The sequence below is a fragment of the Chlorocebus sabaeus genome, chromosome 8, assembly GCF_047675955.1.
Source record: "Chlorocebus sabaeus isolate Y175 chromosome 8, mChlSab1.0.hap1, whole genome shotgun sequence".
Classification (NCBI taxonomy): domain Eukaryota; kingdom Metazoa; phylum Chordata; class Mammalia; order Primates; family Cercopithecidae; genus Chlorocebus; species Chlorocebus sabaeus.
Genome location: NC_132911.1, coordinates 96,897,156 through 96,969,244, shown reverse-complemented (window position 1 = coordinate 96,969,244; position 72,089 = coordinate 96,897,156). Strand labels below are relative to the sequence as shown.

Sequence of the window (72,089 nt, the reverse complement as noted above, 5' to 3'; positions counted from 1 at the left end):
ATGGCAGCTTTTTATACTCGATGAAGAATAGATATTTGACCTCCAAACCAGTGACACATTTGGAAGGGAAAAAATGACTGGCCACTTGCTGCTCCATTTTGATTAATAGGCTTCTCCTTCAGTTGGTTTGGGACCCACATAATTTAGTATTTCCGTTGAGATCATGTGGAGTCAACTCTGACAGCCCCTCACCTTCCCTTCCTCTCCTCTCCACCTGCCTTACCAGCACCACCAAATAAAGGGTAATTGTAAATTCTACATTCTCTGATATTACTTTGATCTTAAGGGCATTCTTAGTAATGTTGGATTCTCATTCTGTAGTTTCCAATTAGTTTTGTTGCCTTGATTTAAATTTGTCTTTTTGGAGATGGGACTGGAAAAGAAGATTAAAGCACATGCCTCCATCAAAGTGTGTCTATTCAGAATGAGTTTAACCACGAGCACTGGTGGCTTGCTCAGGAGGCTATGTGTCAGGGAGATCATAGAGAGATGAGGGTGTGTTTCTAAAGGTGGGCTGGTGGAGTCTTTGATTCCCTTCAAGGGGCAGTTAAGACAAGGTGGTGAAAGGCACATGGTCTGGGTACAATTCAGTTTCATGACTTTTTAGTTGGTGACCTCAGACAAGGTCCTAGGCTCTCTGTCACAAACATCACATGAGTCAGCATGTGTAAAGCATACGGACCTGTACTTAGCACTTTACAAATGTTGTCTATTAAGCCAGACAAGGATTCTGTCATCATCTTCACGATCAATCAATCAGTTGGCTAATTTCAGACACTGGTATGACATAAGGAATAGAAAAGGGACAAAGGCCCAGGTGGAGAAAAGAGCTTGGTGTGAGGGGGTTAAAAAGGAAAGTAGAGCTAGAGCTAGAAAGAGGGGAGAAGAGTGGAAGGTTAGGTGAGGGAAGCAGGCAGGGACCAGACCAGAAGGGACCTCTCTCACTCTAGTAAGGAAATTGAATTCTAGCCAAAGGTACTGAGAATTCATAGAAGCGACACAATCTGATGTATGCTTACGAAAGATCGCTTGTTTGCCTGTGGACCATGAGTTGTAGAGAGGCAGACGCAGAATCAGGAAGACCATTCAGGACATTGGAACTATGGAAAGGATATGGGGATTAGAACGGGAAAATTTGTGTTTGACAGGGAATGTGGTTTTAGGGGAAGCTTTAGGAGCCTTGCTTTTCTCATTAAGAAACATGGAAGACAATAATACTTACCTTGCAGGGTTGTTATAAGAGTGAAATGAGATCATGTATATGGAAATGTTTGGTGAAGTGTAATGATAAACAAACACCAGTTCTTAACATTACTACTACTAGTACCTACATCTGTTTTTCAACATGTGGTTCTCATATCATCTGTGTTAGAATCATCTGAAGCATAAGCACAGAGGTTTTAGTTCAGACTTCCAAATTTCCACCTACCTTTTCTAGTCCAATACCATTCCAAATGAGGGACTGCAGTGGAGTGGTGAAGAGTGGGGCAGGACTACCTGTTTCTAATTCTGGTTCTGCCTCCTTAACTTTCCTTACCTCTCTGTGTCCCAGTAGCCTCATCTGTAAAATGGGAATGATAATTAGAACATGTATTTTCTGGGGGTTTTGAAAAGGGAAATGGATTAGTACATTTAAAAGGCTTAGAATAGAGATCAACTCATGGTAAGCACTAAATGAATGTTAACCATTGTTAACAGGACAAATCTGATTGGGTACAGATGTTAACATTGGACGCAAACATTCAAGACTGACCTCTTAACATGCAAAGACACAGTCCTTGTTTGTGAAGTGCTTACAGTCTTGCAGAGGTCATATATAAATAGGTCAATACATTGCAGGGTAATAATTGGCACAATAAACATTAAAAGAAATAACCGTACATAATAGAACATTCACACTGATGACTTTGGGTTTTAAGTTGTATTACATGCCAATCTCTTTTTATTCAGGCTTAGTTTAATATTCATCTGTCTTTAGACTCGTTAAACCTGGCTAACTTGTCTGGCAGTTAAAATCCCATTTAAATATTTGGTTCTGAGAAATGAGCCTTGGAGAAGAAAAAGGATTGCTTTACTCCCTTTATTTTTCTCATATACTTCCTTCTAGTTTGTGTTCCAGTAAACATTTATATTTATAGCTGACTGAATAAGCTTGCTTCAGCTTTAAAGAATTCAATGCAGTCTGGCTTTAGATGTGAAAACATTAGCTAAGCTAAAAGTATGAGGAGCAAGCAGAGTGTAAGTTGGAGGCTTGGAGAAAATTAAGAGTTTTGCTCTGGGTGTGGACTTTTTAATTTAGTGTTGAGTTGTTTTTAATATGTTTCACACAATAATTTATTAAATGCCTATTGTGATAGAAGACAGATTTACTTCTTCAGAAATTTTGCATGAATTTCAGGAGCCTTAATATATCCAAAAATGCAATATATAATCAGGTGGGTTATGATGAGGCATGGATTATGTGTGCCGTAAGCATTTAGAGAGGGAAAAGAGTCAGGAGAAGTGTCACAGAGACAATGGTTCTTGAGCTGGAACTAGGAGGAAGTTTAAGAAAGAACACATAAAATAGGCTGGGTGCGGTGGCTTATGCCTGTAATCCCAGTATTTTGGGAGGCCGAGGCGGGTGGATCATCTGAGGTCAGGAGTTTGAGACCAGCCTGGTTGACATGGTGAAACCCTGTCTCTACTAAAAATACAAAAGAATTAGCCAGGAGTAGTGGCGGGTGCCTGTAATCCCAGCCACTCGGGAGGCTGAGGCAGGAGAATTGCTTGGACCCGGGAGGTGGAGGTTGCAGTGAGCCAAGATTGCACCATTGCACTCCAGCCTGGGTGACAAGAGCAAAACTCCGTCTCAAAAAAACCAAACAAAAACAAAAACAAACAAAAAAAGAATACATAAAATATTTTGATAAAGAGACATTCTAGTACTTAGTATAGGATATCTAAACAAAATAAATATTACTTTTTTGATAAGTCCTAATATATAATGAGATAACATTTTTGAAAATGTAATCCATCCCTACATTTCTGGAACTGATCTTTTCTTCCTGGACAAAGCATTTTATAGATTGATTTTTTAGATTTTATGGGAGCAATGTACATTGAAGTCAAGAGTATGGGCTCTAAGTACCATATTGCTTGAGGTTTGAAATATGGACTGTACTGGTTCTGTGTCATCTAGGGAAAGTTAAATAAACCTCCCTAAGTCTTATTTTAAAAAAATGATAATAACAATAATATTTACCTCATAGATTTTTTTATGAAGGTTAAATGGAGTTAATGCATATAAGTAATTTAACACTAATAAATGATGATTCTTTAGAAGTATTATTTTCAATAAGTATAGAGTATCTACAAAGATAAATATTACCTTTTAATATTAAAATTCTTGAGATACGCTTATCCTTAAAAAACAATTATAACAACTTGCAATTTATGATCCAAACTTTTTTCTTACAAATAAACAAAGTCCCTGTAGGCTATGATGAAAATTGAGAAAAGCTTCTCTCCAGTTGCCACCTACTGTTATTTCCAAGGATTCAGCATCTCAACTCCTTAGCACACAAACACAAACCATTTTGCTGATGAGTTATCAATGGCATATTTAGACATAGGATTGGGTAGAAGTTATGATCAGATCAATTCAAATCATATATTTATTTATTTATTCTTTTATTTATCTTGAGAATGAATCTCACTGTGTTGCCCAGGCTGCAGTGCAGTGGCACGATCTTGGCTCACTGCAACCTCCACCTCCCGGGTTTGAGTGATTCTCCTACCTCAGCCTCCCGAGTAACTGGGACTACAGGCGCCCACCACCATGCCTGGCTAATTTTTGTATTTTTAGTAGAGACGGGGTTTCACCATGTTGGCCAGGCTGGTCTCGATCTTCTGACAGGTGATCGGCCCACTCGGCCTCCCAAAGTGCTGGGATTACAGGCGTGAGCCACTGTGCCCAACCCAAATCATTTTTCTATTTAAGCACTTTACTCAAGAGAAGAAGATGATGGCCATATTTTTCTTAAATATTACCAAGGTAAAACTGAGTCTCAGGGAAGTTAAAGCCTTCCGAGATTTATGCACTGACTATTCAGTCAAACCAGGAATATAGTGATAAAAGTTTCCCATTCCATAGCACCACATTTTCCTTCCAAATATGTCCATGGCTATCCAAGTCATATCTGCCCTCTTACTACCAGTTGAATCCTTGCAGTCTGGTTTCCATCCAAATCTGCTAGGAAAGGCTTAGGAGGTAACCAGTGTGCTTTGAATATAACCAAATTCTCTTTGGCCCCAAAGAGCATTTGATATAGTCATCCTTTTCTCCCTGAATGCTTGCTAGTGTAGGCTTCCTTGACATGGCACAATTGGCCTATCATCTTTTTCCTAAAGTTTAGCTGTTGACATAGTATCTTCCGTTTCTTTTTGTCATTTCGACATTCTGCCTGTACTATGCTTTAATCAATAATTTTCTTTATACATTGACTTTTATTAAAACTGAATTAGATCTACTTAATAAGTAGGAAAATGCCTTAATGGCAATACTATAGAAAAATAAGACCAATATCAATGGCCATAAACAGGAGATGATTATTAAGATACATAGGATTTTTGTTTGTTTGTTTTTAAGAGACAGTGTTGCCTAGACTGGAATGCAGTGATGTAATCATGGTTCCCTGCAGCCTTGACCTCCTGGGCTCAGGCAATCCTCCCATCTCAGCTTTCCAAGTAGCTGGGACTACAGGCACATGGCACCATGCCTGGCTAATTTTTAAATTTTTTATAGAGATGGGGTCTTGCTATGTTACCTAGTCTCATCTCAAACTCCTGGCCTCAAGTGATTCTCCTATTTCAGCCTCTCAAAGGGCTGAGATTACAGGCCCGAGCCATCATGCCTGGCCATGAATAGGATTTGAACAAAACAAATCCTTAATTTCTAGTTAGACAATCAATGTTTTCTGCTGAGAACATTGAACCTGAAGTCTGTACTCTTTCTATTACAGAGGGAGTTTAACAAATTTTAAAGAGGCGTTTCAGAGCCTAACTGAAATTTTCTCCTTAATGTGATCCCTGGGATAGCTACTGTGTTTTCTTGATATAATTAAATGTACAAAATGAAATTCATGTGCCCTTTAAAATAATATTTTTTACCACTAGTCATCCTGGCTTCACTCTTCAGGAAACACAAACATACAAATGAAACCCAAGTCCCTCTGCCTGGCAACAGAGGTCCCCAAATACATCTCAATTCTTGTTTTTGTCACCATTGTTATTATTTCTCTACACACATCATTTCCTGTGGTGAAACTGTACTTCTCCTCCTTTCTGTTTATATCTGAAACTTTCCATACCTTCCCCACACTTTTTCCTCGTACTGGAATGTCACCTCAAATGCACAATTCTCTATGTATTATCAAATGCTACTTGAAGCCTTTCTTGAATTCCTAACTTGAAGCAATTGCTATTTTTTGGGGCGGGGGGGTGGTTTAAGAACTTACACTTCCCTTGGGCTACTTCATTATTGACCTCATCACCCAATGTCATAATTTTCTACATTTCTCTTTGGTAGTGGAGTTCATGTTCCTTCAGTTATTCCTATTCCTTTAGTTATTCTTATTCCAGCTATGTGCTAGCCAAATATTCGTATTCCAGCTATGTGCTAGCACATAGTAGGCACTTGGAAAATATCCACAGACTTGCATGAATTTGATGATATTAAAGTTGGGTTGAGTTTGGGTGAAGGTGCCTTATCTGTACTTAGCTGTATGCAGTATGATAGAAAGGAAACTTAGGAAACTTGTCTGTGAATCAGGCATCTGAATTTTTACCCTGCTAAACTGAGAATTTAGCAGGGTAAAAAAATTTTACCCTGCTAAACTGAACAATGAATTAATTTATCTGACTATTTGTGATGATACCAAATCTGTCCCTGTTTATATATGGGTGTGGGGAGAGGTTCAGGTACTGTGTACTTAAAGGGGCTGGGGCAAATGCCACTGAGAGAGGAAGGAGGACTGGATGGAGTTCCAAAGATAACCCTGCCCAGGGGCAGTCATTGGTCATTATTTGCCCTGTGTACTCAAGCTCTTCCTGCCCATCAGTTTATTTTATTTATAAGAATAAAGGCATTACACACCCTCCTTTAAAAGACAAAACACTGTACTCAACCTAGTTTATTTTCTCATGTTTAAACTTCCTGTTTGTCATCTATAATAGGGAGATAATAATGGTATCTACCTTCCAGAGTTAATGTGATGATTAAATGAGATAACCTGTGAAAGATTTAATCGGTGTTGAGTAATAGCAAGTGCTCAATAAAATTTTAGTTTATTATTTCTACATATTAAACTGTATCTGAAAAGTATATTGAGCAACTCAGATTAAGCATAAGACATATAACCCTAATGTTACATACATTCTTTGTTTATTCATTTTAGAGACACGGTCTCGTCCTGTTACCCAGGCTGGAGTACAGTGGTGCAGTCACAGCTTTCTGCAACCCGTAATTTTTGAGCTCAAGAGATCTTCCCGCCCCAGCTTCCTGAGTAGCTGGGACTACCGACACATGCCATCATGCTCAGCAATTTTTAAATTTTTTGTAGGGATGGGGTCTCACTATGTTGCTCAGGCTGGAATTCCAGGTGTGAGCCACCAAGCCTAGCCAACATACATTCTTATAACTAATGAAATGAAATTTGGTTAGTGAAATTTGAATTTGTTCCTGTGTATGTTAATCTCTGCTCCTCCTCTCTGTATCTACTAGACTATATCTCTTTCCAAGGCTTCTGATGTCAGTGAACAAACAACCCATAAGCACTGTTCACCTGCAATCAAAACATTGCTTTTCTTCAGAGATGCTCAAGGAAAGCCCTAAGGAAGAGAAATCAGCACGGGGAGTGGGGAGATGGGACAATGTGAGGAAGACAGGCTTGATTTCCTCTGTACCTTAGGCACCTTGCTCTCACATGGTTATTTTACTTTCCGGATAATTTTAATCTCACCCATGACAATGTTTGTGTCTCTGTCGAGCTAACACTAAGTATTTAAGGCCTTTTTGGCCACTCGGTCTCACATATGTGTTGCTAAAATAAAAAGACATAAGGCTCCTTATTGTCTATATTTGAATTAGCCATGATTCTCTCTTATTATTATTATTATTTGCTTCTGTCTTTGGTCTCTTTTCTCTTCATTCACCCTCCACCCCACTCTGCACTTTGCTAACAACCATTTGGATTTATTATTAGTTTTCTGGCTGTTTATTTGATGATCATTAGTTTGTGGTCTATGCTGAAATCTGATTCATGAGTCTTCTTTCTTCATACCCTCTGATTTCATTCCATGATATCTCTGCCTCCACTTGTTATTGCTCTGAAATCTCCTGTCTTATTTACTCCAACGGCTTCAATAAAATCTATAGCTACTTCTTCTTTCATTCCCTCTAATCACTTTTAGACAGTCATTATGCTTAAATATTTAGCCTCCCTTGATTTTCACTTGCACATAACAGTTTAGTTAAGACCGTGATGTCAAGTACCCTTTATAGCTTTCTCATTCCTCTTTTTCCTTTGTCATGCTTCTTTGCTCCTGCATATAATTTTCTTAGAAATTTCCCTGGAGTGACTTTCTAAGATGTGCTTCTATTTTTTTTTTCCTTAGGCTGTAGGCTTTCTATTTCACTGCTTAGTATTTTTTCATCTCCTTCTGCTTATATTTACTGTCACTTCTCTCATTTTCTTTCCTACTTTCACTCACTAATGAACACAGTTCTGATTCTTTATTCAATCTTCTAATTTAAGGAAGTGAATAAAATAGTGGATAAAGAGGTTTTCAATTGCAGCTACTCCAAAATTTCTCTTACATTATGTTAGATTGTAGAGAAAAAAGAAATGTTATTAATTAATATATGAAGGACCATCGTGGCAAGTCATCCACACAAACTAGAAGAAAGCAAAACATTGTTTTTGTATGCAGGGCTCTGGCCATGAGATGACTAAGAAACAAAGGTGAATGTCTAGATCTCTGAATTTGGGAAGGTAATGTGGGAAAGAGCTTTGCTATTCAAATCATGGTCCATGGGCCAGCAGCATGGACATCACCTAGATGCTTGTTAGAAATGCAGAATCTTTGGTTCCACATCAGACCCACACAATTGGAATCTGCATTTTTAACAGATGTATTCACATTAAAATTTGAAAGCACTGGCATAGAGGAAAGAATCCTTAAAATTCAGATCAAGCTCAGCTCTAGCATTTCTTAGGCAGACTTTGAGTAAGTTACTTAACCTCTTTGAATTTCTGTTTGCTCACCCATGAAATGTGAGTAATAATACCTACTAACCTTTAAAATTGTTGTAGGGAACAGAAATAAAATATGTACAATTCCGTAGCAGTCAATAAATAGTAACAATTATACTTGTGGATTCCTTAAAAGAATAGAACAGGAAGGAGATTTCAGCTTCTCTAACTACATTTTAAATTTGTAGTCACTAAACGGGGAAAATATCTGGTTAAAAGTATGTACGCAAACCAGAAAAATTGATTAGATGTGAACTCTGGTAACACTGCAGGAGCTTCTCTTTAGTAACAATAATAATGACTGACTTGACTTGGGTTTGAGTCTCAGTTCACTTACCAATAATGAGAGATTGGGCGAGTCACAGAAACTTTTTGTCCGCAATTTTCTCATCTATAAGACATGGGAAATAATATTTGATTCATAGATTTGCTTTGAGAATGAAAGTTATGTGATTACTTTTATATTCCTCCTCCCATTGATCCATCTATCCGTTCATTTGACATATAGTTACCGCTTGTTATGCTCTGGGCACTGGGGAAAGCATGAAAGGTTTAAAAGTGAATGAGACATAGTTGTATCCAGGAGCTTATTCTTTTTAGAAAGCTATGTGTCAGTTTTAGCTACTGGTGATTTTTAAACACATCATAAATGCCAGGCACCACATCAAACACATTACGTTATTCTACTTGTTTCTCAGGAACACTGAGGCTTAGAGAGGCTAAGTAACTTGCCCACGGGCATTCAGTTAGGAAGTGGCAGACACAAAATACAATACACCCTACTAGTTTAAGTTATAGAGCAAGCACTATGCAAAAGTAAACTATCATGATCAAGGCAGAAGGAAAGAACCAAAAACTAGGTGGTTTTATTGTAGACTCCCCCGCCACTAGATTCCCTGTTTGCATCTTTTGCTAAGAAATGAATTCCTTCCACTGTGTGCTGTTTTCTCTTGTACAGATGCCTCCCAGCTGGAGCTGGGACTGAGAAGTCACCTGCAGAATGTTGAGACTCACTCTCCTTCCATCCCCATAAGAAGAAAAAAAATCTTCTGTGGTTAAATTTCATGAGCCATTTAACTCTCCAGCAGCCATTTGGTCTTTGCTGTTTCTGTTTTGTGGATGAATTTATTTTATGTGTTATTTCCCCCTTAAATTTTAAGGATATGTATCTTCATGAAAAGAACAAAGGAAGAAAAACAACTTGTAAATTATCACAAGAAAAACCCCTGCTAAAAGCAATAAGTTTGCTGACAGATGGCAGAATCAGTTGAAAAGCGAGTACCATATTTACTAAGTCTAACCCATTTAGTAAGCCAAAAATGTGTTATCTAATTCTATCCCCTGTGTATGCATGTGTTTTGGAATAAACAGATGCCTAATGAGGAATGTGTCTAGTGTAGTTTTGCAGGAACCTGGATAGACCCAGGTTCTGATTCAGGGTTTGACTTTGAAAAATATCAGTGTGCAAAGTTGAATCTGTTGTAAATAAAGTTGTCAGAGCAAAAACGGCATTAAAATGCTGTCAAAGCAACAATATTACTTAAAAAAAACACACCACAGATTATTATACCACATACATTTGCTTTTCAAAATCATTTTATTATTTATATAGTTTTAGAACAACTTAAAAGTACTTTTTTTTTTAAAGTACACATATCAGGAAACCAGGATGTGTGCCTGGCCAGTCCAACCAATTTGGATATTATCAAGCTTTTTACAAAAAGATGTGAAAATAGTTCATCAAAACATACATTTGCTTATAATGCGTGAAACATGGCTAAGATACAACCTCCCCACCTGCCCACCCTGACCTCTTTTCCTTCAAAGCTCCAGTTTTCTAAAAGAAAGAAATGCTAATCCTACTACTGTCTTATTTTGAATACTGAATTTTGAGACTGTGTATTCAGATGATGATGTATCATGATCGAGTCTAAGTCACAAAGAATAAATAAAGTCTGGAATGCTGTATACTTAAAAGGAATTTAGAATAGACTCAAATTCTAAGTGAGCACATGTACCATGGTCTCTAGAAAGTGGACTTATTGGTTATTATTTAATGCCTCTGTGAGTTTCCTCAAGAATAATATTAAGACTGATGATTTGCACAGTGTCAGCATAGGCCTAAGTATTACTCACTAGGTAGCCAACACATATGATGGAAGGAACCAAGGAATGAATCAATCTTCCTTCCTTCCTTCCTTCCTTCCTTCCTTCCTTCCTTCCTTCCTTCCTTCCTTCCTTCCTTCGTTCCTTCCCTCCCTTCTTTCCCTTCCCTTCCCTTTCCCTTCCCTTTCCTCCCTCCCTCCCTCCCTCCCTCCCTCCCTCCCTCCCTCCCTCCCTTCCTTCCTTCCTTCCTTCCTTCCTTCCTTCCTTCCTTCCTTCCTTTTCCTTCCTTCCTTCCATTTCCTTCCTTTCTTCCTTTTCATTCCTTCGTTAAAATAAATCATTTCTTTAATCTGGAAATATGATTACTTAATCAATCAATATCTCACAAAAACTTCAAAACAAGAAGTAGAGCTAGAGATTAAAAAAAATGCCATAATGACAAAAAGGTTAATCCATTAAAAATGCATCAGTCCTTAATATATATGCATCTAATAAAACATTTCAAAGTATATGAAGCAAAAATGCCAGAAATAGAAAGACAAATAGAAAAGAATACAATCAAAATTGAGCATTTTAATACACTTTCCTCAGTAATTGATTGAAGTGACAGACAGTGAGGGAGAAAAGATATAGACATGAACAACGATCAACTTAGCTTAATTGGCATTTATAGAATTCTACACCTAATAACAGCAGAATATGCATTCTTTTCAATGCACATAGAGCATATGGTATCTCACTGTTTTTTTGTTCCTTTGTTTGTTTTAGACGAGGTCTGTTTATGTCACCCAAGCTGGAGGTCAGTGGCTCGATGATAGCTCACTGTAGCCTCGAACTCCTGGGCTGAAGCAATCCTCCTGCTTCAGCTTCAAGAGTAGCTGGGACTACAAGTGTGACTCATCACACCTAGATACTTTTTAAAATTTGTTGTGGAGACAGGGTCTCATTATGTTGCCCAGACTAGTTTGGAACTAGTTTGGCTCAAGCAATCCTCCTGCCTTGGCCTCCCAAACTCCTGGGATTATAGGCATGAGCCACGGTGCCCAGCTCCTCAAATGCTTATTGAGTTTTATTTTTTAGCTAATCAGCATAAGCACACATTAATATGTTTAGTGGCTATTTTGCTACTGATATAGATGCTCTTGGTGCCCTGTTCAGATCTCCTTAATCAGGATAGTGTAACTTTATCTCAGCTGCTGATAATAGCTTATATTTGCCTCTTCTTAGAGGATTGCCATGGGCTGATGGGAGCCACATAAGCTTATATAAATCAACTTGCTTGGATCACCCAGAAGATGATACAGCCCATAGCCAGTGACTGATTGATGTGAGGTGCAACAGTACAGCTACCTTGTGTCTGGGTAGAGCAAGCTCTGCGGTACAATTCATGTTGCAGAGTTCCTTACAGGATGAGGTTGAGGCTAGACTTTTAAAAAAAAGATAGAATAAAAGCAAAGTGCTTAGCCTTCCCTTTTTCCCATGCCTGCCAGGATGAGAGCTGTGTGGAAGAGGGCAGTAAGGTGAGGGGTGTCGCCAATTCTTCCATTTCCACACACCTAAAAAAAGTAGTGAAACAGACTTGAGCCTTCTACTCACTTTAGTCCTTGTTTCTTTAAGGAAGAAACTGCTGAGTGATGAGATAATCTGTTGCCTGCTTTTCATCAAAACAATGATGCACTGCATCAGAGCAAGGGTACCCAACCCCTGGGTCGCAGATGGGTACTGGTGTTTAGTTTGCTAGCAACCTGGCTGCACAGCAGGAGGTGAACTACAGCCAAGTGAGCATTACCACCCGAGTTCCACCTCCTATCAGATCACCTGGAGCATTAGATTCTCATAGGAGTGTGAACCCTATTGTGAACTGTGCATGCAAGGAATTTAGGTTGTGCACTCCTTATGAGAGTCTAATGCTTGATGATCTAAGGTGTAACAGTTTTATCCCAAAACCAGCCCCCCAGAGCCCCCCACCACTTCATCCCCCAACTCGGTCCTTGGAAAAATTGTCTTCCACAAAACTGGTCCCTAGTGCCAGGAACGTTGGGGACAGCTGCCTTAGAGGATCAGAACAATTTTGATTTCCTTCATTTGGAATCCACAAACCTTTTAACCATAGTTACCAACTGGTCTTGGTTACCTTCTTAAAGCGGGCAGAGCTAATCCTCTAAAACTAGTTAGTAACATACATTTTCCAGGCGATAGCCAGTGCTTTCTCCTTTCTAAAATACAGAAAGTTCTAGCTCTTGTAAAGGTTCTGGAGGAATTTCTTGACTTTTGTATGGGTAAGTTAAACCACGATTCAAGTATGCAGCTTCCTCTTTTTTTTTTTTTTTTTTTTTGCTTTCCAGTAATTTGCTGAGCTGTGCTGTGTTGCTTGGCAAGCTACTTAACCTTTCTGAACCTGAATTTTAAAAACTCCAAAATATTTGACACATTTCTCCCAAGGCGCCAGTGGAATTAGCGAATGAGTCAGCAAATTTGTTTTATGATTCCTGGAAAAGTAAGCTCATAGTTTTTATAAGCACTGAGCAATGTAAAATAAATCTTATCAAATGCTTTGCCCATCTGTCCTACTGTACTATTTTAAATGAATACTCCAGTATTTCTGTTATTTATGTTCTTATTTCATTTATGCCTTTCCTCTTTCTAGAAAGCCAACTTATATAGCCTTCCTTTGAGGAAGTCTGGAAAAGCCAAACCTTGAATAGTGTGCATATCATACTGTACTGGTTAATTCTTTCTTTCTTTTTCTTGTTTTTGAGACAGGCTCTCACTCTGCCGCCCAGACTGGAGTGCAGTGACATGATCATAGCTCACTGCAGCCTCGACCTCCTGGGCTCAAGTGATCCTCCTGCATCAGCCTCCAAGTAGCTGGGACCACAGGTGCAGGCTACCACCCCTGGCTGATTTTATTTTTGATAGAGTCAGAGTCTCTCTGTGTTGCTCAGGCTGGTCTCAAACTCCTGGGCTCAAGCCATACTCCCACTTCAGTCCCCCAAAGTGCTGGGATTACAGGTGTGAGCCACCACACTTGACCTCTTTTTTTTTTTTTTTGATTGAGAGGCAAAAATATATTCAATCTGTTAAAACTTCAAATACGCTCAGGTATGACTTAGACCAGGGACCAGATAGTACGTATTTTTGGTTTTGCAGGTCATGTGGTCTCTGTGATGGCTATTTAAAGCTGCCTTTGCAGCATGAAAGCAACCACAGACAAGGTATAAATGAATGAGCATGACTGTATTCTAATAAACTTTATAAAAGCAGTGAGCTGGATGGCCTACGGGCAGTAGTTGGCCAACCTGTGACTTAGTTGGTGGAAGAATTCCATATTCATTCTACCTGTCGCCCCAATGCACATGAACGCCTTGCTTCCACCACACACACACATTCCTATATCCTTTATTTATCTGTGGTTTTGTGCAAAACTTTAAGAGTTTTTTCTTTTTCCTGTATGTATTAATGTAGCAGAATAATCTCACAGAGAAATTAGCTCCATGTAATATTCAGCTGTTGGATAATAATAAAAATAAGAAAAGTGGTTTTCTCCATCTGAGCACTTCAATCTGTCATTGCCACCATCCCAAAACAACTGAGTCTTCCTACCTTTTCACTTTCAAAGTTTAAAATTTTATCTTTAGTCATTTTAAGTTTACTTTTAATTTTTACTCAAAATTTGTTTCACTAAACTTTTTATTTTCAAAAATTTCCAACCTACAGAGAGGCACAGTGAATACCCATACAATATCAACCTGAATCTATCAGTTATTGACATCTTGCAAGATTTACTTTATTTCTTTCACATATATTTACTTTGCCTAATTATTTGAAAGTAAGTTGCAGATATACAAGTATTTTGACAACACTTGACCCCTTTATACTTCAACATATATCCCCTTAGAACAAGGATGTTTTCTTGCATAAACACAGCATCGCCACACTCCCAAACTGACAATGACAGAATACTATCATCTAATAGATAGTAGTCCCCAAACGTCTCTCAGTTGACCCTTTCCTGCCTGCAGGCCTGAATTAGAATCCAATTAAGAATCACATTTGGCATTTATTTACCATCTAACTTTGGTCTCCTTTAATCTAGTACAGCCCCTTGCCTTTTTGTTTGTTTTACATGATGCTGACATTTTTGAAGAATCCAGAAATCCAGATGAATTGAAGCATAGGATGGCTTCAATTCTGGATTAGCCCAATAGACTCATTATTATATTCAAGTTAAACATTTTTGGTAAGAATGCTACACAGGAGCTTCTTGGATTTTGCATTGCACCACATCAGAAAGCACATAATGTCTGTTTGTCTTATTATTAGTAATACTTACTTTGATTATTTGGAACTGGGAGAACATATCTCCTTGTTTTCCTTTTGCAGCCAGGAAATACTCTGTGGTATATTTTGAAACATGTGAACTTCTTGTCCCTCCATAATGCCCCAATCTTGGTGTTCAAGCAAAAGGATGATCACCTAATTTTTTCATTCCTTTCACATTTATTAGTTGTCATTCTTATTTAAATAAAAGATTTACCCTCTGTCTCCCCCACTTTTTGTGGCTATCTCACGGATTCTTTCTTTGTTCAACGTGTTATAATCTATCATTATCATTATTATTTTTCATGCTGAAATTATAGGCAATTTGGCCAATGGAAGCCCATAGGCTGACTTTTGTGTCTTGTGCACATGACTGCATCATTCTTGGAGTGCTTTAGTGCAGGATTTTCTAGGTGTACTTTGAATTTTCCTTGCCTACACTTGAAATCAAGCATCTCTTCTAGAAGCCTTGCTTTCTTCTAGATAGGAGTGGTATTTAGAAACCAAGATCTTGGCACTAGGTGCACTCATTGCTACTAGGATATCATGGTTTCTAGGTTCTTTCAGCAACCAGTTAGAATATTTATCTTTGAAAGCATCATGAGTTCACATGGGTTGTTCCAGTTAGAGTTCTTCTTCATCTCCTCCCCCTTCCATATTCATATCTCTTTTTTCCCCATAGTGAGGAACCTGATTCTCAAATATTATTCTTTTTACTAATGTTTTCTATCCTCTATGAAAACATTTTAGATTAGTACTCTAATAGTACCACAAGCAAAAAACCCACTATGCAGAGTTTAAAATTTCTTTCCTAGTTTTCTATTCCTTTAGACTATATTCCATTAAGGGTATAGAACGTAGCTGCTGTGTCTGTGAGTAGCTTAATATTTTTTCTGTTTGATTACACTATCAATTTGTTTAAAAATTAGGTTTGTTTCTGTTTGTATTCAGTTATATGGTTAGGTTTTTACATCTTTTCTGATTTAATTCTTTTAATTTAAAAATATTTGTATGTTTCAAATGTTAAACTATATTTAAAAATATATCAGAGACATCTCATTCTTATTTCTATCCCTTCTACCACATTCTTTACCTCTATAAGTAATAGTTATGATTGTTGCATAGTCTAAACGATCTAGTTTAGGCATTTTTTTGGTGAAATTAGCAGCATCTACCAACTCACACTATATATTCATATTTGTTAATCTTTCTGTATATATTCATGTGCATCTTACTTTGTTCACCCAACAATATGTCCTTGAAATCACTTCCTATCACTTCATAGAGATCAACTCACTCTTTTGCATAGCAGTACATTATTCCATTGTGTGGATTTTCCATAGTTTATTTAATCAGTCTTCTAATAGGCATTTAAGTTATTTATAATACTTTGCTACAATAAATACTTCTGCAATGAATAATTTTGTTCGTATCAGTATGTGCATTGCTTTGTATTTAAGAAGGGATATTGTTGTCTTAAGGGCTTAGATTTCATTGTCTTCTAGGAGCCAGGGAAAAAGAAAGAGTCAATAGAATTGAGTAAGAAATGAGTGGCAGACCTTTGAAGAAAGGGGTTGGATTAAATGAAACTGATAAAGGGAAAAGATGCTAGATTCAGTAGCTGATAAAGTGCTAGACCAGTGCCACACAGTGCCTGAAGACATGCAAAAGCCATACAAGAGAGACTCATGAAGGGAATGGAAAGAAGTTGTAAGGGCCCAGACGTTTGGAGCCTAACAAATTTCCTGGTGGCTGAGTGGACTTGGAAGGAGAGAATTCTATGAAAAACAAAGCTACTTACTCTCCAAAATACCTGTGCTTGGGCAAGGCTCATCTCCTTAGTAGTCATTATAGAAGCAGGGACAGAATTTGTTTCCAAGTTTCATGACTTTTAAACCCCTAGAACTCTCAAATAATCTTAGGAAAGAAGAGGAAAACTCAAAATATTACTGAGACTGAACTTTCTACCAGTCAGAAGAGAAAAATAAAGAAAGAATGTTTCATTGCTTCCACTGTTGTGAAACAAATTCATTCCTGTTCCCAAAATGATTTATGTGTGTGTGTGTGTTTATAAAAATGGTATTCTAAATATTTACTGAATAACATAACCTTTTCTTCTATGCCTTATTTTTTTATTTAACAAAATATATTGGACATCTTGCATTTTTTCAACACCTGAAAAGTGTCTAACTATATGGATACATGCTGTCTTGTTCTTCATAAGGTGCTGTTGGAAGAAACAAGTACTAAGAGATCCAGAGGGTATTACATTGACTTTTTAGAAGCAGAGTTTGCAGCTGATTATACTGTTCTAAGAAAGTTTTAGCTCTAAGAAAGTGTGCATTCACGTTTTTCATAAAGAAAATAATTGCACAGTATTCTTTGTATTTTTTCCACACTGACAGATGGTAAGTGAACAGCCTGGGAGGAGAAGTGACCCAACTTGCTTCTGCAGTATTAGAAAAGATATCAAAGTAAGAGGCAGACACTCCCAGTGCCAAAGATTTTGTTTTCTTTCTTACTCATCTCATTCAAACTGATCACAAATTGCTTTATTGCATTCTATGGTGTCACTTCATAATAAAGTAATTCCTTTTTACCTTTACATTGAAGGAGTGTCTTGGCCTATGATAAAATGATTTCCTCAGTTCACCCAAGGTTGAAAGTAATGGTAGTGAAAATTATTCAGAAATCTGTCATAACCATAGCAATAGTATAAGAAACACAGAATATATAAATGTACTATTCAGCATCAAAAGACAAAAGGAAACTTTCTAATGAACATTACCCTGTGGGTTTCAGGAAGCACAAGAAGTCAGGACAAATTCTGATGCTATTCCCTCCCACCAAATGTTTATGAGAATTGTAGTGCTTTGCACAATGCTAGACTTAGGTTGTCAGTTTAATAAACAGTAATATTGAGAGATTTTCTGTATTGCCAGTGAAAATTACTTTATCAATTTTTTCTTTGTGTTTAGCATATTTGTAGAATCAGCCTAACAGTCCCTAAAGTAAAACTCGAAGACATCCAATTTGCATATATTCTTGAAAAAAAAAAAAAGGTTTGTTAGTGCATTGAAAAAGGTTTTTGTCTAATGACGCTGGTGGTGGTGGGGAAATATGAATAATAAATAGTCCATATGCTTAATTTATGTTTTCAAATATATCGCATATCCAAAATAGCAGGTAGAATTGACAATAGTAATGACTGAAAAGTGCCATATAATAGAAAGAGTACAAAAACTCAAGTTAGAAAATTTGAGTTTTGGTTCTAATTTTGTCACTAGTTAACTAACTGACTGTGGGTAAGCCACTTTCAGCGTAATTATCTGACAAACAGTTTGTGGGTGTGTTAGTGGGGAGTGGTTGCTAGACTATGTGATTGTCAAAGTCCTAATGATTTTTCTGCTTCTCCTGACAATAAGCTTTGCACAAAAGTAACATGTGTTTAAGTTAATGTAATGTGATTTAACACTCCAAAAATTTCTCTAGAGTTACATAAGGTTTTTTCCCGAAAATTTGTTTATTGATGGCATATTCTAGCAAATAGAGAATATTTATTTTCATGGTATAGGTGATAAAACCAATAATATTCATATACTTTTTTCTGAAAGATCAGTATATTACAGACATATAACTACAATTCAGAATCTCTAATTATTTATTTATTTCATTCACAAATATAGTAATTCCCCCTTGATTCCCAATGGATGCCTGAAACTATGGATAGTACTAAACCCTATGACCTATGCATATTGTGTTATGTGTTTTCCTACACATACATGCCTATGACATTTAATTTATAAATTAGGCACAGTGAGATTAGTAACAGTAACTAACAATAAAATATAATAATTGTAACAATACGCTATAATAAAAACTCTGTGAATGTGGTCACCCGCCCATCAGTTTCCTAGTAGCTGAGAGATAGCAAGAGCATGAGATTTCAGCATGTCACTCAGAATGGCACGCAATTTGAAACTTATAAATTTTTTGTTTCTGGAATTTTCCCTTCAATATTTTCAGGCTGGGGTTGATCATGAGTAACTGAATCCTCAAAATGCGAAACTGTGGATAAGGGGAGGCTATTCTCTTACTGCATACTAGGAAGGGACTAACGTGAATTGATCACTTAGCATGCCAAGAAGTTTGAAAGCAAAGACTCTGGAATCAGAATCTGAATGTTAGTCCTAACTGCTATTTCTTAGCTGTGACCTCAGGCAACTTACATGATCTTTAGGTGGCAGAGAGAAGTTTATGAGGTAAGTCTCAACTCTTTGAAGGTGAAACATAGCTGCTTAAACACTTTAGCTATTCTATTTCTGGTGCCAGTGTGCTATAAAATATTGCTTATGAATCTGGATTACTATAAAATTTTAAGTAGAAAATTATATGTAATTATCAGAGTATATATTAAGCTTACCTTTATAAACGATCTAAGTTCGTATCAGCCAAGGTCATTAGTTAATATGATGATCATACATTGTGAACTAAAATAGCGCCTAGAAGGAAAAAAAATCTGAAATACTAAGTAAGAACCAACTCTCAAGGTAAGACATCTGGAACACTGGGTCAGGGATATGGAAACCCTGCAGAGAGATGACACACTGCCTGGCTATTCAGTCCAGGATCCCTCTGACAGAAGCATCAAGGATTATATTACACTCATTTTAGTAAATAAAAACCTTGAACGGCCACCTAAAAAGATAAAAGCTTTGACCTCTGCTCTTGGAGAGCTATTCAGTTTGTTTGATCGGATATATTGTCTATGAGGATCTCTGTTTTTTTGAGCCAAGAATCAAAAGAAAAAAACAGGTGCCTCCTCCCCCCATTTTTTTTTTGTTTTCTCTGGGTAAGTGAAGATGGGACAAATAATCTTTTAAAATTAAATCTGTGATTTAGTTTTAGTTCCTGGGCAGCCTTAAGGTAAAAGAAAATAATTTTTAAAATCCTTTAGGTATTATAAATTCAGATCCCAAAGTGATGCTATCTTAGAGTCAAGTATAAAATGGGAGTGCTAGTAGTACTTCTTTTTTTTTTTTTTTTTTTTAATTCTTTTTTTTTTTTTTTGAGACGGAGTCTCGCTCTGTCACCCAGGCTGGAGTGCAGTGGCCGGATCTCGGCTCACAGCAAGCTCCGCCTCCCGGGTTCACGCCATTCTCCTGCCTCAGCCTCCCGAGTAACTGGGACTACAGACGCCCGCCACCTCGCCCGGCTAGTTTTTTGTATTTTTTAGTAGAGACGGGGTTTCACCGTGTTAGCCAGGATGGTCTCGATCTCCTGACCTCGTGATCCGCCAGTCTCGGACTCCCAAAGCGCTGGGATTACAGGCTTGAGCCACCGCGCCCGGCCTAGTAGTACTTCTTTTACAAGGCTATCTGGTGAATTAAGTGAAAGAACGTTTGAGCCACTGAGCTATAACCTTGTAACCAGTCTCTACTTTGCCACACATTCATGAGGAAAGTAGATGTGAGTTCACACAAAATACCTCAAAAATCATGAATGTTTTCTCTATATATCTCTTGGGAGCACTAGGGAGGAGCTTAGACAGTATGCCACACAGAAAACCAAATCTTTACCCATTTGTATTCCTTAGATCCAACTCCACAGGGCAGCTGCCTCAATCATTACTAATTCTCCTCTACACTCTTCTTAAAACTACTCTTTCCTTCCTTCACCTTGTTTCTTCTCTTCCTCTTCCACTCACCTGCTGTGGCCCGCTCCTTGTTCTATATAACAATCTGGTCTTGGTTCCTTCCACTGAGTTCCAACTGAATACATTTTCCCTAGTGATCCTCCAATCCCATGGCTTTATGTAACATACATAGGCTAATGTCCATCAAATTTTCATATTTAGTAAGTGTCTATAGAGTCTGATAACCACTACAGACTCTTATAGCCAACTACCAACTAAATGTTAACTCCAAGTAACATGCCCAAAATGGAACCTTTGATTCCCTCTTCTATTCTGCCCTGTATCAGCAAATGGCACCATCATCCACTAACTTTCTTAAAGGGAAGAACTAATTTATCCTTTTCCTTAATCGTTATGTTGAATCCATCAACAAAACCTTTCCTTTCCGACTCAAAACAGATCACAAATCCAACCACTTCCATCATCCTAGATTCAGATATAATCACTTCTGAAACCTTGAACTGGACATACAATTATTGATACTTGACAGTGGGCTTTTAAAACTGAAACTATAATTTTTGCAAACATTTTGTAATTTATATCATGAAGTTCTTCTGCTTCAATCTCTCCAAAGGCTCCCACTGTATTTGGGGCAAACTGAAAATTCTTACAATACCTGGTTCCTGCTTTCTAACCCCCAACCTCATTTTATAACACACCCTCATCTCTCAGAACATCTCACACATTCTAGCCTTCCCCTTTGCCTCCTATTTCAAGCAGGGCCTTTGCACTTGCATATCCTATGACCAGAATCTTATTCCCAGCTCCAAATGATTGTCTTCTTTTTTCATTCATGTATCAGCTCAATTATCACCTGCAATGAGAAACCTTCCCTTACCACCGTTATCTGACAAATCTTCCTTCCAGTCAGTCCATTTTGTTTTCTTAACATCAGTCATAACTCTGAGTAAGAATTCTGTTTATTTGTGTATACATTTGTTCATTTTCTGTCTTCTGTCTGTCTGGCATATGTCTTATTTGAGGGTAAATGCCAGGGAGACAGGAACCATATTTTTCATGTCTACAGTTATAATTACACAGCCTAGAACACGGAATGGTACAATAGATACTGAACAATTAGTAGCAGAATGACTGCTGAATGGAGGAAAGACCTTTACATTTTTTTCAAATCACTGTCACACTGTTCTCCTAGTGAATCATTGTGCCCACTGAGGACACTCAGGCTTTCTTCTAGGAAATCTTCCTTTCCTATGTATTGCTAGGTTAAGAGAGATAATTCAAATGCCATTACTTATTTCTCTCTCTTTTTTTGTTTTTGAGACACAGTTTTGCTCTTGTTGCCTAGGCTGGAGTGCAGTGATGCGATCTCGGCTCACTGCAACATCCGCCTCCTGGGTTCAAGCGATTTACCTGCCACAGCCTCCCCAGTAGCTGGGATTACAGGCCTGCACCACCGGCTAATTTTTGTATTTTTAGTAGCAACAGGATTTCTCCATGTTGGACAGGCTTGTCCGGAACTCCTGACCTCAGGTGATCCGCCTGCCTCAGCCTCCCAAAGTGCTGGGATTGCAGGCGTGAGCCACCTCACCCAGCTGGCGTTACTTCTCTTAACTGCATTGTTTATCACAGTTTCTTCTATTGTATCTTGAAGCCAAATAATTAGAAAATGTTCTTGAGAGTAAATCCAGAAGTTTCAGACTTGATTTCGTCAGCATTCTCCACATCTGTCTAGCAAGAGAAGGGAGATAGATGGGTGTCCACGCAGGTCACTCTCTTATGTTTGTACCTCTTGCCACAGTGAAATACTCACACGGGTATCACCAACCCTCAAGTATGAGACTATCTTGCATGTGTCAGCAAATCGCATAATCATCCTGCGGTCTGTAAGGCACACGGAATTTAATGTCAAGACTTGCACGGACATTCTATTTAAGATCAAATCTGGCACATCAAAAGCAAAAGAGTCACCACAGTTTAGTTTGCCCACATCTTTAACTGTCCCTTAGGGGTTTCCTAGGAGTCCCCAGCTTTGTTAAATTGTGATCATTTTCACAGTAATTCTTGCTCATCCAGCCTTCTTCGGCACCTTCAATTTATTTATTTATTTTTATTTGTACAAGTTTATGGGGTATGTGAACCATTTTCTTACATGTATATAATATGTAGTGATCAAGTCAGGGTACTTAGGGTGCCCACCAACTGAGTACAATATATTTTGGTTAAGCATCATCTCACTCTTTCCATGCGATCAAACTTTTTAGCTCCTACATATAAGACAGGACATGCAATATTTGTCTTTTTGTGTCTGGTTTATTCATTTAAGACAATGACCTCCAGTTTCATCCACACTGCTGCCAATTACACAATTTCATTTTTTTAATGGTTGAATAGTATTTCATTGTGTATATAACACATTTTCTTTACCCGCTCACCATGGATGGACACTTAGGCTGATTCCACATCTTTGCTATTGTGGCATATCTGACTGAAACCCTCTTCTTTCGTCTTGATCCCTGAGGGCAGCCGTATTGTCCCCCTTCTCTTTCTCCTCTTAAACAAGGTTCAGTAATAACATGTATTTCATTGACCTCTTCAGTTTGAGGCAAAACCTAAATCTGTTCAGCAGTGTTCTGCTGTAAATTGTTCAGAGCCTGCCTTGTGTTTTTGATTCTTTAAGCTGTGCTCCACTATACCTTGCCAGAGGGCAGACTGAAGAAGTCAGTTCAGTCTGAATACCAGTAGAAAACACCTGTCTCCTCTGTGGCCATGTGCAGTTACGAGTTTCACACATGAATCCTAGAAACTCCCCACAATACTGCAGACACCAGCTGTTCTCAACCTTTCTGGCACCAGGCACCAGTTTCATGGAAGACCGTTTTTCCATGGATGGGGTGGGGGAGTAGGGTTTCAGGATAAAACTCTTCCACCTGAGATCATCAGGCATTAGTTAGATTCTCGTAAGAAACACACAACCTAGATCTCTTGCATGCACAGTTCACAATAGGGTTTGTGCTCCTATAAGAATTTAATGCCTCCGCTCATCTGACAGGAGGCGGAGCTCAGGCGGTAATGCTCACTTGCCCATGCTCACCTTCTGCTGTGCTACCCGCTTCCTAACAGGCCATGGACCGGTACCTGTCCATGGCTCCGGGGTTGGGGACCCCTGCTATAGGCTATTCTGGAGATGCCTGACAATCCACTACGGGACCAGCTTCTTGGTGGCCTCAAGCTTCAGAGTAATTATGATGGAACATGAAGACACTAGCCTTCATCAATTCCTAGCCTCTGATTGCCCCACCAGACATTCTGTTGTGTGATCTAACTACCATTCTGAGTCTTCTCTCATCTCTAGCAAAAGGTTCCTTATCAGTTTCTCTAGTTTTGAGTAGCAAGCAGTTTAAATCATACATGCTTTATAGCTTGTATGATTGCTTGTCCAGGCTGAGGCAGACATGATTAGACTGATACAGTCCACTTGCCTCAAATTCTTTCACTCTATCTCCTCCAGTATCATCTGGTTCATATTACTGTCATCCTTTCTCTGACTCTGGCATCAGCCTCCTAACTGGTGTCCCTGCATCTGCCTTTGCCCCAATTAACCTTTTGTACACCGTATAGCCTGGATAATCTTTTCAAATGTTGTATGTGATCATGTCACTCTCTTGCTTAAGCATTTTAAAGATTTCCCATTGTTAGGGTAAAGACCAAAATCTTTAATATGGCCTTTAAGTAGAGTAATCATACAATTTTCTTAGTGAACAGAAAACTCAAACTGCATTTGAGAACGAAAGGGTGTACTATTGTTAATTGTGCTGAGACAGCAGGCACAAAGGTTGGGTGTCAGACACACTGGGGGAAATGTCTCACTCCAAGCCTCTGCATCTGAGTGTCCCTGACTCTCTTTCCAGCCTCCTGCCTCACGTCACTTGATCTTGCTTTCTACCCTTAGTCACACTGGCCTTCTCTTAATTCTCAAACGTGCTGTGCCATTTTAACTACAGAAGCACTTTTTCCTCTGTCTGGATTGTTCTTGCATCCACCTCAGCCCCACCCTTCTCTTTGCATAGTTACGTTTCTTAAGTAAAATCTTACTCTAACATCATGCCTCAACTCATGATCATTTATTCAGCAAACTTCACCCTTGCTGCCTGATTTAACCAGTTCTCCCATTCTGCACTGTCTGCACCTGATGCCTCACTGACACTCACTTACACTCTTCTAAAGTTTACATTTATTGATGTGATTATTTCATCAAGTTTGACTCTTTCTGACTAGACTATGGGAGCAGCAGAAGGCATAGCACTATTTTATCTTTGCACTTGGAAAGTGCCTGACACATGGTAGTGCCTTCTTAACAGCTGTTGAGTAAGCTAATTAATACTGTGCTTACTCTCACAGAGTTTATACAGGAGACTTAAGGTATAAATAAAGTACACTTCCACAAGAATAGTCACCATGTTTGTGAGTTGTTTTAGAGCACGTTTTGTTTTCTCTTTTAAAAATATCAAATTCAAGCTATCTTCAATGCTTACCTACATATGCTACATAGCCATTTAAATTTTTCCTTCTTTTGGAAGAAAAATAAAGGAAAGTGAATGTTCTGGTCTGCATAAGATGAGGTGACCAGCATGGGAATTCAAACTCCTGGTTCAATGACTATTCCACATTCATGAAATGATGAAATGAATAGTCCATAGTATATCCAATATTTTAATTTCAGACACATTCACAATCAATACTGATCATCACAGTCTAGTCAATTGTTCAGTGATCCGTGTCGATCATGACGACAGCTGAAATTCATTGATTGGGTATGTCCTACACTGGCTTAGTTGCCATCGGAAAAAGAATTTTTCAGGGAAGCAAGACTAAGCTTAAGCCAATTTGTAAAACAACTGTCAAATGTCACATGAGTCCTCAGATGGTCTTGTACCCTCAGAGGATTCCTCTAATTCAAGTGCCAAATTCTCGAGATGTATCCCCATCCTGAACAAAACTTACTTTCAGAAAATTATCTGTTATGTATATGGTAAGAATCCTAACTTCAGTTATAGAACACTTCAGAATTTTAAGCATCATCTCAATATGCTGAAGGAATAGGAGATTTGGCATGGGACTTATGGACAATCCTAGGCATTTCCAAAATAAAACCTATTGAGGGCTGTAACAAAGAATTAGTCTCCCTCTTCAGGGAAGGATTCTCTACATTAGTGAGTTCACACGCATGTCTAAAATACTGGGTCCATTTCTTAAGGTTTCAAGGATCTTTTTCCTTTTAAAAAAATTTTCCTTTCTGCCTGAAGGGTAATGGATAAGTTTAAACATAGTTAAGTATAAAATAGTTAACCAATGTTGTTTTCAGCACAAAATTAAAAAATAAAATTTAAAAAAGCCCGCAATTGACACAAAATCTGCTTTAAATAGGTTAGTGATTACAATATCTAACTTATGCCTCCTTAGTAGCTTATACCCAAAAATGTGGAGTTGACTTTCATATAGGCCATCAGACAAGAAAGAGAGAGAGAGAGAAAGAGAGAGAGAGAGAAAGAGAGAGGCAGAGAGAGAGAGAGAGAGTCCCTATAAGTTTTCTATCATCCTCCTTTTCTACCTTATAGTACATGCACACAGACACAAACACACACACACACACATACACACACAGAGGGAGGCAAACATAATGTCCTCTTCTGTGACATCAATGCCCAGTCATCAAGTTGTATCTTCAGGGGAGAAGATCATTAGCTAGGTAAGGTCGATAGGAATAAATCATGGAGATTCTATCACACTTTGTCATAGCAAATAGAGGCTGTCAGAAATGCCTGGAAACAGAAAAAATTTTATTGAGAAAACTTAATTTGTATTTTATAGACTTTTAAAACACCCTATCAAAGACCTACAGAGAATCCATTACTGTATTAGTCTGTTCTCACACTGCTATAAAGAACTGCCTGTGACTGGGTAATGTATGAAGAAAAGAGATTTAATTGACTCACAGTTCCACAGGCTGTACAGGAAGCATGCCTGGGAAGGCCTCAGGAAACTTACAGTCATGGCAGAAGGCCGAGGGGAAGCAACTACGTCTTCACATGGCCTGCCTGAGAGAGAGAAGGGGAAAGTGTTACATACCTTTAAACAACCTGATCTCGTTAGAGCTCGCTCACTATCACAAGAACAGCAAGGCGGATCTCCACTCCCATGATCCAATCACCTCCCACCAAGTCCCTCTTTCAACACTGAGGATTACAATTCAACATGAGATTTGGGTGGGGACACAAAGCCAAACTATATCAATTACTTTTAAAGTCATTATGTTTTCTCATGTCGAACATGGGAAAGAACATAATTAATGGCATAATCCTCTGAAATGTTAGAATATTTCTTATGAAGAAAAGTAAAAGAAACATAATATACTTCATCCTATGAAAATACAGTGGGAGTTTAAAGATCAAATGATAAAACTATAGAATGAGATGAGAATATTGAAGAGGCATTTCAGCATTCCTTTTTCACTTTAGCTTCATTTTTTTTGGTCAAAATTACTTAAAATTAACTTTAAATGCTTTTTAACTTAAAAGCAGTGTATATAATTTTATGTCCTCCTAATTTCTCATTATTCCCTCAGTACATATGATCATCCCATGTTAACAGTTGTTATTTTGGGATGATAACATTTTGCATAGCTACTTTTTTAGTTAACAGTTTGTAGATCATAGTATTGTTTGAATTTTAAATAATAAGCATACATTATTTTTAAAGTACAATAAAGTCATCTAAAAACAATAAAAAAGAAAGTCAAAATCTCTCTTTATGTCTGTGGATAAAGAAATCTGTTGAAATTCTTCTTTGCCAATGATTAACCTAATCATTTGCCAATGTTAATGATTAATCATTTTTTATGTTAAAATGATTTTTTACTGTAAAACTTTTTATGTAAAAATTATTATATTTTTAATCAGTAATTACAGAGTAATTTCATGATGTTTCTTACATGTACATAGAGTTGATTCATTCACAATTCTTATTTTCATTTGTCTTCTGTTGCTGTACTGGCACAAAATCATTTTCTTAAACCCTAAAGTAGAAAAAAAAGTGTGTACAATTAATATACACAATTTAAAGAAAAACAAAACTAATATCTAGGTCCTGACACATAGCTTATAAAATGGATTGCTCCCAGAGATTTTGAATTCCCACTCCCTAAATTTTTTTCTGCCTCGCTCACCTCATTGTTCATTCTTTGACCTCTTTCTCCTTTGCTTTGCTTTATGAAATGTTCATGTATTTATGTATCAAAAATAAAATACTACTTAAATTTGTCTAGTTTTGAGTCTTACAAAATGAGATCATTATATATATATAGTCATTCTTCTGTAATGCTGTGTTTTGAGATACATTCATTTTATTTATTTATTTATTTATTTATTTATGGATCATACTATATACTCATCACTACAGATTATTGTATTGTAAGAATATTTCAATTTATTTATACATGATTAATGGACAACTGAACTGGTTCTCAACTTTTAGCAATGAATAAATAATGCTGTTATGAACATTCTTGAACATGTTTCAATGTGCATTTGTAAGAATTTCTCTGGAAGTTAATTCTGCCTGAGTGAATTGCTGGGCTTCAGGAGATGTGCATGATAATATTTACTGAAAATGTCAAAAGCTTTGATGTGGCTTTTACCAATATGCATTTCCTCCAGCTGTGTTTCAGATGTAACATTAATCTGCATTGTTGGTAACATGTGGTACTGCCTGCCTTAATCCTGCCAATCTGATTTGTGGGAAATTGAATCTCTTTGTGGTTATAATTTACATTGTCATGATACCTAACAAAGGTTGGAATATTTTAAAATATAAATGGACCATTTTTTTTCTTCTCTTGTAAAATGCCTGTTCATAATTTTTACTTGTTTATTTGGTCGAGCTTGTTTGTCTTTTAAAAATATATACTATTAATTTATAGTAGTTCTTTATATTCTCTAGTTATTAATCCTTTATAGGTTAAAATTGCTAGAAATATCTTCCAGTGATTTGTGGCATACTCTTTCATTCTTTTTATGGTTAGCAGAAGTTACTTTTTCATGCAGTCTGAAGTTTTGATATTTTCTTTTCTAATTTACAATTATCTACTCTCCTACCCCCAATATCATAAAACACTTGTTTCTTTCTGAAATATTAATATCCTTAATATATCTGATGTTGAGTTTTAGTTATATATTAGTTACAGATTTAATTTATATTTTTATTTATCACTTGTTTGAATACTCCTTTCTTTATTGACTTGCAGTTCAAATTCCACACTTAAGATTTTCATATTTAAGTCGGTCTGTTACTGAGTTCAGTATTTTATTTATTTGCTGTATTTATCAATCTGAATAAATGCCACACTATAATTACTATGGCTTCATAAAAAGTCTTAACCACTGATAGGATAGATTCTTTGTCTGATTCTTCTTCAATAGTGACTTGTCCATTCCTGACTTTCTTACCTGCACTATTTTATAATTGTTTTAACAAATTTTACCCAAAACTCTTATAGTTTTCACTGCAATTGCTTTAAATCTATAAATCAAATTTAATATTCTATCCATAAATATAGTGTTTATTTAAAATTTTTAAACATCTTTCAATATAATTTTTATAATTTTCTATATGAAGATCATTGATATTAATTGGTGAGCATTATTTTTCATGTATGTATCTGACCATAATATAAATACATAATCTAAATCTAAATATAATATATATAAAGTTTATTTTTTTAGTTTAAAAGTTAATTTTTCTATACTACTTCTTCACAAATCTACATATTTTAACATAAATATATTTAAATAAATTGAAGCTTTTATCCTTACCTAAACAGTGCAATAATTTTACAATTCCTTAATTTTGAGCATCCATTACATGATTATAAATGTTGTATGCAATCAGTATTTATTTAGATTTACTCAAATTTTAACTCATACACATCTTTTCTTGCCATACCTTTTTGCATATTATATTTTATATTTGAGATAAATTCCCTGAGCCCAAAATACATTATTTAAAATTTGCTTTAATGAGAGTCTGCTAGTGGTAAACTCAGTTATTTTTCAGAAAATATTTTTATTTAACCTATGTTCTAAAAGATTTTCAGAGTATAAAAACTCAGATATACCACTATCTTCCTCTCAGTACATTGAAAATATTATCCCACTGTATTCTACTTCTATTCTTGAGGTCAGGATGTCAGCTGTCAGTCTAATTGCCACCTTTTATAGAAAATTATTTTTCTCCAACTTTGTCTTTGCTTTTTGTAATGTCACCATAATGGGTCTAGGGCTTGATTGCTTTATTTTTCCTGTCAGAATATGTTGGGCTTCTGAATTGTAAAATTGTTCTCTCCCAACAGTTCATAAAAATTTGTATTTTGAATATTTCCTTTTCACAATTTCCATGAATATCCTTTCCTAAAACACCAACTAGATATGTTAAAACTTCTCCTTTTATTCTCTATGCCTTTTAATATTGCTTTAATATTTCCCATTTCTTTGCTTTGCTATGTTATAGCCTGGGTAATGACTGGGTTAATATCCCACTTTACAAATAATCTCTTCTGTCTAGTCTTCTTTTCAAACTATTCATTGAATTTGAAATCCTTGGTTTTGTGTGTTCAATTTATAACATTCTATTTGGATACTTTTTCAAATTTGTGTGATCTTTTGAAAAATAGTGTTCTCATATGTTCCTATTTGTGATTTCTCTTTCATATTTTTAAATATTAAGGATCTGAAAGAGTAGCTGTCTGCAGATACTCTGTCATGGGACATCATTTCCTTGGGTGGTTTCATCACTCTTAACTATGAGCTCATGTTCCTCAGAACTTATCTGTGGAAATATTTTCATTCTGGATTGAAGTTGTGTTCCCCTGGAAAAGAACTACTCAGGTGTTGTGAATTTTGATTGTAAAGATACATCCAATTTGTGTTTACAAATACTCAGGGACTATATTTATATTTTTTATCACCCAGTGTCAAGGCCTAGACAGGCAAATTTCTGCAGTTTCTTCTGTGCAATTAGCTTATGTTTTTTAGAATTCTGGCTTCATTTCCTATCAAACTGCCTACCTTGGATTTCTAAACTCTAGGATTTCTCTCTAGTCTACACTGAACATTGTAAAGAAACCCAATATTCATCAATAGTGTATTGGATAAATCAGTTATGATTTATCTGTGCAACATGCCCTACACATCAAATAGAATAAACTATTGCTGGTTGCTACAGCATATATTCATGCTTTCAGACAAAATGTTAAATAAAAGGAATGAAACATAATTCTTTTTTTTTTTGGAAATGGAGTTTCACTTTTGTCGCCTAGGCTGAAGTGCAATGGCACAATCTCGGCTCACCGAAACCTCCGCCTCCTGGGTTCAAGTGATTCTCCTGCCTCAGCCTCCTGAGTAGCTGGGATCACAGGCATGCTCCACCACACCCAGCTAATTTTTGTATTTTTAGTAGAGACAGGATTTCTCCATGTTGGCCAGGCTGGTCCCGAACTCCTGACCTCAGGTGATCCACCCGACTTGGCCTCCCAAAGTGCTGGCATTACAGGTGTGAGCCATCACGCCTGGCCAACATAAAATATTTATAACATGTAATTCTATTTATATGAAGTCTAAAAATAGTAAAACTAATCCACAGTTTTAAAATCAGATTAGTGGTTACACCTTAAGGGCATTCGTGATTGGGATGAGAGTGACTGCTGGAGGACTAGTGTTGTTTCTTGGTCTCTCTGGTATTACACGGGAGTTGTTATGCAGGGGTATGCTCATTTGGTGAAAACTCATTGAACTAAACATCTATTCTTTGCTTTTCTGTATGCATGCTATAGTTTGATAAGAAGTTGGCTAAATTTTTCTTTTGTTCCAAAACTGTTTGTTGTCTAGCCCATTCTTTCTCCATTAATATGAATATTTAACCTGTGAGAGAGGGGGAGAGACAACCAACATGCCTGCAAAAACAACAAATGGGGCAGTTGCCTGGATGGGCTCCCTCCCGAATACTGGCTCTTAATTCCATAGTATGCCATTGGCATTAGCAACACAGGCTCATATTTGCTCTTCCATGAAGTAATTGCTGCTTCCTGACACATGATGATTAGAGGTGCAAGCATTCTGCGTTGGAATCCAGACTTTGTCATCTACTAGCTAGTTTGGGTTAGATACTAACTTGTTTAAACCTCAGCTGTCTCATTAGCAATTTGGGGATCATCATAGTACCTAAATGAAGGGATTTAAATGAATAATGTGTATAACTCATTCCCACTGCATCTGCATAGTAAACTCTGACAGATTAGATATTATTATTATCATTATTAACCTTTCACTTTTAAAAATTTCTTCTTACATTCTCTGTCCCTAATTTATTTAGAATAGAGCATCATCTATTTTGATTCTCATCTATCCACTTTCCTTATTCTCACCCTCCTTTCCATCATGCTACAGACCAAAGTAGATGGTGGCAGAGTGCCTGGGTACTTTTATGATTTCCAAGAGTGCTCTTAAAAGCTAACATGCAAATTGAAGAGAGGTAATAGCTTGATCTAAAATGAGAGAGAAAGACTTGTGTTCTCACGTATTAGAGCAAAAGCCTTAAAACTTTTCTAGGTACTAGAGAAAAATAAAATAGTCTGCATTTAGACCTGGTGTTAAAGAAAATATTTTTGACAAGGATGGTGAGAAGAAGTCTATCCACTTCACATGCAGGTCTAGCATACAATGTAATTACAAATAACCTCCCACAGGAGTGGCTGCAAAGGTGGCTCTGTGCAATTAGCGGTAATGATGTGTGTTATTTATTACCTGTGTTATTCAATCTTTAGTCTTCAGTTTGTGAACTTCCTTTAGTTATGAAGCTTCATGACTACATAAAAAGAGCTTTGGTGAGGTGGGCATACCAATTTAAAAGTTCTCTTTGTATTATCCGTGTATTGAGTTATATACATAGAATTACACCTATAAGTGAGTATACTAACATAGTATAGAGTGATAAAGACTAAAAGAACAAATTTACATAAAGTTCCTAGCACAAAGTAGGTCCTCAAAAAATGATGCATTCTTCTGAGATCAGATGAGAGTGTTGACCTGGAGGTATAAACTGAGAATGGAGAGGAAGAAACATCAGGAACCTACTTCTTCACTCCTTCAAAAATCCTATTTCCTGACCCAGAGGTGGAGAATGGCCTCAAGCTGGAGACAAAAGACTCTGATGTGGTTTTATGCTGGGTTGTGAACCAAATATTCCACTTTACTCAAGATACCATTTCCAAGTCACATACTGTGGTAATTAACGCTGTGTTAGTGACACTTCTATAATGGGTTACAGATTGTTGCTGTGGTGTGTACAAAGCTTATTGGATAAATGTCTTTAGGAAAGGAAACGACATTAGTCTCTTAGTGATCAATAGGATAATAAATTGTGCTTTGTTTCTTTACCTGGATTTCATGTTTATCTTTAGAATAAATGTTAGCTTGCTCACTGCTTCTGTGGTTTCAAGGCTTGCAATGTGGTGAAACACAGAATCTTTTTCTTCACAGTTAGCAAATCCTTAGCTTCTCTGCTGGACAAATAGTCATGTGAGTAGAGAGAACATAAAATCAAAGCAACAAGAAGCTAGGGCAGAGGATTTAGAGGGCAAGTAAGCATGGGCCAGGGCTTTGACAGTATTCATCCAGCAGCATGCGAACTCCAAAGAGAGCCAGATCTCCAAAGAGAAGTATCCCGTTTTCTACCCACCAAAAACACCCACATTTTCCCCTCCAAGATGCTCAGGACTCTGTGACATTATTTTGGAGGAACTGTCCCTTTATCACATTGTCAATATTCATAAAATGGCCAGTTTCTGACTACCCAGTACTTAAGAGCAAATACAAGTAACTTTTTAAAATAATAGCAATTAACTATGTTGTCCATTCAGCTCTAACTCAGATGTAATCAGGACTTAAGATTCTGTAAGAGCCCATATGGAAATGTTTGTCATTAGCAAGGGTATAAAAGGAAGAGAGGAGAGTTTTGTTGTTTCTTTTCCTCTTTGCCTTCTTTTATCAGAGTTTCGTTCATTGAAACAATCAGCTTCCTGACATCCTGGAAGATTCAGCCATAAAGAATGGGAAGAAAGGGCCAGACGTGCTGGCTCACGCCTGTAGTCCTAGCACTTTGGGAGGCCGAGGCGGGTGGATCACAAGGTCAGGAGATCGAGACCATCCTGGCTAACATGGTGAAACTCCGTCCCTACTAAAAATACAAAAAACTAGCCAGGTGTGGTGGCAGGTGCCTGTAGTCCCAGATACTTCGGAGGCTGAGGCAAGAGAATGGAGTGAACCCGGGAGGTGGAGCTTACAGTGAACCGAGATCGTGCCACTGCACTCCAGCCTAGGTGGCAGAGCGAGACTCCGTGAAAAAAAGAATGGGAAGAGAGAATGTAAAATAGACCTTTGTAGCTTTTTCTTTTAATTTTCCTCCCTACTGACCCATTCTGAAAGCAAGAGTTATTTATTACATTCTTTGCCCCGCTTTGGTTAGCTGGCAGAAATAGAAGTTTCTCTCCTTTTCCCTTTCGCCCCCTAGTAAATAAAATCTGTCCAACATTGATTGTAAATATAGACAATCATCAACAGATTCTTTGAAATCAAAGTTAAAATTAAACATACTCAGGGGTAGCCAGTAGTCCTCCCAGACGAGAATGTAACATGGAGGCATGGACATTATTTAACAAATATTTATGGTCTTCCTACTATGTGCCAGGCACTCTACTAGCATCTTGAATCAGAATGTAGATATTCAGAAGGAACAATTTCAAACCAGAGAGGAGGACAAATTACAGGATGATTTTAATTTCCCTCACAAATGTTACAAAGAGTATGTCTTTTTAGTAACCGTCCACACAAATGGGTGTGTTGATGAACACGTGCAGATAAGATGTGCATGTCTTTCACTGAGTTGCATTTATATGCCTCGTTATTTCTACATAAATATACCCAGCCTGGCTTTTGTTCATTGCCATTTAGAGTGATGGTGATTAAAGTAAATACAAATGTACAAATAGGAATGCTTTAAAATAATGGTGTAATCATTACTAATTCATTTTATATTTATTGTAGTATTAGTCCTAATGAACCTTCTTGATATTAATGTGGGTGTTACAAGTACTCTAAAATTTTCACTGTGAGTCAGTATTAATTAAATGAATGGTTATTATTACCTGTTTAATGGGCCTAGGAGGGACATTATTTTGGTGTTTATAAAAATCAATAGTAATGCCTTAATAGTAAAAGCTTGTTTTTATTCTTTCATGTTGATTATTGGTACTGCTTAATTAATGTGTGCTTATTGTACAATAATATAGTTAGGCAGATTCCAAGCTCATGATATTCCTGTAAGGTCTTCTTTGCCCACCGAAGACAGGGAAAACCATATTAAAATAGCCCTGAGATGGAGTAAACTTTTTTTGTAACTGTTTGAAATTGATAGCCCATGTGTGGTTTATACAGAATGCTCTCAATTAACCAATTATTAGAACAATCAGCATATTTTCCTGACAGTAAGTTATATGAGGTGATATAAAAGGGCTTGAAAACTATAAATTAGCGTTTTCTTCTACTCTGTATTGATAGAACATTTTACAGTATTCGAAGGCCTTTCACAACCATTGTTCTACTCAAATTATTATTATCACAAACATTCTTTTTGGTAAGAAGCAATGTACTTAGTTGTACAGTGAAGGATTCAGTTAAGAAACTAATTTAGAAATCTTGGTTTTGGGGCTGAATCCATATGACTTTAGGCCATCCTAAGTATTAGTGTTATTATTTATAAAAGGATACCAAAAGTGCGTACCTCATAAATTTATGAAGCACTCACTCAGTAACTGGCATGTCCATCACTTCCCATTTGTGTTAACTCCTACAGTTACTATAGACAGTTAGGTGGGGGATGAGTGAAGCTAGAGCAGGTTATGGACCTATCTAAGTAACATGGTTGTTGGTAACAGAAAAGGGACACGATGGCAGAAATGCAGAAGGGAGCAGAATAACGAAGAAAGTGACAAAACTGGCTGCGGAAACAGCTCCCACAGGCACGTAGGCAGTCAGGAACCAGTTGCAGGAGGGCAGACACTGTGATTTCTACAGGATTCCTTCCTTCCCTGCTGGATGGAGAACAGCAGAGAAGGAAGCACACCCTTGGATCTACTGAAGGCTGGAATACTAAAACTCCAGACCACACAATCTACATGGAGTGAGGAGGCTGTGAGCCAAGCTTTCCAAAGGGTACGTCACATGTGGGAATTTACTGCCCAAAGTGGGACTCACTCTTATCAAATTTTATACACCTGAATTAACTAACGATTTGATTTAGTTCATGAGTTAGCATGAAATACTGGAAGTAAAAAGTAATAATTCTTTAACAGTACTTCTCAAACTGTGTTTTGCATAAAATAGGATTACAATAAATGTCAAAATGTATAAGATATATAATTTTAATGACTAGTTTGTAATAAAAAATTATATTAGTCATGAGTATGTGACTATATACCAAAATTACTATTGTAAAATATTAGAGATTAGTTTTTACTTAATATGAAATACCACATGATGTTTTAAATCTGTACATATACATGACTTTCTAGATTTATATATATCTAGAAATATATATGTATATATGCATACACACATATGTGTGTGTAGATATACATCAGTTTCTAGATATAAAATATTTATTATAGCAATATGTATTACTTCAAAAGCAAAAACCAGACTGATAATTATTTAATAGCATATAAAATGCATTTAATAGAATTTTTACATTAAAATATGAGTTTAAATTTTACCATATTTTGAAAAATTAACCTTTAATTTTTTGGTAAGAAGCAATGTACTTAGTTGTACAGTGAAGGATTCAGTTGAGAAACTAATTTAGAAATTTTCTCTGCTTCCTTCTCTACTGCTCTGCATCCAGCCGGGAAGGAAAGAATCCTGTAGAAATTAATGCATCAAGTATTGTTAAATCTCAATACACATATTAAATAAATACTTCACTAATTTATGTTACTAAGAGTTTCATTACATGGTGACTTACAGTATAATTTAAATTATGGTGCAAATTGAAATATTCTTAATATCTAAGCAGGAAGAATCAAAAGTAAAAGTGGGAAATTTCAAATGGAGAGAAAATTGTAGTTGGTATTGGGTTTTTTCATTTTGTTCTGTAGAGAATACAAGATTTACAACTCATTTAATATTAAATAAAAATAAGAACCAGATGCTTATTCATAAATAAAGCCAGTATTTTAAATAGTGATAAATTACATGTAAATTACATGTAATGGTTTGTTCGCTAGAGTAGCAGTGAAGGGTGAATGGTGGAAGAATAAAAGGGTGGGAAAATAGTGCGAAAGCAGAGAGATAGAAATATGAAAGCTATATTGAGGGACAAAGGAAGTGATGAGAAATGAAGTGTAATTGAAAAGAAGGAAGAAGAAAAAATAAGACATACAGTCATATATTGCTTAATTATGGGGACACATTCTGAGAAATGCATCATTAGGCAATTTTGTAGTTGTGCCAACATCATGGAGTGTACTGACAAACCTTCATGGTACAGGCTACTACACTCCTAGGCTACATGGCATGGCGTATGGCTCCTAGGTTACAAACTGGTATAGCATGTTGCTGTGCTGAATACTGTAGGCAATTGTAACACAATGGGAAGCAAATGTGTACTAAGCATACCTAAACATAGAAAAGGTAAAGTAAAATTAGGATATTAAAGATAAAAATATGGTACACCTGTACAGAGCACTTACTATGAATGGAGCTTGCAGGACTGAGAGTTGCTGTTGGTGAGTGACTGTGAAAGCCTAGGACATAACTATACATTACTGTAGACTTAGTAAACACTATACACTTAGGCAACACTAAATTTATTTTTAAAGACTGGATGTGGTGGCTCATGCCTGTAATCCCAGCACTTTGGAAGGCCGAGGTGAGCAGATCATGAGGTCAAGAAATCAAGACTATCCTGGCCGACATGGTGAAACCCCATCTCTACCAAAAATACAAAAAGTAGCTGGGCGTGGTGGCATGCCTGTAGTCCCAGCTACTAGGGAGGTGAAGGCAAACGAATCTCTTGAACCCAGGAGGTGGAGGTTGCAGTGAACCGAGATCGCACCACTGCACTCCAGCCTGGAGACAGGCGAAGACTGCGTCTCAAAAAAAAAAAAAAAAAAAAAAAAAAAAATCAAAAAAATGATCTCTTCAATAATAAATTAACCTTAGCATAACTTTTTAACTTCATAAACTTAAATTTTAAAAAGCTTTTTGACTCTTTTGTAATAACAGCTTAAAACACGCGTTGTACAGCTGCAAATACTTCCAGTCTTCATATCCTTATTCTATAAACTTTGTTCTATTTTTAATTGTTTTCTTAAATTTTTAAACTTTCTTGTGTTAAAAGTTAACACTGACACACACACGTTAGAATCAGGATCACCAATATCACTGTCTTCTACCTCCACATCTTGTCCCACCGGAAGGTCTTCAGGGGCAATAACATGCATGGAGCTGTCATCTCCGATGATAACAAGGCCTTCTTCTGGAGAAACTCCTGAAGGACCTGCCTGAGGCTCTTTTTGAGGAGGTGTCACTCTTTTCAAAAATACGTCCATGGTGGTTTGCTTGATCTGTTTCTTTTTTTTATCATAGATTTTTGTAATAATGTATTGTGCTGCTATGTGATGACAACTGTGACATCACTAGGCAAGAGGAATTTTTCAGCTCCATTATAAACTTAGGAGACTACTGCCATAGATGTGGTCCATCCTTGACCAAAATGTTGTTGTGGGGCACATGACTGTGTAGAGAAAGCCTGGTATAATGATGTGGGAGATCCTGTGGGGATTCCCAGATTGGGTTTCAGGAATTAAAAACCTGTTACAGAATTTTGTAATAGACATTAGATGGGAAACCTAATTTGTGTAGTTTTTCAACTATTTTTTCATCATTGTTTGCTGTTTAGAATAATGCAAAAAGTTATTCCCTGGGATTGTAGATCACAAAGCACTATTAAACTCATATTATAGGTAGAAAAAAAAAGAAAAAAGAAAAACACCAAAACTGGGACACTGTGAGGTTTTCTGACTAGTACAAGTCCCAGCAATGTTGATAATATTGGCAATTTGTAAAACCACTTTCCCATGACAAAGAAAAAGATAAATGGGGGAAAAGGGGCATCTGTTCAATTGTTAACACAACGATGGTGGCATCTTTCTATATCTTCCAGGTAAGACTAAGATGCTAAAATAATTCTGGTCTCACTCTATTTCCTGAAGTGCTAAATCTCTCTTACACTTTCATGCCACCAATATTACATTTTTCTTTTGATCCTACCATCTCTCTTTTGAAGACAAATGTGGCAAAGAAAGAACTTAAATGTCCATGTAATCAAAATAGCTATGGCTATTTAAAAATAATTGCTTCCCAGGGATATCTGATTCAGTAATTATTGCATTAAGTTCTGGATCAGATATTTGCTCCTTGGGCAGAGTGGGCATGTGATGTTTTAGAAGCATGAATATTGCTATTGATAAACAAAATGTAGTCTGATAGGGTTACATATGAGAACACGCAGTGTCTCTGTAGCCACGTACGGGAGCTGTGATATCCACACTCAGCAACGACGACTCCTGGGCCTTGTGACATTCCTGTTGTTTTCCTCATCCATGTTCAGGGTTACATGATGTAGAGTCAATATCAAAAGTATAAATAAATAAATTGATTAAAAATTATTTTTAAAACCTGGGTAAATCTGCAATCTTCTAGTTCACTGTGAGTTTCTCATTAAATCTGTGTCATAGTCATACTTTAAACCATGTTTGTTCTTGGTTTCCTTGGTTCTGTTTTTTTAATAACGCTTTTATTTTTCCACTGTTCTTCTCAGATGAACAATACCCCTTCCTTTCATACTTGCTACCTGCTTACTATGTTATTTAGAGCAAATTAACAATATGCTCTGAGCTTTTAGGTTTTTTTTTCTTTATGAGTAGGTGTCATGGTATTTGTCTAAAATATTTTTGGTGACTGTTAAATGCATAATCATGTATACTCTTTTGGCCAGGACCTGGCACACAGTAGGTATTCATCCCTATTCCTGGTAGGTAAGTGTTAGTGTGCCTCCTTTGTTTGCATTACTAATGTACTTTTATAACTCATGATGGACAGAAAAGATAACATAGGCTATCACTGCTGCTTCCACCAAGAGCAAATGAAAAGAGGACAGATTCCTCCACTGGGTAGATGCCACAGATACAATAATAAATCATTTAGAGAGATTTGCCTTTTGCAAGGTACTTCCACATTGCTCCTCATGGAGATCTGACACTTGGATCTAATATGTACATGGTCATTCACCATTAATACCTACCCTGAGGCCTCTCTATTGCTGTCAATTGGCACAGTCTGGATTCCATGATGTACATTGTGGATGCTGGATCTTCGATGCAGCCTCTTCAGCAGTTCCTTGGGCTTGAAAGTCTTTGCATCACCTATCTTCCGACAAGTTCTCTGTGTTTTAAATGAGCCAGCTTGGGTGGAATGCCTTTTGGAAGAATTGGCAATTGCAGTGACTCACAGAAATTTTAGAGTTTATTTTTCGTTGTCTTGTTAAGTTTAGCCTAAAGCTGCCTCCTTACATATTTGAAATTTGGCCTAAAGGTTTCTTCTCACATAGTGAACTGTGACCTAACTGGATGTGTAAACAGACTATTACCTGGTTTTGTAACAAGTAGCAGAGTCTCAGCCAATCACAGGCAGTCAACTGTTCCAACTGTGTTCACATAAGGCAAGCACTAAGTTGTACACCTCACTTTTGTTTGCTGTACTTCGCTTTCCTTCTTCTGTCTTAATTGTTATTGGACCATGTGGTAGCCCCAGAGCTACTCTGAATTTATTTTGGTTCTGGGGGCTGCCTGATTTGTTACTAGTTTTTGCTCAATTAAACTCTGTTAATTTTAATTTGTCTTGAGTTTCTTTTCCTAACAGTTTGCATAATAATTTGCCACGTAAAATACTGTTTTGTCTTGTGAATTATTCTTCCTTCATATCAATGAAGTGGCAAGCTGGAGAAAGAATGTCACAATGAAAATCAAATAGTTTATCCACAGCTGAATTACTTGGTCATTGTTTTACAAATACTCTTAAATATAGGATAATGGAGGTACAGAATTTTAGAGTGAGGGAGGCATTAAAAGCCTCGATTTACTCTAGCTGTTGATCCAATGATTGACTCTCCCTCCACCCAATCCAGGTGAAGCAGCAGTCTTGCTAGCATCGTGCTAGTTCAGAAGCAAACATCACTTCAGTGACCCCCTACACTCAGTTGGTCACCGAGAGTTGACTAATTAGCTACTAGATCTTGTGCGACCATCAGGGATAAAATGGTTTCAGGCTATTATATCCAGTTCCTGAAAAATGCCTCTCGTAACTCTCAATTTAAAAATTCATGATAGTACAAAAACAATGAAATCTTATAACATTAGAAACTGAAGCTTACAGTCAGCGATTTATTGGAGTCTGGGAGGAATTTTTTTAGTTACAGAGTTAATTAGTTTCTCTTTCACTTTTCAAGTCTGTTTGAGCTGACTTTCTGAACCTAATCAGTGTCCTTTGGATACTTTACTCTCTGAAATAGAACCAGGTAGTCGAGCAGGTACAATGGAAGGAAGGGCTTCTCCCCACTGTTTGCCTGTCTTCATGATACAGGGTATCCACAAATTATAAGCACTGTATTTGCTCCAGGGTGTTCAGTGACCAGATATGGTGCTTCTTTTTATACAGTCACTCAAAGATCACATTCCTCAATGGGCAATATACTTAAGGCACTGAAGGCAGCGAGAGATACAGACAGTGGGGAGGAAAATGAAGACTGGACCCTGTTATTTGCTATTCTGATGAAGTTTTCATTCCTGTGTACACTATAGGCTATTGTTTTGCCTGTCCAGAATCCAGGTCACCTTTTCGGTAGTACTTTCTCTGCCTTTTCTCCCCCTCAATCAGTTCTCATTCCAGGTAAGGACACAGGGCCTAGGCCTGTTCATTCAAGGCATTCCATTCCTCTGATGTCAGCAATTCACTTAGAGAGGGTCATGTGACCCATCTAAGTAAGCAGGACTTATTTCTAGGACTTAGGTTGGAATCACTGGGAATGAGAAGCCTTCTTTTTCTTAGGGTAGCAAACCTGGCAGGAAGTGAGACTGGAGCTGATTTTGGCCTTTCCGAGAATTGTGAAGAGTGTTTCAGGGAATTAAGCCAACACAGAGGACAGTAGAGTCAGGAGATGGAGAGGCAACTTACCTGGATCTAGCCATGCCTGAAGACTGACCTCGCTTTTCAATTTCTTGAATCAAGCAGTGCCCTTTCATTTAAGTCTGTTGGAAGCCCACTGGCAAACAAAATATTCACGATTGACACGTTATCTTTCTCATCTCAGCTCAAGTATGACTTCCTCAGTGGAGTCTTCTGTGACACAGCCATAGCCTCTTTCCCCTGGTTTGGCCCTGGATAGATCAAGTTCCTCTGTTCTGTGCTCTCATGAAATGGTGTTCATCTCTTTTATCTCACTGTGAGTTTTTTTTTTTTTTTTTTGAGGCGGAGTCTTGCTGTGTCACCCAGGCTGGAGTGCAGTGGTGCGATCTCTGCTTACTGCAAGCTCCGCCTCCTGGGTTCACGCCATTCTCCTGTCTCAGCCTCCTGAGTAGCTGGGACTACAGGCGCCCACCAACATGCCCAGCTAATTTTTTGTACTTTTTTTAGTAGAGATGGGGTTTCACCATGTTAGCCAGAATGGTCTCGGTCTCCTGACTTCATGATCCACCCACCTCGGCCTCCCAAAGTGCTGGGATTACAGGTTTGAGCCACCGCGCCTGGCCCTCACTGTGAGATTTTATATCAATGTATATGATTATTGGGTTAAAATTTATCTTTCCTCTAATAATAATGATAATGACGATGATGGTGATGTAATATGTATTGAGACCTAACCATGTTTCAGGCATTGCTCTAATTGCTTGTACTGAACATAAACTCTTCTCACACTTGAAAACTGAGAAGCCGAAATATAGATGTTCTTACCTCAGACCAATAGGGAAATGCTAATCAACAGTGGAAATTGGATTGGGGCATGGAAAAATAAATAATCAGTTCATTGACAATACGAGATGAGAGAATGGGACTGAGAACCTAAAAGTGGATGTTACGAACACAGGCAAAGACAAATACAAAGTATACATGGGTTTATATGTGTAGAGTCATCCTAAGTCAAGGAGGAATTAAAAATAAATACGAATCAATAGTATGAGACCTTTGGGGAAAAAAAGATTTTGGCTTGAGTAAAATGAAGTATTATTATATCAAAGTCTCAGAGGAAATTACGTCATTATAAATGGATTGTTACAGGAAATAAAAAATAGACTTCTTGTTTTCAACAAGACCGACAAATTCACGGTCTCTATAGAAAAATAACAAAAAAATCGGCCGGGCACAGTGACTCAAGCCTGTAATCCCAGCACTTTGGGAGGCCGAGGCGGGCGGATCACGAGGTCAGGAGATTGAGACCATCCTGGGTAACACGGTGAAACCCTATCTCTACTAAAAAATACAAAACACTAGCCAGGCAAGGTGGCGGTCGCCTGTAGTCCCAGCTACTCGGGAGGCTGAGGCAGGAGAATGGCATGAACCCGGGAGGTGGAGCTTGCAGTGAGCTGAGATCCAGATCCGACCACTGCACTGCAGCCTGGGCCACAGAGCGAGACTCCGTCTCAAACAAAAATAAAATAAAATAAAATAACAAAAAATCATAAGGAGAGATCAGAACTAGATTGTAAAAGTTAGGCTGACATGCAGAATGAAACTTTAAAAGGCAGATGCTTGAAATAACAAAGTAATTATAATAATAAAATAAAACTTAAAAACCATGGAAACCAAAAAGAAAAAATCACAGAATTAAAATCCATATTGGAAACGCAAATGAGCAGAATTGATCTTAGAAAACTGTCTCATTTATGTAACAAATCAACTTGAAAGCCTCTTCCAGGATGATGAGGAGGAACAGGAAGACACTGCAAGCAAGCACTTTTGGCTGGCTGACCAACCCCATCCTTCACCCCCTTTCCCAACCACTGACCAGCTGGGGGTGGCATGTGACCAGTTCTGGCCAGTGAGGCACAAAATTGGTTCCTAGACTACCTCCATGACAAATAAAAAGGCAGAACCTCTCTGGGAGAAGGCCTGCTTCACTTTTTTGCTCTCCCCGCCCCATTTCCTATTTGGAACACAGTTATGATACCTGTAGTTACAGCAACCATTTTAAAACACTATATAAGGTGTGGATTCTCAATGGCTCCACCCTATTTTCCCAGTGTGCAGGTGGATCCCCAGTCTGTTGCACACATGCCCAGAGAAGACTCTGGGAAGTTTCCTCATTTTCACAAAAACATCTGATGTAAACACTTGGGGTGGGTTGGAGACTCTCTAGGGACCCCTGCTTCTTTGCCTCCTGCATCTATCAGCTGCACTGGTCATAACCTGCCAGTCTCCGGACTTCTTGGTGTGTGAAATATACAGCCCTATTTGTTTAATCCGCTCTTTTGCTATATATTCTGTTATTAATGTCTGAACACATTCCTGACTGATAAAGACTAAAAAATTACAAGATAGGAAAGTAGACATGGAAGACAGAGAGGTTTAAGAATACCAGAATTTTCTAATTAAAAACCAGAGGAAACAGAAGAAACAATCAAAATTATGATAGAAGAAAATTTGCCTGACAAAGAAAATATGAGCCAGATGATCTAAACATGCCATCGTGTATCAGCCCAAAAAATAAACACTGATTCACTTCAAGATATAGATGGGAATTTTTTTTTAATTTAAAAAAAGAGAAAAAACTCTACATGAATCAAGTGAGAAAAGCAGATCATCTAAAACATAATAAGCATTAGAAATAGTCTCCAGTACTTCATCTCTGCAAAATCAAATTCCAGAAAAAATGTAGCCATGTCCATAGTCATATTTACAGCTCTGATTTAAATCAAAAACTCAGAGAAATTTTTGCTTGTGAAGACAACAGAAATATATCTAGATAGGTAAAGGCTCAGGAACAAAGGCACCATTTTCATATCATTATCAAAGGAAAATGTTTTTGCAAGATACATCCAACTTATATAAAAAGAATTAAAAAGTAGAAAACTGGGAAAATTGGAATGATAGATAATTCTCAATGAGCCTTTAAATAAACTAAACACGTAGAGTAAGGGTTGGAAAGGTGTACATAGGATTTTAAATAAACAGCCTAAGTAATTTTGAAAATTATTGTTTCAAATCCAGTTTCTTAAGCAGAGTCCCCACTTCCCCTTACAGCGGTTGGCCATATATCTGCCACTCTGGTTATCTTTCCTCTATCAGGAGAATGATTTGAGGAAGAATGTGTCCGTCTAAGGTTTAGTCTCTGGTGCTGCTTTAATTATCTCTTGGTTAACACTGGTTCTCTATCGTTACTCCCATTGTGGCAGGCATCAAAATACCAGCTTTTTGTGTGTGTGTGTTTTTTTTTTTTTTTTTTTTAGCTCAGATATGGATTCTTTGGAGGGCATCCACAATGTATTATCCATGTCTTTCATTTTCTGTATTCTGATTGACATCTGGGGCCTTCCTGAAAGTGGAGAGACCTTCCCTTACACAGTTAGCCAATTCCTAGAGATGATAAGCAACTCCCTGGCTTAGAAACATGCAAACTGCTTAATCCAGAGCCCACACCAAATCATTTCCTTTATGGGGCTCTCACAACCCAGACCACTATCCATCTGCCCTGCTCACACCAAGGCCAGGTACCAGACACTCCAGAGCCCTCTGAAATTATTTAAACTAGTCAGTCCTGCTTACCCTGCTTTGTGTTCCTTTCCACGGAAATTACAATAAAGGCTTTTGCTTGAATTTCCTCCAGCTCCATCTGCCTTCTAACTAACCCTGGTGCTTCCCCATGTGCACCTCACCAACCCTCCCCGCCATGTAGTGGTTATGCTCCCTGTTCCTAGGGAACTGTGAGTATAATAAACCTTTTTCTTCATAGGAGCAATTTACATGTCTTTGTGTCTTACCATGTCTGATTAAAACAAATCCCAGATACTCTGAAAACACATAGGAATCTCCTTACCACATTATGCCCTGATATGGGTGATGCGTTCTCTGGCTGAGCTTTGGCATCCCTCATTTTTTAACCTCTTGTTGATATATGTTAATCCCTACTGGCTTCCCTTTTGTACAGAGTCTAATCACACAAGCACCTGAGCCCCTGTGACAGGCACACTCCACCAAGCCAACTGGCACAAGTGCAAGATTCTCCCTGCGGCAGCCCTTGCTTTCATGCATAGGTAACTTCAGCCAGTCTCGGGCCTTCTGAGCTCACCAGGTCAAAAACAAGCACCCGTCTCTGCACTTGGGGGCACATATCACTCACCAAATGTATTTCCTGGCTCATGGTGGCAACTGCAGGGCTCAGCCAGGCAAGGGGTTTCCTGTCTCCCCTCATGTAGATCCTGCCAGTCTTAAGGCAGTTCTCTTAACTCCTTCTAGTTTGGCTAGAATAAGGGGGAAATGACACAGCTGTTAGGTCCATAATGCCCAAAGTCAATGGCTGTTTTCACTCCCTTTAAATGGAGATGGGTGATAGGGAAGATGAACACTGATCGTTCAATACAAGTTCTGTTAACTTTCAGTAAATGAGCATGGGCTGCCTAGTACTGCTGTTTAGAATGTAATGCTTTTTCCTAATGACCTCAGCTTTGGGGGCCTAAACTACAATTTCAACACATGAGGAAAAATTCCGTCATGCATCCTGTACCCTAACACTGTAAGAAGACTCACCATTGTGGTGGAGTTTAATATAATGAGCCTCTGAGCGATTTGAATCTTAAATAAGCAGTTTCTGCCTTCGTCAGATCCCTAGCACTGGTGATATATTCAGACACTTTTCATTTAAAGGTTCCATGGCATTTTTTCTAAGGTGGATGAATACAATACCAAATAATTTACCTCTCAACAATCACATTAAAATTCACAACACAATTCTTTAATTACCACTTCAATCTAATTCTCTCAAAAGTTTGTCCTAATTGCATTGTTGACATGTACAGATGCAAATAAGATGTTGGTTGTTTCCTTGTAGCAAATGACTGTTTCTAATCTGTACCTATCTATTCTCTTGCTAGAAAGGCTGGTGGGGGTTCACTGAACCACTGAAAGTTGCCTATCACAGATGATATGGCTAAACTCCGAATGCAAAGAGCACATCATCTGCCCTTCCACCTCCATACATACACCTACATGCAGCAAAGAAATGTCCACAGATAAGGCAAGGAATACCAGAATATTCCCTGTGGACAGGCAGGACGGAAGTGCGAATTGGACATTTGTGGAGCAGCAGTTGCCAGAAGGTATGTGAAACAAACAACCCCCAGCTGCTATGCTTTGCTTTTGTAAAAAGATCTTAAGGTTGTTTCACAAACACAGGTGTGAGAAGCAAGAAAGAGAAAGAGAGGCAAAGAGGGGGAGGATGATATATGGTAAACTAGCAGCCACAAATAGCATGGTTACTCTTTTAGGGTAAAAATAGATGCCTTGATATCGTGAGGGGCATCTGCTTCATTCCCCTTAGCTATTTCTATCGATGCCTGAGGAACACACCGCAGCTTGGACAGGTATAGATGTATGTTGGGAACAGGGCAAGGGGTGACTTGGGGTGGGGTCTGGTTAAAATTCATTTTCTTTTTTTTGGCTCGGACCAGCAATGGATGATTTATAATTTGTAAAATTACCTCTCTTTAAAATCATGTTTATATTCCTACAGGGCATGAGTAGGAATAAACATTTATATATGAATTTATATATATGCCCTCGCAGGGCACATATTTGTTACTTAGTTTATTTCACTTGACATATTTTGTCCCTCTGCAAAATATCTTTGTTGTGGAACATTTTTGCAAGTGTGCTATAGTCACAAAACTTGTGAAACTTCTATTTTTCCAATCATTATGTGGACTTGAAATTTACTTTTGCAAGTTGAACTATGTGAATGGCCCAAACAAAATTTTGTTTTGTAGATCAGGAATCAGATCTGGATAAAAGAGATCATAATAATCAGATTTTCTTCTAACTTCCTCCTGAGGAATCTTTGAGTGGTGACACAATTCTGATTCTTTAATACTTCAGTGAATTATTTCTTTCATTAGATGGACATTTTGAAGATTGTTCCACTTATTTTCATTAAAACCTCCTGGAGCAGTCAGGTTTATGGAAATAAAGCTGTTTAATAATTAGGGAAGAAGAAAGTCACTTTGTAAGTGAACAAATTGTCTTGACAAATTTTGGAATAATTCATGTTCTCTCCAAATGTTTTAAAAATTAGGATTGCAAATTGGCATGTTGTCAGCATGTTATTTGTTTATACTGAAGAGGGTCTTCAATACCTCAGATGGTAGAGTTTCAAAAGGACAGAGATTTATTAGCTTCTTCCCCAGTCTATTCTTGGCAGATCTTTGCATTTTTGCATTTTAGTTTGCTGAGCATCTATTCCCCTTTGTATGATAGCATCCCAATTTTCCTTAACAGAAGAACCCACTTTAGAATTGCAGATAAAATATAGGACTCCTAGTTAAATCTGAGTTCAGAAAATTAATAGATAATATGTTAATGTAAATACGTCCCAAATATTGCAGAGGACATACTTATACTAACACATTATTAATTGTTTATCTGAATTAAAGTTTAACTGGGCAACTCTTATCTTCATTTGGTGAATCTGACAATTCTGTCCCTTTTCCACTCTCAGGACATGTGATTCCAGTGCCCCATTCAGCTTTAGGGGCAAGCATGTAACCCAGACTTGCTTAATCGTGTTAAAAACATCCCACAGCCTGGGGTTGTTTTCAGAGTAAAACCCAAAACACCTCCATTTAATTTTTAAGGTTTTCCTTAAAATGGTGTCTTCAACTCCAAATCATATTTCCCTTCTCTACCAGTCCAGCAACTATCCATGCTCACTGCACTTTTTGGCCTGGGCTTCCTATATACCCTCACCCAGCCTTCTCAACTCAGATGGCCTCTGGCCTCCTTCTCTGCTGTGTGCTTTCCTAAGCCCTATATATCCTCTCAGCTATATACATCTATCACCTTTTCTTGACTTCCAAAGCACTTAAAAGTCTATATCTTTCTTTCATTTAGTGACTGATTGTCTTATATTGCCCTGTAACTGCTTTTTTTTTTTTTTTTTTTTTTTGAGATGGAGTTTCGCTCTTGTGGCCCAGGCTGGAGTGCAATGGCGCGGTCTTGGCTCACCGCAACCTCCGCCTCCCAGGTTCAAGCGATTCTCCTGCCTTAGCCTCCTGAGTAGCAGCTGGGATTACAGTCGTCCACCACCATGCCCGGCTAAATTTTTTGTATTTCTAGTAGAGACAGGGTTTCACTGTGGTGGCCAGGCTGGTCTCAGACTCCTGACCTCAGGTGATCCGCCCACCTCGCCCTCCCAAAATGCTGAGATTACAGGCATGAGCCACCACGCCGGGTCTTAATGCTTAATGGCCATGCACCATATTTTCCTAGCCATATTTAAGGTCCAGAATGGCAGGAATGTGTCTAAAAGATGGCAAACGTGAAAAGATAAGAAGTTTAAGGATGACTGACTTCTGATTCTAATAATGAGGGGTTCTGGTTAATTCAAACCAACTGTTCTAGTGAGGACTACTTGAAAACCTGGAGTAAATATTTTCAAAGTTTGGTTTAATAGCTAGTCTAATATTTAAGCAAAGATAGAAAATCTGAAACTCGGAGATGTTAAAGTAAAAAATTGAGAGCTAGAAACTATAATAAAAGGATATATAAGTTTTAAAAAAGAACTAGAGAATTTTAGAAAAATTAAAATGACCTAAATAAAGAATTCAGTTGATGGATTTAATAACACATTTGATGCCACAGAAGAGAGGATTGGTGAACTACTAGATAAATCAGAAGAAAATGTTTAAACTGAAAAATGGAGTAACAGAAGATGGAAATTAGAAAAGAGGGGATATAAAACATAAGAGAATATAGGGAGAAAGTCTAATATGAGTAACCATGGTCCAAGAAAAGAAAGACAGAGAAAATGAAACAGTTGAAATATTTGAAGGGATAATGGCCAAAGCATTTACAAAACTAATACCAAGCTTGATTAAAAATAATTAAAATTTTTATTATCACAAATTACATAGTTGTGTACATAGAAAAAAAGCTACCTTCAATATGAGAATTAATAAATTTAACAAGTTTGCTGGTGATATATCTACATATAAAAATGAATTGTATTTCTACATACCAGTACCAAACATTTGGAAAAATAAAATTTTAAATTCTTAATTTCTGTGATGCTTTACAATAGTATCAAATTATTAAATTTCTAGAGTTAAACACAAAACTCTTTTTAAAATGTGTAAGATCCAAATGTACAAAACTGGCAAAAATTATTAAGCAAATGAGTACCTACATAAGTGGAGGAAAATACCATATTCATGCATTAGAAGACTCATGTTGCATAGATACCATTTTTTCCCAAATTGACCTATAGATTTAATACTTTCACAAAATCTCATTAAGCTTCTTATGTGTGTATATGTAGTTTGTGAAAATTGAGAAACTAATCCTCAATTTGCATATGGATATGCTAAGGGCCAAAAATGGCCAAAGCAATATTGCAGAACAGAGTTAGAAGATCTACATAATCAGATATCAAGAATTGTTATAAAGCTACAATAATTACAACAGCGAGATATTGGTACAGAAAAATAAATAAACCAATATATCAGAATAGAGAGTCCAGAAATACACCTACATATATGAAGACGCTCTACCTTTTGTAAATGATGGCATTGCAGAGTCTTTTAAATATGTCCTGAGACAATTGGATATCTATTTGGAACACCCATTTTACATGGTAGACATCAAAATAAAAATTGTAGATGAATTTTAGATTTAAATGTGAAAGACTAAATAGCAAACCTTCTATGAGTTAATTTAGCAATATATCTTGATTGTCCCAAGACAAAGAACTATTTCTTGAATAATACATAGAACATACTTATTTGAAAATTAATACAGCTAAGAATTAGTGTTTATCACCATTAAGAAAAAACGGAAGAATAGAATAGGATAAGCTATTTGTCACACATAACCAATACAGAGCTGAAAACCGGAATTTTTTTTTCTCAAAACACCTCCTTTTTATTCACTGAATGTTTGTGTCCTTCCCAAATTTATATGTTGAAGTTTTAGTCCCCAGTGTGATAGCATTTGGAGGTGAGATCTTTGGTTCATAATTAGGTTTGGATGAGGTCATGAGTAGGGGGATGAGATGCTTGGATCAGTGTCCATATGAGAAGAAGAGAGCCCAGAGGTTCTCTCTCTGTCTTGTAAGGAAGAGAGGCCTCACTGAACCAGCTGGAACCTTGGTCTTTTACTTTCCAGCCTCCAGAACTGTTGGAAATAAATGTCTGCTATTTAAGCCACCCAGTCTATGGTATTTTGTTATAGTGGTCCAAGCCAATTAACACTATAAACTAATAAGAAAAATACAACCAAGTAGAAAAATGGGGAAGCAGCTGTTACAGGCACTTAACAAAAGAGGGTATACAAAGTGGTTGGCATTTTCTACCAAAGTTCAAGCCGTGTGTACTTAGTGATCCAGTGTTCTATTTCTAGGTATACACTCAGTGGAAATATGTGCACAGGTGCACCATGAGACACATAGAAATATATTCACAGTAGCTATTGGAAATGGCTAAAAACTGAAAGAAATCCAAATATCCATCAGTAATGGATATGTCAATTGTGATATATTTATATATCACATATACCACCGGATGGTATACAGCAAGAAAAATACAAAATTTGGCTACAGCTAAACTATGGATAAAGCATAGTTTGAGTGAAAAATGTCAGACTCAAACTATATATGTGTGTGTACATACACACATGCAAGCATACACACAAACATACACACACACACACACACTCACGCACAGAGAGTTTAAGCATCCCAAATCCCAAAATCTGAAATCAAAATGCTCCAAAATCCAAAACTTTTTGAGTGCCAATATAATGCTTAAAGGAAACGCTCATTGAAGCATTTTGGATTTCAGATTTTCAAATTTGGAATGCCCAACCAATAAGTATAATGCAAATATTCCAAAACTTGCAGAAAATCTGAAATACTTCTGGTCTCAAGCATTTAGGCTAAGATATACTCAACCTGTATATGTGTGTGTGTGTGTAAGGTACATATACAGACATATATAATGATTCTATGTATATCAAGTACAAACACACAGTCTTTAGGAATGAATGCTTCAGTGGTTAAGAGGTAAAGGGGGTCTTGCAATACACATAGATAGTAGCTATCTTGGAGGAGAGTGAGAGGGTAATGATTGAGAGATGACAGCAAGGGGGCTCAGAGGCTCTGGTAATGTTTCATTTTTTGACCTGAGTGATGATTATGAATACATGCCTCTTAAACCTTACATTTAAAATATTTAAAAAGAAGGAAAGGGAGGAGGAAGGAAAGGAGAAAAATTAATGTGAGGAGCAGATGTTGAGAATGGTCTGGTCAGCATTCTCTGGCTTGGAGACCTTAGGCAAATTCCATGATCTCCTTGAACATTGTTTTCCTCACCTTTAAAATGGAAATCATATCACCTTCCTCAAAGAAATTTCATGAGGATTAAAAAATCTTGCATGGAAAGCACTTTATAAAAATATAAAGTAACTTACACATTTTGGGGAAAATAATATATTAATATCTAATGCAACTCTGGAATTATAATAGTCATAAAAATCTTGGGTTTGAGTGGGTCTTCAAAGATTAGAAAACTCTTAGGATAGAATTAACTTAATAGGAAATTATGAATTTAATGTTTTGGTTATAAAGTAGATTTCTTCAAATTTATTTATTCTGTACAAACTAATCCCCACCTCACCCACACCCATTCTTTATTCTGGATGACATTATCATAGTTCATGTAATTTTGTACTCTCCTGAGCTCTTTTATTTGGACTCAAGTAAACCCCCTTGTAGGGATAGATTCAGAAATGTAGCTGAGGACTCAGTGGATGTGGTTATTATGAAACACAGAGCAGAGCCCCTACTGTACCCTGATAGGGTTAGTGCTTCCAGAGAGAAACTCAGAGAATTCCTGAGTTGAGTAAGGGACAGTAGGTCTTCCCAGATCCTTGAATAAACACTCCTCAGATTTTTGCAAGTCTTGGATTACTTTCCAGGTTTCTGAAAAAGTTGATTCTGCCCATTTTTGCCATTGTTCTCATTGTTTTTACAGGGAAGTGGAGTTTCAGAGGCCCTTAATCTGCCATTTTGGCTGATGAATATCTTGTGTCCCCAGATCCTGACATAGCCTCCATTTTCCCTACCCTCATTTCAATAACTTGCCCTTTAAAGATCTTCCACACAACGCTTGACACAGCTATGCTACTTGTTGCTTTATTCAGGTAGACAGAGTTGTTCTATTCAGGTAAGTAGCTGGTAGCCACTTTCTATTGGCACCACTCTCCTCTTTAAAGACCATCACAGCTCTTGCCGATGGTTTTTCTGTTTCCTTGCTCACATCCTGTTTCTTTGATATCATACTCCAAATATTCAGTCTATTTTGGTAAGATTGCATTTCTCAGTCACCCTTATTAAGCCTATTTTGTTGAAATTCCTGTTCAGCTAACCACAGTGCACCTTACCTTTTCATTCCTAAATATCTAATGTCAGTATCTGTATGTGTAACCAAGTCTTGGTGTAGATCACTGTGTTTCTTTAGGCTTTAGCCCTGGTGCTTTTTGTTCTTGCACTATATTCCTCAAAGAGCTCTTTCCTTCCCTAGTGTCAGCTGCCACAACCATACAAAAGATTTATAAATCTCTCCAAGCCTTCTCTGATCTAAACTCAGGTCATATATCTCTAAATGTCTATAAGACATTTCCGCATTTATATATCTCCATTAACCCAAACACAACAACCTAAATGGAACTGCTATGAAACTGGCACATCTACTGTCACATTCAGGAAAGAAAAAAATAGGTTTGACATCCGAAAGGATTTTAAAAGTAATCCAAATAGCACAGTCACTACAAAACAGACCAAAGAAAAGTTTCATTAATAACAAACAGCAAAATTCTCTTAAAATTCCCTTCATTTCTCAAGGGGAATACTTCCAGCTTTTGCCCATTTAGTATGATGCTGGCTGTAGATTCATCATAGATGGCTTTTATTATTTTGAGGTATGTTTCTTCAATACCTGGTTTGTTGAGGGTTTTTGTCATGAAGGGATGTTGGATTTTATCAAATGTTTTTTCAGTGTCTACTGAGATGATCATATGGTTTTTGTTTTTAATTCTGCTTATGTGGTGAATCACATGTATTGATTTGTGTACATTGTACTAACCTTGCATCCCAGGAATAAAGTCCACTTGACCATAATGAATTAATTTTTTTGATGTGCTACTTGACTCTGTTTACTAACATTTTGTTGAGGATTTTTGTGTCTATGTTCACCAGGGCTATTGACTTGCTTTTTTCTTTTTTTTGTTGTGTCTTTGCCAGGTTTTGGTATCAGGATGTTACTGGTTTCATAGAATGAGTTAAGGAGGATTCCCTCCTCCTCAATTATTTGGAATAATTTCAGCAGGATTGGTACCAGCTCTTGTTTGTATATCTGGCAGAATTCGGCTGTGAATCCATCTGGCCCAGGGATTTTTTGGTTAGTAGGTTTTTTATTACTTGTTTCAAAGGTGTTCCCACTTGTAAGCAGGAGCTAAACATTGGGTCCACAGGGACATAAAAATGGGAACAATAGACACTGGGGACTCCAAAAGGAAGACGGCAAGGGCTGAAAAACCTCTACTGGATACTATGTTCACTATTTGGTTCACTATTTGGATGACAGGCTTAATAGTGGCTGAAACCTTAGCATCACACAAACTACAATTTTAACAAATCTGCACATGTACCTCCTGAATTCAAAGTTAAAAAAAAATTAAAAAGTTCCTTCATCCATGTATTATCTGAATCTTTGGAAATCATATGGTGGCTAACCAAATATCCCTCCTTCTCTCAAAACTCTCCCAAACTCTCCCTCAAACACAGCACATACTAGATACTGCTTTTCTTATTACCGCCCTATTCTCACCTCTTGGTCTTATCTATAAATAACTCTGTCCTTTCCAGTATGGATCAATCAGATCAAATTTCTATCTTGTGCCTGTCATCCATTACCCTAATTCTACACAATAAAACTTTAGAAATCAATCAGGCAGAGATGGAGTTCTTCTTGGAGCTTAAAGGAGGAGAAAAAGAATGTGAACCATCACCTAAATATTATTTTTTCTAACATATCATGATATTCCAAACTCAATAAACCTTTCTTATTTCCTTCCTCAAATGGTACCCAGGCACTGGTCTCCTTGGTGATTATCGTGGCAGAATCTTCAGGTTTTAAGTGGCTCCTCCAGACTCCATGCAGGAACTTAGAAACAATCTTGAAGAAAAAAAGTGCCATTATGAGTTGTATTGATGCTGTGATTTTTAATAGAAAATATTATTATAATGAGAAAGAGTATCCTAAATAGCCACCCACAAAGAAAAATATTTTCATCACTATGATCAGATCAGGACAAGTACACCTGCAGTGCTCTTGACTCATTCCTGAATATCTGATGTCAATATCTGTATGCCTACCTGAGTCTTGGGGTAGTTCACTGTGTTTCCTCAGGCTATAACCCCTGCACTTTTTACTCCTACGCTGCATTCCTCAGAGAGTTCTTTTCTATCCTGGTATCAGCTGCCACAACCATACAAAAGATTTACAAATCTCTCCAAGCCTTCTTGGATCTAAGTCCTGTCTCCAAATGCTTATTTGTATTCAGATTATTCAATAAATTGTTGAAATATTTTCCATGCAACTAATATTTTGCAAAGGTGATCCTTTGAATTGACAGTAAAGGGAAGCTCAGCAGAGACTTTTGAAGAAAATGGACTTTGAAATGGGCCTTGAAGAATGGGCACTATTTTATTAGGCAGTGTGGAAAATGTTGGGAGGCCATAGAAAGATGCAAGAGTGGCATCAACATCTGCCCAGGGGCAGGACAAGTACATTGAACACAGTGACTACTCAGTTTGCTACCAGCTTGGGCACATGGCAGGGAGAATGGTATCTGGCAGGATATCAGGAAGAGTTTCAAGTAATTAATGGGAATAGTGTGAAATACAGATGGACCAGCAAATTATGGCCATTCAGTTGGCTATTCTGGGAAGCTTGAACAATTTTTGGTAAACTATAGTTAGTAAACATTTCTTTGAAGAAAACATTTCCATTTTATATGACATTTTTATAAATGAAAGTTTGAAAGTTAGTGGAGTATAGTGAGCACAGGCACTATCATCTCTGTTAACTTATGCCTTCAGCTCCTTTTTAAAAAAAATTAAGTTAATTTATTAAAATATTTATATTGATGCATAATAATTGTGCATATTTATAGCAGACACGTGACATTTTGATACATGCATATAATATATGGTGATCAATCAGGATATTTAGGATATCCACCATTTCAATTATTTATTATTTCTTTGTGTTGAGATACTCCAAATCTTTTCTTCTGGTTGTTTTGAGATACACAATAAATGTTTGCTAACTATAGTCATGCTACTGTGCTATTGAACACCAGAACTTGCTCCTTCTATCTAACTCTGTGTTTGTGCCCATTTACCAACCTCTCTTCATCCCCTCCCCACCATCCCCAAGCCTCTACTCTCTACCTCGAAGAGTTCTACTTTAAGCTTCTACATATGAATGAGAACATGTGATATTTGTCTTTCTATATCTGGCTTATTTCACTTATCATAATGACCTCTAATTCCATCTATGTTGCTGTAAATGGTATGATTTTTTTAATGGCTAAATAGTATTCCCTTGTATATATCTATCTCATTTTCTTTATCCATGCATCCATTGGTGGACCCTTAGGTTGATTCCATATCTTGACTATTGTGAATGGTGCTGCAGTAAACATGGAGGTGCAGATATTCCTTTGATGTACTGCTTTCCTCTCCTTTGGATAAACACCCATTAGTGGGATTGCCAGATTGTATGATAGTTCTCTTTTTAGTTTTTTTGAGAAACCACCATATTATTGTTTATAATGCCCGTACCAATTTACATTCCCACCCCAAAAGTGTTCCCTTTTCTCTGCATCCTTGCCAGCATTTGTTATTTCTTGTCTTTTTTATAATAGCCATTCTAACTGGGGTGAGATGATATCTCCTTGTGGTTTTGATTTGCATTTTCCTGATGATTAGTGATGTTGAGCATTTTTTCAAATATCTCCTGGCCATTTGTCTGTCTTCTTTTGAGAAATCTCTCTTCATGTCCCCACTTTTTATTTGTTTGTTTGTGTTAGATTATTTGTTTTTTTGCTGTTGAATTATTTGAGTTCCTTGTGTGTTCTGGGTATTAGCCCCTTGTCATCTTCAGTTTCTTTTTAGGTAAAATACCAATCATATTAAAACAGATTTTACATGCAAAAGAATAAGTCAGGAAAAATTCCTACTTACCATTTCAATGCCACTTGTAAATGAATTAGTTAATAAAATATGAAGAAAATAATTATTGCTCATAGTTAACACTAATTCAATATGCCTCTTTTTTCTTGCTTACTTTTTTATTCCTTTCCCCCATTCATTCACAAGTCCTGAACATTTTCCCTTTGAAATAACTTTTGTAGAATTTCTTTCATGAATTTGGCTGCAAAATTCATCAATTAAACTCCTAGAAATCATGCAGAAACAATAACTGGAATTTTTTAAGGCAAGGAACCCATTTCAATGAATCTAGAAGCAGATCGAATCCTCAGACACCAATATGCATATAAGGGCTTCCAAAAGCAACTAGGAGGGAAGGAACCCATGTCAGTGTGGACAGCAGTGAAGAGAAGGAATGTGCAAAGTGGAGATAGATGCTGTGCATCAGATCTCAGAATACTGTCAGAGAATGAGGATCCTTGCCACCCCAAAATTAATATTATAATTTATATTTGCAAGCATGAGTATAGAACTAGGGTGAGCAAGGCTACCTGGGTGACAGAGCAAGACTCTGTCTTGATTTAAAAAAAAAAGAAGAGAGAGAGAAAGGAAGGGCGAGGAAGGTGTGGAGGGAGCATGCTGGATAGGAGGTGCTCAGTATGTATTCAGTATTCAGCAGTTGCAGGAAATGAGGGCAGCTGTCAGGTTTCAAAGCTGTGAGAACTTCAGGAGGGTCCTGACCACTGCTGTGTGATCTTCATAGAAGAGCTGTTTTGTGGGTGGCCCTTTCAGATTCCATGAGTTCCAAAGCAAGGTCAAGGCTGCAAACCACACAGCTTATTACATTAACTAAAGTACTTTTCATTCACTTGGGTCCATAGTTTATCCACCCAATATAATAATGCAGCATTTATAATTGCATTTTGTTGTTGTTGTGAATAGAACACCCAGCAAAGTCAGCAGAAGGAAAAATATTTGTAGTTAATCTCTTGTGAGTGTTTAACTGCAAGGTTACGGAGATGGCATAGTGTGGGCTTTGGAGTCATGAAGATCTAGGTTAGATAGGGTGGGGTTTATCATTTAACTGTGATGCCGAATTTCTGCCTGATCTGCCTTTAATACCTGGCTCCTGGCTCTTGATTTGTCTGGTACCTGGTCTAGTTTACTTCATTTGGTTTCTGTGGTACCTGCTCTAAACAACATGCTCAGACTCTAGACTTTTCATCCACTTCAAAGTATTGGCTGTTCTGGTTACAAACTCATCTTTTGTATCCAAACCTAAAAGGAGAATAACTAATGATAAAATAGGTTTGTGGAAGCTTTAAAGAGTTCAGCCTTCTTGACTTAGCTATATGTCATAGGTTGGCATTATAACATGTACCGTATTGTACAGTGTGTTTAGGTTTAGGTCAACCAATGTCCTTTAAAAAAAAGAAAAATCAGTGCAGACAATATACACCTTCAATTACACAAGTATCCTCCTTAGAACAAAATTTAAAAGCAGGGGGGTGGGGGTGTCTCTGACCTTAAATTGTTTATTTAATTTTATTTTAAGAGAAGAAGATAAGATCCCAGGTAAATTTAGGGGTAACATAAAATGTAGAGGGATGAAATTGTATGTTCCACTTCCAATGCTGAAGATGCAGGAAGGCATCACAGAAAGAAGCTGAACTATATTCTGCCCTTGATTTGAGAATTAAGAACTTCCAAAAGTTCAACATGAGACAACCCTTATCCCCACTGTCTTAAGGATTGTGAGAGTAAACAAAGACCAGGCATTAATCTGTGAACTGGAGTGAGGCTGTGCCTGATTGCATATCTGGCACCGAGAACATGGCAGTAACCAAGGCGGCAGAGGGATGGGTACTCAGGTCGAGCAGGGTCTATTCTGTACTCCTAGGGGAATGCTGGGTCATTGAAGTGCTTGGAAGAGAAGCCTATTCTCACTCCTTCCCACCTCATCACACTGATTTTCAAATATCTCCAAAACCTTCTTCATCAGCAGCGGTGGAGGCTGCAAACTCCACGGGAGAATTCTTCTCCTTTTCAATTTGGGTAGATGTAGTTAATGTACCTACTTAATAGTGCGCGAGAAAGAAGAAACAATCCTTTTCTGCTGCCCTCTTGCGTTCCATGCTCAGGCTTTCCAAAATGCCTCATCATCCTTCTTAACAATGGGGCACAGACTACATTTGACTGCGCTCCTCACTAGCTGTAATGTGTGAAAAAGATCTTACAGTTTAATTACCTTTTATTTTAAAAAATAAGAATGGAATTTACATATGATAGATAGAAAACCACATATCAACAGGAGTGTAGAAAAACAAGCAGGTGTTAATAAATTTCCAAGAAACATTAATCTGTTTCTGCAAATATATCCTGCTGTTCATTTAAATGGAATGATACTCTATAAATTTACCACTTGAGTCACTCTCTGAGCTATCAAAACGTAATATATAACACCTTCGATGATCAAAGTGAAAGTAAGTTTAGAAATCCAATTTGTTTTTTTCACCATTTAAGCTCTTTATTTAACTTTTGCATTCCAGCCCTCATTTTAATCAAGCTTCGATTTTACTTGCTCACATTTCGTGTTGTAATGCAATTATAGGTATGCTTCAAAAGTTGTCCTGAAATGTTGCAATTGCCCAAAATAAAATTTCATTCTAAAACAAATATATACAAATAAGAAAAAATATCCTCTGTCACATCTGAAGATTTAAAATAACTTACAATTGTGCAATTCAAAATTGGAGAACATTGATGGAATCAGAGGTAACCTCGAAGAAACTGGGAATAGAGCTGTAATTTGTTGGAATAAAAATGAGAAAGAAGTAATGGATCTGTGTGGCATAAGTAGGCTTCCCCTGGTTATCATAACACATGGCCAATAGATGAATCCTGAGGTCAATAAGAAGGAAACTGCAGATGGAATTCATCATTGAAAGGGATTGGCAAAAACACCAAAGGAACTAAAGCTCCCCCAAATCATATGTGATTGGCTTTGGGGACATAGATGAGGGAATGGGCCAGGATGAGGTGAGGCAGTAGTAAAAGGGAGAAACTTGCTTTTCATTCCAAATCTTTTCACCTTATTTGATGTTTCCCCACATGCCTATACTACTTTAATAAAATACCAGAATAAATAAGAATAAAATAATCCATTGCTTTAAAGTACTTGATGTTCACATAATTAAAATTATTTTAACATTTTTATTTTAATGAATACATAATTGGGATTTTTATAGTCATTATCATCATGTATGGTCTGTGCTACTCAAATATAGTCCTTAAAATATGTTAATTTTATTCTTTGTTTGCTTTTGAGATAGGGTCTCGTCTGTCACCCAGGCTGGAGTATAGTGGTGCTATAACTACAGTCTCAACCTCCCTAGTTTAAGTGATCCTCCTACCTCAGCCTCCCACATAGCTGGGACCACAGGAGCATGCCACCACACCCAGCTAATTTATTATTATCATTATTATTATTATTATTATTATTATTTTGTAGAGACAGGGTCTCCTTATGTTTCCCAGGCTGACCTTGAACTCCTGGGCTCAAGCAGTCCTCCCACCTTGACCACCCAAAGTGTTGGGATTATAGCCATGAGCCACTGCATCCAGCCTTATTTCTGTTCTTAAAGGAAAGAATGGACACAGTCTCTCAGTCTAGAAGGAGAAGTTCTTTTTATTATAAGGAAAGCAGAGAGAAATGGTTTATATGGTGGCAGAAATGCCAAATCTGCTTAAAGGGTTCTGGTCTAAAATTAAGGACATGATAAATTAATAATAAAAATACAAAGGCAGGTAATAAGCTCAACTGACAGGTTTATCAGGCATCCCTGAGTGAAGGTGAGTGCCAAGGAATAACAAGCAAGTAATGAAGGTTTAACCAGGAAGTAGCAAAAGCTGTTATCCCAGGAAGCTGAGATCAGGAAGCAGGTATTAGGTAAAGTTTCAGGACAATGGAACCTCTGATATGACAAGAAGTCACTCAGGTAAGTCAGTTCTTTTCTTATACATAATTTTATTGTGTTATATTTCAAAAGCACTTTCAGGTGTCTGACATCTCCAGTTCTCTGCCTTTTTTACCCAGTTTGATTATGCTGCTTAATTCACTACCCACAAGACAGTCCACTTTGCTTAGTGTGTGAGGACCTGACCCAAGGGCATCTATGCATTCCTGTCCTCAGGCATTTTCATTTTCATGACTCTATTTGCAAATGGATCTATTGTTCACATGGGACAGAAGAGAGTGGCAATCTTGAGATACTCAAAAGTCTCTGTGGCTTCTAATTCAGTTCTAATGCTTGGTGTTTGATGCAGTTTCCAAGGAGAGCTGTGACACAAGGGCATTAATCTACCTCATGACAGCATGGGGTTTTAATGCGTTTTCTGCATCCACAGAAAGAGCCTCCTATGGAGGTGGTGAAGGGAGTTACGGAGAAATCAATATCTTCATTTCACTGGGGCACTGACAATTTGTAGCAATGATACGAGGGATCACTGCACAGGGAGAGCTTGTTGGACAGAATCTAACGTACAGTACATATACTTCTGAAAATTGACACAAAGACTTGCTTCAAGAGTAAAAAAGAAAAACAACAAAAACAAGTGAGTGGGCTACATGGAGCCATTACCTTTCCAGAAATATGTAGATAGCCTGTCGTAACACCAACAACATGATTTTGGAGCAATAAAGGGTTCATTATAATTCTGTTCCTGGGAAGAAAAATTAATTCCATAAAGCATATAAAGGAATCATGCTGGTAAGGGAAAATAAAGGCACAGACAAACATAGAAAACCATACCATAAAGTGCCCAGGATCAAGCATAAGGCCATTCAGCCTTGTCAGTGAGGTTGGCCAAGGAAAGTGAGGCTACCTTCAGAGATATTCTGGGATGGAGCATGAGTCGGAGTGTTTAACTAGACTGACCTCTTTAATCTTTTGTCAACCACAGATATTAAATTTGATGTTAAAACCAGTATTACTTGAAAATAATACTTAGTAGCCAACTATTGATTGCTATCCTTTTCTTTTTTTCTGGGTACTATTGCTTAGTTTACTCTGATTTCTGTGATATTCCAGAATTCTATGTACACTGCTGTAGTTAGCAGATATATATAAGACTATATCCTTATGTATCTGATACATTCCAAATAAACAATTAAGAAAGATACATAGATGCACACTTTTAAAGATGAGTATTTATTGTTTTGGCATCTTCATAGCTTCCATTTGATCTGAATACATATATGAAAAAGCTTTTTTGTACCTTAAATTGATACACAATCTTGTTACCTATAGGCGTTATTTATCTTATTTTATATACTTATAAAAATAAAATGGGAATGGTTAACCTTTCAATACCTTCCGTGAATTTTATTGTTTGTTTTTTAAATTCTGACAATCAATGTCAAATAATCTTTTTAAAAAGGTCCTTAGATTTGGGTGCTGTTAAGATTCTCTTTTCCTGAGTCATGAAAAAAGATCTTTTTACTGTGTTGCTCAGATATGGTGGCTATTTCTAAAGTAGGGTAGAGACAGGATGCATACAAGATGCAGATATTCAAGAAAATACAGTCTGCTGCAAAATTTCCCAAATGCGTGTTCTGTGGAAAACTAGTCTCAAAAGAGTTCCATCATCAAATAAGTTTGGAAGATGCTGCATCTTATCTCCCTTCTTGGAGATTTATAGCACACTTCAGAATATTTAAAGCTTTGGTAAATTCTGCAGAAAAGGAACTGGTTTAACAAATCCCAGCATTTCTTAAACTTCTTTGACATTGAAACTTGTCTTTAAAAATTTATAAAATACCCATTAACAACCTGCCTAATTGTGGAAAAATTAGAGTCTTACATGCTTTGCAAAATGATCCGCTACCCATCGGCAGAATACTCTGCACATAGACTGTTGAACTTAAACATGTATTATTATTTCTCTGTAATATCCATGGTAGGGTAGAAGCTACAATGTGAATCCCTCTATCACTCACCTGCCTTAATGGCTTCATCCATTTTCATTATCTTCTCCATTATTTCAAAAAAACTGCTCTAAAAAATAACCAACTAAATGGTCATTTGGCTTGTCAAATTAAGTGCTGTATGAATGTAATAATAATAGCGACCATTAATTGAGCACCCACTGTATGTCAAGCAATGAAGCACTAAGTCAGACACTTAACATAAACTTCCCCTGTTTCACCAGCAGAGGAGAAATTGCTATCTTCATTTAAAAGGTGAGAAAACAGTCTTGGAGAAGTCATACATCTTGCCCAAATTCACTTGCTACTACAGGATCAAGGCGGCATTGCATAACAACCTTTCTTTCGTCTCCCAAGACCCTGCACTTTTCACTATATCATGCTGTCTCTCTAAATAACATGAATTCATCTAGTCCCAGCAAGATAATAAAATATGAAGTGATAAGAATAATGATGCCAATAATGGTAATTAATAACAATCAGAATGGTATTAAAACTCTACATATTGTCATTGTGTAAAATTTATGGAGGTGCAGTGTTTTAATATTATAGAGCCCACTCTCTTTTCTCCCACCCCCACATCCAATTAATCACTAGCTCTGGTTGATTTTTTTCTTTAATATATCTGCAATCCATCTACTGTCACTAATTTTTGTTCAAGTCACCATTTTATCTGTTCCGGATCTTTAATACAACCAACACCTAACTGGTATCCTTGCCTTCCTTCAAGTTATTTTATGCACTGCAGCCACAGTGATCTTTCTAAAATACAGATCTGAGTACTCGCCATTGTTTTAAAACCTCCAAGACTTCCCACTGACAATAGGCTAAAAACTAAACTTAGAGGCTTCTAGGATCCCGCACTGACGTAGTTTGCATATATGTCCCCTCTAATTTTCATGTCAAATTATAATCCCCAGTGTTGGAGGTGGTGTCTAGTAGGAGGTGATTGGATCATGGCAGTGGATTTCTCATGAATGATTTAGCACCATGCTCTTGGTGCTGTCCTTGTGATAGAGAGTTTGCACAAGATCTGATCATTTAAAAGTGTGTGACACCTCCCCTCTGCTCTTGCTCCTACTCTGACCATGTAATGTGCCTGTTCCTGCTTCACCTTCCACCATGAGTAAAAGCTCCCTGAGACCACTCCAGAAGCTGAGCAGATGCTGGTACCATGCTTCCTGTACAGCCTTCAGATCACGAGCCAATTAAACCTCTTTTCTTTATAAATTACCTAGCTGCAGCTATTTCTTTATATGAACATATGAATGACCTGATACACTCATCATCTGGCCCATGTTAGCTTTCCAGCTTCAAACTCCACACTCTCCTACCTTATTCTAAGCCCTTTCAACAGCAAACTACCAATTTCATTGATTCCAAGTTGCCCTTTGATTTCATTTCATATCTTCACACTTCTAAAATTAAGATGTGCTTTACCATCAATAATTTGTCACATTTAAGTGGCAGCGATTTTTGTTTCTTGTTGGTGTATAAAATGAAGGGCCCTGCAACAACTGGTAGCTTCAGAGATTCAGTGAGATGCTGCTCTGCCATTTCCCTGATGTACCACCCTTTCTTATTTGGACAGACATTTCCCTAACTATTCTTTCTGCGTAAGGTGTTTTTGTACTCTTCTTCACTTACTATTCCCAGTCTTAACTTTCCTCTGGGAACCTTTTCAAATTCTCCAAGTCTAATTTAAGGATGCCACTATTTGCCTGCATAGCATTACTTTATCACATTTGTGGATAGTGATTTTAAGGGATGCCCCATAACCCTTTGCCACCCCTTCCTTCCCTAATGTGAAAACTAATTTCCCTGTCCTGAGTTTGGATTCTACTGAGTGACTTGCTTCTGAAGAATAGAATGTAGTAGAAGTCACTGTGTGCCATTTTCAAGATTTGGTCATAAAAAGACCTTGTGTGTTCATTCTTGCAATCTCTTGGATTGCTTTCTTGGGGAAAGCTAGCTGCTGTGTCATGAAGAAATTCAAACACCTTCATGAAGAGTTCTCATGACAAGGATCCGAGGCTTCCAGCCAAGAGCTGTGTGAGGGCGCCATCTTGGAAACAGATTCTTAAGCTCCAGTCAAACTTTTAGATGACTGTAACCCTGGTCAACATCTTGCTTGCAATCTTAGGAGAGACCCTGAGCCAGACAACCTAGCTAAGTTACTCCCAAATTCTCTACCTACAGAAATTGTGAGATGATAAATGAATGTTATTTTTAGCCACTAAGTTTGGGGTGGTTTGAAACACAGCAAGCTATAACTAATATAACACTGAATTGAAATTGTTTCTTTTCTTGTCTGTACCTTCTTTTGGACTGAAATCGCCTGGAGGATAGGCCCTGCATGCTGCTTAAGTTATCTTTCCAGTGCTAAATGTACAATTCAGCATGCATTGTGGATTCAAAAAGTTGTGCTGATGTATACAGGTGGAAGAATCATATCTCATCCAGTACTTCAATTTAGACAGCAAATCATCCCTCTTCTTCCCAAGCAAGTATTTGCAAGACTTTTATATTCGTGAGAATTTATTCATTTATTTATGGTACAAGGAAGGAAGGAATAGGGTTTTCTTAATGCCAATGTTTTATTTTCCCTACAATAGTCAGAATGATCATTTAAAACTGTTATGCTATCTGCTGAAAAACTTTTGGTGTTTTTTCATTGCACTTAGAATAAGATTTAACTTTCTTCCTGTAGACTACAAAACTCTCCAAGACCTAGCTTCTCTCTACCTTTCTGACCTTACCTCTTACTACTCTCCTAAGATTTTAGTCTTCTGTTTCCTCAAAGACACCAAGCTATTTCCTCTTCAAAGCCTTTATACTCATTCTTTCCTTGGCCTGAAGTTTTCCACTTGCCTATCTTTGCAAAAATGATATGTTTTACATAAATCGGATTTATAGATTGCCAATTTCTCAAAAGAGACCCATCTAAGTTTCCCCTTTACCTCACTAGTTACTAACATCCCCAATACCCTGATATATTTTCTTCCTATCAGAAATTATTCTCTTTATTTGTTCATGTGTTTGGTTTCCCTCCCCTCTCTTAACTAGAATTGAGCCCAATGAGGGGAGAAACCTTGACTTTCCAGTTGACCCCTGTGTCTCTCGACACACGGCACATGGTGAGCACTAAACAAGAATCATTTTCTGGGTGAATGAATACATGAAAGGGTGAAGAATGAATGAAAGAAAAGTAGTACATGGGAGAGACAGAGAGGTGCCAGGGATGTCCAGCATCATGTTTCCTGTCTATATGTTCTCTCTTACTTTATTGGAGATGCTATTAAGAGAGAGGTCAGAATTAAAAGAGGAAATTTACATTTGACATACCTGGTGAGACTTGGCTCAAGCAGAGGTGCATCACGGCACAGGTGAAACGGTGTGATGAGAGGCATTGAAGGCCATTACTTCATTCACAGGAATCTCAGCAAGGCTCTGCACTTCAAAGAAGGCAGTTCTGGAAACAGCAGACAAGCTCCTTTGGAAAGAATATCTGCCACCCAAGGATGGTCTCTGCCTATGGAGGCAAAAATGAGTGTCTTCAGAGCCCATCAGTGGCAGTGGAATTAATGAAGAAAGCAATGGCAGGAAAAGTTGAATAAAGCAGACCCTTCATGGTAAATCTGGTTGGTAAATTGCCTGTGACCACATGTGGGAGAATCACTGGAGGAATCCCAGTTACATTTGGTCAGAGTGTGGGGAGGGGAACCTTCTCAGGAAAGAAAGTAGAGGTCCTATTTTAGGAAAAAAAAATGAAGACCAGAAACCTGTTTTCAAGTTTTTTTCATACTCTGACAAAATCAGAAACTGCTGTTCCCATAGAACAGGAACAAGAGTGCTGAATTTCAAATCAGAAAACCTGAGATTTAGTAGTAGTTCCTTCACAGTCCAGCTGTGTCACTGGGGCAATTCACATAGTCTTTGTACTTTCTGTTTCCTCGTTTAAAATATAAGAATAATGATATCTACATCTACTGAAGGGTGTTGTGAGGATCAAATGAGATAAAATTTGAAAATACATATGACATCTTTGAAAAATATAAATTGCCATACATTATTAGTTATTTATGACTGTAACATTTGGAATAGTCTGCCTAGCTTATAAAGATGCCTTTTGACTCTTCAATACTTCTCTTATTTACATGCCTGGCAACCTCAGGAGCCATATTTGTTCTGGATCCTACCCCCTTGACCAAAGTTATTGGATTAGAAGTCCAATAACTTTGTTTGACCTAAGCTCAAACAATCAAACTCTTTTTCCAGGCATTTTCAAATTGGGATGAAAAGAGGAGTCCAGTCTAAGTTGGTTTGTTGAATGACAAAGCCTTAACCCAGGAGCTGTAGGATGTCATCATAAATCCACATGTTGCTGGAAGGCAGAGGAAGAGTCTAAAGAGAGAGAATGGGTAAGCAGATTTTTCAGAGAAGATGCTCAGATTCAGACATAGGATATCTTTGTGTCTTAATTAGCAATGCCCCTTTCTTTCTAAAGTTAAATAAACTTGGTTCCTCTTCTATTGCAATGAAAGAATCCTAATCCATTATTACTTTAGATGCATACACACACATACACACATACATACATGGAGATGGCTAGCCCTGTTACTGAGTGATAGTGCTGGTTAAAGAAAAGAGGTGAATTGCAACCTTAACCACATGGAGCTTCTTTTACGAGTATGTGGTGCATCTGCTTTGTTAAATTGTGGATATTAACATCTGTATGATAATTTAAAGTTTGTCAAAAGAAACATAATATGAAGTAAGTTGATAACTATAATAACACCAATAATAGTAATGCAGTATTTCATAAAATTCAGAAAGGTTTAAAAACTCCACACGTGGCCCATGTGAAATGTTCAGCGGTGGACTATTATAACATAGGACATCATAGCTGGCTTGCTTGGCTGTTAGTCATATGATCTAGACAGTACTTTCATATGATAATAGCAAGAGCCATGCGCTTCTGTCTGCACTCCTCTTACTTTTCTTATTTAAATGAATTCCATCTGTTTGGAAAGATTTTTTTTTTTCTTTCAGAAGCTCACAGTATCCACATTACTAATCAGACAAAAGAAATATTCCAGTAAAAGAAAATAACAACATTCACTCCCATTATTTTGTCCAGTCATCTTCGGGAAGGCTTGCAAATGTCCATGCTGATCTTTGACTACTATGAAAACCTTCAAGCAGATTGCTGTTTTCATATTTCAAAAATCCATGTGTTAATGAATTTCTGGGAACACATGTTACCAATGCTATATATAATCTCCATCTTGTTCCACATAATCCTACTGCACAATTAATGACCATGAACCGAAGCTTGCTCTCTTGGAATGCCTATTACTTTAGTAACAATAATTTAAAAATCAATAATATTTTCTAAAACAAACTAATACATACATATTAAAACTCCAAATATGGACACATTTTCTGGCACAGTCTGACAATTAGAGAGAATATCTGGAATCGAGACTACATTGAAGGATCTGAGACCTATGGTGACAGCATGTATGAAAGATTGATCTTTATGATTCTTAGGGTCAGCATGAATGTGCATGTATATTATACATATGTGTATATGACTATAGACAGACTGTCTTAGTCCATTTGAGCCTCTATAACAAAATGCCTTAAGCTGGGTAATTAAAGACAATAGAAATTCCTTGCTCACAGTTCTGGAGGCTAAAATGTCCAAGATCAAGGCTCCTGTAGATTTATTGTGTGGTGAGGGCTCACTCTCTGTTTCATAAATGGTGTCTTCTTCCTGCATCCTCACATGGTGGAAAGGCAAAAGGAGCCAACATAAACATTCAGACCATAGCACAGACCTTTCATAAGGGCCTTACAAAGTGTACAATTCAGTTGTTCCCAAATTATTTTTTAGTAATACTTATCGTTCCCTTCAAGATCCTATTTTTACTAAGACCTTCTTTGATCAAAAACATTTGCACACCTGGGTATGCTGAGGGTAGCTTGCTGATGCCTGAATTGAGAAATCAAATATACATTACAACCTCACTAATGTGTATGAAGGTGAGTATAAATGTTTAAAAATTATGAATTATGTAACTTTATATAATAAATAAAAGTATGTTATTAAGTGAGCATTCTTTTCAAGTGTGCTTTAATGAATGATTAATTTTGCTGTTAATAGGCCATATTCATTGTCACACATAAATATGTTAATATACTTTAAAACTTCCTCTCTGAAAGTAGAGGTTTCTACAGAAATGGCTATATTCATTTTTAAAATGATACCCCTGGTTATATTATGCAAAGGCAAGTGACCCAGTCCAGGCCAAAAAAGAAAAAAAAAAAGAAAAGAAAAAAAATCACAGAAAATCTTGAGTCTGGTATTACCCATAATACTCTGGCTCTGTTTCCATTATTTTACATAACATGTTTTGTTTTTCAGTTTGTGTGTTCTTTTCTCCCAGTAGAATTAAAATCTCTTTAAGTTAGAATTGTATCTTATCCTTTTGATCACTTTTGTATAGTAGAGTGACTCGCATGTCATAACTGCAATGATAATCATTTTTGGTTGAATGAATGAATGAATCTATGTGTTTGGCTTTCACTGACAATTTTTGTGGATTTCCTTGGTGAAGCAAAGAATTATTTACGCACTAAAGGGCTCAGAAAGTTAAGATTCTGCCAGACAATGAAGCCAGATAATGAATCTTTCGAAATGACTTTCAACATAAATTCTTTAATATTTCCCCTTAAACAATTGTTTTTCTATCAAGATATGTTTATTGGCCTAGAAAATATAAAAGCCAGTCCCATGAAGAATACTACGGGAACTTTGTCAGAAACTTCGAAATAAGAGAAATTTTGGAAGTTGAAGCAAGACCTCATGGGCATTCAGTGCTCTTGGAATTTTCCTTACAAAGAGCCCTTACAGCTTTCTCAAATCACATTTTCTCTTGAGGTTTAATAACAGTAGTATTTTATTGCCAACAATATTGCAAAAGTTGATTCTTAAGTGAGCCTATACAAGAAGGCTTATGTTGCCTCTTTTTGTTGTTCAAGGGATCAGGGATCACAGTGCAATTTATAAACTTTGTTTTCAGCAGTTGTTGCGTTTGCAAGAATGGGCTCAATTTTCCTCCAAAAATACCTACGTTAAGAAAAACCTTTAAGGGTAACCATTAGTAGTTTCCTACAACAACTTTGCACAACTATTTTTTTCGGTTTTTTTTCTTTTGTATTCTAATTATCTAGAATTAGAAAAGATTGGTTCAATGTGAAGGAACCACAAATCTAGCAATCGTTTAGTTCCAAAGCACCTGTATCCACCACTAGTTGTGCCTACGGATTGATAATTTTCCATCAGATCTGATGACTTGGTGTCACCATCAGCACAAATAGAAATCAGTTGGACCAAATGACTATCTATGTGCCGAATCCATTCACTGAAGTCTCTTTCCACGTGCAGCATCCATTTGCTCATGGACTTGATAACATCCCAGATGACTGGATTTTTGCCAATCTCTGTCCCTGTAACTATGAGATAGAAGGTTCCAGATCTTTACCTTGAAATTTCAGGTTTTCATTTGACATTTGGAAAAAGTGATCAGCGTGTTCTGGGTGAAGTTGGATTCTCCAGGTCGTTTTATATGTTCACAGAAACAGCCGCTGGGTTTCAGCTGGCATCGCTCCACAAGATGATCCAGGTGTCTTCATTGTAGGTTCCTTGGGGATTTTGCCTTTGTAGCTCTCTGAGAGCACTTATCTGCTAGTGGTGAATAAGATAGCAGATCTCCTCAATTCCTCTTTGCCCTTTTAAGGCAGCTAATAGGATCAGAGCTGCTCTGTACTTTTATCTACCTTTCTAAGGTATCACCTGAGATAAGATATCAGGGTTTCCCCCAAAGCAAACCAAAAGGAAACACAAAGAAACACTCAAGGATGAGAAGTTAAGTTGGGACAGGATAACTTGTACCTGTAGCTTACCTGTTAATGAACCAGAGCTGAAATCCAATCATATGTTGTGAAGAAGAGCAGGAAGCAAATAAATTCTAGTCACTTCCAATTAGCTCACTCAACAGGACAGGAGCAAGTTAATTCTTAAGAATTTAATTCAGTCAATTGGCACTTAAATGAGGAGAGGCAGAAACAAATGGTATAGGCTTTTAAGGCTATTAATCTGACCCAAGCTCATAAGAGTGAATTAAATTTTTCAATCTTCCCTCAATTATTCAGTAGTGTGTAGATACACATTTTTCAAATAGAAGTTTAGTGTCTTACTCTATGACCAGTCTCAGGTTCACTACCACTTACTTGGATCATTTACTTAAACATTTTGTACCTCAGTTTTCTTATCTGTAAAATGGGGGTACTAATAGTAGCAATCTTTATGAGCATTAACGGTAATGGTACATTTAAAGCATTTACTAGGTACTTGATTGACATGAGCTATAATTATTATTTCTGAATATTCACACTTGAGACACCAATAGGTAGGAATTTTACACATTTCACCATTCTTTGGAGAGCCTGGTCTTCAATCAGGGATGGGAGTTCTTCCGTGCTTAGAACACAGCAATAAATTTTGATGAGTTAATGTCAGCATCTACCTATGTAACATTTGTTTTCTTTATTACATTAAAACTAGATGATTATTAGAATTTTATAATTTTTTCTCTTTTTCTTTTATATAATCAACACCGGTATTTTACCCTCTTAATAAAGAATAAAAAAATGTTGATCCTCGCATTTCTGCACTTCGGTAATTCCCCTGAGTGCCATGCCTCTGATTTCCCTTCTGCAAAGTGCCATCTGTGTGCAGGGGATCTTTTGTCAGCTCCTTCTGTGTTTCACTGTGACTCTTTATTATTGCAACCAGGATGGCCTTTTTTTTTTTCTCTCTCTCTCCTAATAAGGAACAGAACCAACACGACTGGGATCACTTTGAATGCTGGCATTTCTTCTGAATATAGTTCTAACTAGATTGTATTTTTATGCTGTGGGTGGAAATGCCAGATAAGAAGAAACAGATGAAGACAGATGAAAG

The 72,089-nt window shown here is 37.2% G+C and overlaps 1 non-coding gene across 1 annotated transcript; it reads left to right on the top strand.

Annotated features, from left to right (window-relative positions):
- The first annotated feature begins 33,022 nt into the window (after positions 1 to 33,022).
- LOC103237124 (uncharacterized) lies at positions 33,023 to 66,946 on the top strand. Its single transcript, XR_005241029.2, has 3 exons — positions 33,023 to 33,142; positions 66,125 to 66,195; positions 66,445 to 66,946. It is a non-coding gene; the product is annotated as an uncharacterized protein (transcript).
- The last annotated feature ends 5,143 nt before the right edge of the window (positions 66,947 to 72,089 follow it).